The 70789-nt window shown below is 48.9% G+C and overlaps 3 protein-coding genes across 7 annotated transcripts in view; all 3 read left to right on the top strand.

The window, feature by feature from the left end:
- The window catches only part of PNMA8A (PNMA family member 8A), a 6124-nt gene extending 4364 nt beyond the window's left edge, over positions 1-1760 (top strand). For all 5 annotated transcript variants that reach the window (XM_054466292.1, XM_063657222.1, XM_054466288.2 and 2 more), the window contains one exon: positions 1-1760. This exon is cut by the window's left edge and continues 331 nt beyond it. The gene's annotated coding sequence lies outside the window, so the exon portion shown is untranslated.
- A 38327-nt stretch (positions 1761-40087) lies between these two features.
- Positions 40088-44350, top strand: PNMA8C (PNMA family member 8C). Its single transcript, XM_054466287.2, has one exon. The coding sequence runs from the start codon at positions 40665-40667 to the stop codon at positions 41277-41279; it is 615 nt and encodes a 204-aa protein (XP_054322262.2). The 5' UTR covers positions 40088-40664; the 3' UTR covers positions 41280-44350.
- Positions 44351-56134: 11784 nt separating this feature from the next.
- CCDC8 (coiled-coil domain containing 8) lies at positions 56135-59271 on the top strand. Its single transcript, XM_054466286.2, has one exon. It carries the CDS (start codon positions 57085-57087, stop codon positions 58672-58674), a length of 1590 nt encoding a protein of 529 aa, XP_054322261.1. The 5' UTR covers positions 56135-57084; the 3' UTR covers positions 58675-59271.
- The last annotated feature ends 11518 nt before the right edge of the window (positions 59272-70789 follow it).

Genomic DNA, 70789 nt, shown 5'->3' with positions numbered 1-70789 from the left:
GAGCAGGGTCACTGTTACACTCATCTGTGTTCAGCTTTTCTCCCCCACGCCTCGCTCCCTCTTCGGAATGGTCAGCGACCTCTGCAGGCCCTGGTGTTTGGAAGAGCTGGGTGGCCCTGCCATATTCTCCCTCCCGCCTTCCTCTCGTGTAACCAGCGGGGTAAGTTAAGCCAGGACCTTCACTGCAAACCTGGTTTCATTGCTCCTTCAGTCTCCAGCTTCCATCCTCCAGTTATCTAGCCAGGAGGTCCCAAGAGTTAGTTTTAGGGAAAAAGAATGTCTGCCTAGACCTCGAAGTCTTTTGAGTTTTAGAGTTTGTTAGTAAAAATGGCACTTTGATTCCCATTTGGGATGAGCCCTCTCAGGAATCCTGTGGGGAAGGGGGGTGATTATATGGAAGGACGCAGGCATTCCTAGGTCCCCAGCTCTAATTCCATCCATCTACCCAACTGTCACCATCTTTGCACCAAACTGTCACCATCTTTGCAGCAGAAGGTTATTACATTATAGTAAGAGGGGAAAAAAATATTTTAAAACTTAGCTGTTGGCCGGGCGCGGTGGCTCACGCCTGTAATCCCAGCACTTTGGGAGGCCGAGGCAGATGGATCACGAGGTCAGGAGTTTGAGACTAGCTTGACCAACATGGTGAAACCCCATCTCTACAAAAATTAGCTGGGCGTGGTGGCGCGTGCCTGTAATCCCAGCTACTCAGGAGGCTGAGGCGGATGAATTGCTTGAATCCAGGAGGCGGAGGTTGCAATGAGCCGAGATTGCGCCACAGCACTCCAGCCTGGGCAGCAGAGTGAGACTCTCTCTCAAAAAAAAAAAACAAAACAAAACTTGGCTGTTAATGTCTGCCCTCTGAATTCAGACACACTATATTATATTAGACCACACCACCATGTGTCATTGTGTGTGTGTGTGTTTGCGTGCGCATGTGTAGAGGAGAGGGCAGGGTCCCTGAGATAATGGTTTCCAAACTGTATCGTAGCCGTCCACAAAGATGTAATCCGAATCTATTTTTTTCACGTGTTTAAAAAACTGAAAAGTGACTACTCAGATATGTTGGAAGTCACATTGAAGACTACCAGAATCTTACCTTGTGTTCATAGGTTAACTTGTTTTTGTACACGTCTTGAGTTAGTTATTTCTGGCATCTCTTTGCTTAAAATTGAGTTTCTCGTAAATGTGACTGATGAGCGAGGTTAGAAGTGGAAGAAATTCCTGTGCATGTCCTATAATCTGACACCCTGAAAGCAAGCTTCCTTTCGTCATTCACATGCTCTTGTTCTGCCGTGACTCTTCAGTTGTATGGTAGTAAGTAAATGTATTAACATGGTGAACAGTAGTAATATTCTATCATAGAGTATTAGCCCTTGCAAGTTTTCAGGGCGTCTTTTCCGACTTCAGTTTTTGTGATAAAGAATGTGAACAGTTGTTAGATGTTCTCAGTGATTCAACTTTAAAACAAATTTCTCGTGATGATTCATCTCAAAATCCTGAGTGAGTCTGACTGAAAAATATGAGAGAAAAGAGAGTGGTTTCCGTTTGCAGCTACACAGCTGTGTGCATCGAAGTTCTCCTGGGGTGTGTGCCAAGCGAAACCCAGGGGTGAATTGGATTCTTGAAGAGACCAAAGCCTGCAACTGTCCAGCTTCTAATTTCAAAACGGGTCCATTAGGTCTTCATTGTGTTAACAAGTTGACACCATGACTAGTAAATGTAAACGTGTATGTATAAAATAAAGTTTAGCAAATTAAGTGTCCTGTTAAGGCTCTTTTGTAGGTGGGGATTGCATGGACTATTAAATTTGAGGAAAGGGTTCCCCTTTCAAACAGTGCCCCCAGCCAGATGTGACTGGTTATCAGATACGGGTTCAAGCTTTGAGAATTGTTAATGATCCATGAGAAAAGAAGCCGTTTGTCCTCTTTGCGAATGGCTTTCCACTGATGTGGAAGGATGTCCCACAGATCTTGGGGTTTCTAGAATAGGTATCTGGTGACGCAAATTACCTCAAAGTACCAGTTTATTTTTTTATAAACAGCTGGAAGATGAAAACCTTTCCCTCCCTTCCTATTCCCTCACACAGAAGCCAAGGTCTTCTTTTTTTTGAGATGGAGTTTTGCTCTGTCACCCAGGTGGGAGTGCAGTGGCACAATCTCAGCCCACTGCAGCTTCTACCTCCTGGGCTGAAGTGATCTGCCCACCTCGGCCTCCCAAAGTGTTGGGATTACAGGTGTAAGCCACCGTGCCAAGCCAGAAGCTGAGGTCTTTTAGCTAAAAATATAGTTTTCTTCTGGCCCTCCCCTGCCCCTCCCGAGGAACTCCTGAACCAGGGTGGCCACGACGTCCGTCACTTGGAATCTGTTCAAGGTACCATTTCGTGGCCGTACCTGCTGATTGAGGATCTCTTGGGGGTTGTACGTAGTTATCTGCATCTTAAACAGTTTCTCTTGAGATTTTTTTTTTTTTTTTTTGAGACGGAGTCTTGCTCTGTCGCCCAAGCTGGAGTGCAGTTTCACAATCTCAGCTCACTGCAACCTCCGCCTTCTGGGTTCAAGCGATTCTCCTGCGTCAGCCTCCCGAGTAGCTGGGACTACAGGGGTGTGCCACCACGCCCAGCTAATATTTTTGTATTTTTTTTTTTAGTAGAGATGAGGTTTCACCATGTTGGCCAGGATGGCCTCGATCTCTGATCTCCTGACCTCGTGATCCGCCCACCTCAGCCTCCCAAAGTACTGGGATTACAGGTGTAAGCCACTGCACTCAGCCAAGAATTCTATTAATAATACAGGTTGGAGAGCATCAGGTGAAATAATTCAGACTTGGGGAAAGGGAAGTGTCCTTAGGGGCCCAGGTTGGGGTTTTGTGAAAGTGAATGGAGATTGTGAGGAAAGATGCGAAAGAGACCAAAAGGGAAGCTGGGATTTGAGGACATGGAGCTCATTAGGAACTGCCGTGTACTCATAGAAGCATCTGGATGAAGGTCTATTTATTGGGTGCCCCCACACCCCCACAATGGGAAAAGCCCTATTTGGCCAAGATGTTTAAGTACCTCCCACAATAATAGTCACTCACACTGGTTACACCCAGGCTGTCAGTAGAGTATGAAAGGCCTACGTGCCTTAAAAATGGGGGGAATCCAAGGCTGGAGCACATGAAAGCTGTCTTCAAGGAAACCTCATCGCCCCGGGTGGAGGTGTTCTGTTCAGGGGTGCGTCTGGGGAGAGGCTGGCCCAGAGTGTTTGCAGGAAGATGGAGAGCTGTGGATGCCACCAGCAGGGCTCGAGGGCAAAGTGTCCTGGTCGCCCATGCAGTCATTCAAGCAAGGTTCATTGAGAATCTGCTGTATGACAGCCAGGAGCAAGACAAAGAGTCCTGGCTTCTGGAGCCTGACGTTCGAGTGAGGACAGACCTTATATAGACACAGGTGGAGGGGCGGGGAGCTCTGCCATGAAAAATAAAACAGGAAGAGAGGCAGTCAAGGTGTGTGCAGGAGCGGCTGGCTGTCGCTTACAGTGGTTGGGGGAGCCTCTCTGGGAACTCGATGTCTGAACAGACCTGAAGGGGTGATGGGTGAGACAAGCAGTTGGCCAAGGACGGCCTCCTGGGCAGAGGGAACAGTCATTGTGGAGGGAGGCTCTAATCTGTTTCAGAAGGTGAGTAAGGCCGGGCGCAGTGGCTCATGCCTGTAATCCCAGCACTTTGGGAGGCCAAGGCGGGCAGATCACCTGAGGTCAGGAGTTCAAGACCAGCCTGGCCAACATGGTAAAACGCTGTTTCTACTAAAAATACAAAAAGATTAGCCAGGTGTGATGGCGCGTGCCTGTGGTCCCAGCTACTTGGGAGGCTGAGGCAGGAGAATTGCTTGAACCCGGGAGGTTGAGACTGCAGTGAGCTGAGATCACGCCACTGCACTCCAGCCTGGGCGACAGAGCAAGACTCTGTCTAAAAATAAATAAATAAAATGAAAAAGCAAGGAGGAGGTGAGGAGCAGAGGCCAGGGGACTTTGGAGGCTGGTGTGCAAAGCCCCACAGGTGTGGCCAGGATGGATTCTGGCTTTAATCTGAGAGATGAGAGCTGTGGGAGGGTGCTGAGTACAGCGTCAGGATCCTACGTAGGTTGTTTCCAGGCTCCCCCTGGAAGCCTGGTGGGGAACAGACTGCAGAGGGTGAGGTGGCAGCTGGGAGCCTTAGGGAGATGACCATGGCTGGAGCCGAGAGGCCCAAGAAAAAGCCGCCCATTTGGGGATCTGGTTAGCAGAGCTGCCAAGGAGAAAGATGTGGGTTGTGTTGATTTACTTATTCATTTATTCCTTTTTTTTACATTTTCATTTTTTAGGTAAAATAAAACATTTATATACAGTGAAATGGACAGATCTTAAGTGAACAGTCTGGTAAGTTTGGACATAGGCAGGCACCTGTGTAACCCACCCCTGCAACAAGTTACAGAACAATATCATCATCCTAGAAAGCCTCCCTGTGCCCCTTCCCAGTCGGTCCCCGCCCCAGCTCTCAGAGGTGAGCACTATAATGATTTTTCCAGCCAAAGCTCAGTGTGTCTGTCCCAGGAGTGCATATAAGTGGAGTCATACAGCATATGGTTTTTTTTTTGGTGTCTGGCTTCTTTTCCTCAGCATAGTGTTTTTGTTTGTTTTGTTTTTGTTTTTGTTTTTTAGGGAGTTTCATTCTTTTTGCCCAGGCTAGAGTGCAATGGCACCATCTCGGCTCACTGCAACTTCTGCCTCCCGGGTTCAAGTGATTCTCCTGCCTCAGCCTTCCAAGTAGCTGGGATTACAGGTGCCCGCCACCACACCCAGCTAATTTTGTAGTTTTAGTAGAGACAGAGTTTCTCCACGTTGGCCAGGCTGGTCTCGAACTCCTGACCTCAGGTGATCTGCCCACTCAGCCTCCCAAAGTGCTGGGATTACAGGCGTGAGCCACCATGCCCCGGCCTTTTTTTTTTTTTTTGAGATGGCATCTCACTCTGTTGCCCAGGCTGGAGTGCAATGGCATAGTCTTGGCTCACTGCAACCTCCACCTACCAGGTTCAAGCATTTCTCCTGCCTCAGCCTCCCAAGTAGCTGGGACTACAGGTGTGCACCACCACGCCCAGCTAATTTTTGTATCTTTCTTAGAGATGGGGTTTCATCATGTTGCCCAGGCTGTTCTCGAACTCCTGGCCTCATGTGATTTGCCCACCTCGGCCTCCCAAAGTGCTGTGATTACAGGTGTGAGCCATCGTGCTGGGCCAGAATAGTGTTTTTGAGATTGACGTGTGTTTGAGTAGTATTTTCAATTATTTAAAAACAAAATTCTTTTAAGAGGCAGGCTCTTGCTCTGTCACGTAGGCTGGAGTGCAATTGTGTGGTCACAGCTCACTGCAGCCTCAAACTCCTGGGTTTAAACGATTTTCCTGAGTAGCTAGGACTACAGATGCGCACCACCATGCCCAGCTAACTTTTTTTTTTTTTTTTTTGGTAGAGATGAGGTCTCACTATGTTGTCCAGGCTGGTCTTGAATGCCTGGTCTCAAACAATCCTCCTGCCTCAGTCTTTTGAAGTGCTGAGATTACAGGCATGAGACACTGTGCCCTGCCATGACCCATATAATTTTTAATTTACTTTTTTTTTTTTTTTTTGAAATGGAGTCTTGCTCTGTCACCCAGGCTGGAGTGCAGTGGTGTGATCTCAGCTCACTGCAAGCTCCGCCTCCCGGGTTCACACCATTCTCCTGCCTCAGCCTCTTGAGTAGCTGGGACTACAGGCGCCCGCCACCATACCCGACTAATTTTTTTTTTGTATTTTTAGTAGAGACGGGATTTCACCGTCTTAGCCAGGATGGTCTCAATCTCCTGACCTCGTGATCTGCCCACCTTGGCCTCCCAAAGTGCTGAGGTTACAGGCGTGAGCCACCGCACCCGGCCAATTTACTTTTTAATATTTTCCCCACGTTAAAAAAGTAAAACCGCAGACTTTTTTTTTTTTTTTTTTTGAGACAGGGTCTCGCTCTGTCACCCAGGCTGAAGTGCAGTGGCACGATCTTGGCTCACGGCAGCCTTGACTTTCCAGGCTCAAGGCATCCTCTCATATCAGCCCCTCTGCAAGTAGCTGGGACTACAGGTGCAAACCACCATGCCCAGCTAATTTTTGTATTTTTTGGTAGAAACAGGGTTTTGCCACGTTCCCCAGGCTGACTGCAGACTTTTAAAAGCACCCAGATGCATTATTCAAGCAACACTAGCCACTGTGCTCAGATTAACGATAATGCAATAATTTTTTTCTGTTGGTCTCTGTTTTTAGATTTGCACTTTTTGTAATGGTATGAACAATTAAGAGGATTAGGGAACTGTGCTGGTCTGTGCTGAAGTTCATCACAGGCAGGGCACGTCCAAGCCTTTAAACTTGCTCCCAGGTGTCCTGGTTCTAAATAGCACATCTGTCCCATTTAATTAAACTCAGGCGTGACTCTTGCAAACCCCTTGGGTCCTGACTCTTGTTCAGACCTGATGGCCACATAATAGCAAGAGAATGCGTGGCAGGTCTCAGCTTGGCAACATGACGTGAGGCATCATCCCAGTGCCCAGGGTAAGATTTGGTGTTTCTCCTGTGACTTCTACTTTTTTTTTTTTTTTTTTTTGAGACTGTGTCTCGCTCTGTTGTCCAGGCTGGGGTGCATTGGTGCAATTTCAGCTCACTACAACCTCTGCCTCCTGGGCTCAAGCCATCCTCCTGCCTCAGCCTCCTGAGTAGCTGGGATTACAGACATGCAAAGTGCTGGGATTACAGGCGTGAGCCACCCTGCCTGGCCAATTTTAATTTTTAAAAGACAGGATTTCACTCTGTTGCCCAGGCTTGAGTACAGTGGGCATGATCACGGCTCACTGCAGCCTCTACCTCCTGGGTTTAAGCAATCCTCCTGCCTCAGCCTCCTGAGTAGCTGTGACCACAAGTGCACACTACCTTGCCCAGCTAATTGTTTTACTTTTTTTTTTTTTTTAATAGAGACAGCTCCCTATGTTGCCCAGGCTTGTCCTGGCCTCAAGCTGTCCTGCTGCCTCAGCCTTCCAAAGTGCTGAGATAACAGGCGTGTACCACCACACCCAGCAGAGTCCCACTTTTCATCTTGTGTCTTTGAATATTTCAACCACAAACAATAAAATACTTATATTCATTTATTTTAAAGTAACCAGAGATAGTACACCACTTTGGAGAACTGTTTGGAAATTCATTAAAAAGTTAGACATACCCTGGCTGGGCTCAGTGGCTCACACCTGTAATCCCAGCACTTTGGGAGGCTGAGGCGGGAGGATCACTTGAGGACAGGAGTTCGAGAGCAGCCTGGCCAACATGGTGAAACCCCGTCTCTACTAAAAATACAAAAATTAGCTGGGCATGGTGGTGGGCTCCTGTAATCCCCGTTACTTGGGAGGCTGAGGATGGAGAATCGCTGGAACCTGGGAGGTGGAGGTTGTGGTGAGCCACGATCACGCCACTGCATTTGAGCCTGGGTGACAAAGCGAGACTCTGTCTCAAAAAAAAAAAAAGTTAGACATACCCTTATCATATGACCCAGACATTCCACTCCTAAGTATTTACCTAAGATAAATGAAAATATATATCCACCAAAGATGTGTACACAAATGTTCATAATAGCATACTTATTCATAATAGCCTAAATCTGGAAACAGCCCAAATGTTGTACCACATTTTATTTATCCATTCATTGGTTGACGGACGTTTGGGTTGCCTCCTCTTTTTGACTATTTTGAATAATACCACCATGAACATTGGTGTACCAGTTTTTGTGTTGGCATAGATTTCTCTTGTATATAGCTAGGAGTGGTACTGCGGTAGGAGGTGGAGCTCAACCCTAGAGGCAGGGATCAGACACTGGACCAAATTGAGACCTAGCTAAAACAGATCTGGGGTGGAAGCAGCTTTCTAGAAGACATGGCCACCACTGTACCATGCCAGTTTACCGTTGCCATGGTAACACCTGGAAGTTACTGCTCCTTTCCATGGCAATGCCCTTGACAACCCTGAAGTTGCCACCTTTTTCCTGGAAATTTCTGCATAAACCACTCCTTAATTTGCATATAATTAAAAGTGGATATAAATATGACAGTGGCACTGCCTCTGAGCTGCTCCTCTAGGCACACTGCCTATGGGGTAGCCCTGCTTTGCAAGGGGCAGTCTCTCTGCTGCGGCTGTGCACCGCGGCCTCAAGAAAAGTTGCTATCACCACCAGCTTGCCCTTGAATTATTTCAAGGGTGAAGCCAAGAACCCTCCTGGACTAAGCCTCAATTTGGGGGCTTGCCCATCCTGCATCAGTACAACCCTTCAGTGGAACCTTACCCAACAATAAACAGGACTGCAGTACTGATACAATAATATTGATGGGGCTGTGCGCCATGGCTCATGCCTGTAATCCCAGCACTTTGGGAGGTCAAGGTGGGTGGATCATCTGAGGTCAGGAGTTTGAGACCAGCCTGGCCAACATGGTGAAACCCCATCTCTACAAAAAATACAAAAATTATCCGGGCATGATGGTGGGTGCCTGTAATCCCAACTACTGGGGAGGCTGAGGCAGGAGAATCGCTTGAACCCAGGAGGCAGAGGTTGCAGTGAGCCGGGATCGCACTATTGCACTCTAGCCTGGGTGATAGAGGGAGACTCCATCTCAAAAAAACGTAGGCAGTAAAAGAAAGAGTTCCAGACTAATAGAGTCCAGTCCAAACATACAACTCTAGATTCCTTACATAAGCTCCAGACAGAAGCTAATTCTTTGGTTTTAGCAGTGCTCACCACCACATAATTCTAGATGTACTAACCATATAACAGGGAGGCCTCTGTGTGCAGTTAACACCTCTTGTTTAATCTATGTAAGTTTACCAAGCCAAATAGGACAGAACCTACACTATATAGAGGCACAATTCAGAGACCACATGAAATAGCCACCACTGAGTCTGTGTACTAATATAACGATATACAAACATTATTGATCACTGGGATTGGGAATATATGCCACAAAGTAAGCTCCAAAAAAAAAAAAAAACCAATATTGATGGATTTCAAAGGCTTTATGCTAAGGGGAAGAAGCCAGGAGCAAAAGATGCCCATGTACTATATGATTTCATTTTTAAGAAGTTCTAGAATAGGAAAAACTAGTCTATGATGGCAAAAATTACAACAGTGGTTGTCTCAATAAGGAGAAGGACTTTGAGAAGGAACTTTTTGGAGTGATGGAAGGTTCTGTGTCTGGGTTGATGGTTGCACAGGTGTCAAAATGAATTTCTGTCAAAAATCATCAAATTGTACATATACTTTAAATGTGTGCATTTCACCGCATGCAAATTATACTTGAATGGAAACTATTTCTAAAAAGTAATGGGGCCAGGTGTAGTGGTTCATGCCTGTAATCCCAGCACTTATGGAGGCCGAGGTGGGAGGATCACTTGAGCCCAGGAGTTCAGGGCCAGCCTGGTCAACACGGCGAGACCCCCATCTCTATTAAAAAAAAAATAAAATGGCTGGACATGGTTGCTCACGCCTGTAATCCCAGCACTTTGGGAGGCCGAGGCAGGCAGATCACCTGAGGCCAGGAGTTCAAGACCAGCGTAGCCAACATGGTGAAACTCCGTCTCTACTAAAAATAGAAAAATAAGCCAGGCTTGGTGGCACGCACCTGTAATGCTAGCTACTCAGGAGGCTGAGGCAGGAAAATTGTTTAAACCCGGGAGGTGGAGGTTGCAGTGAGCCAAGATGGCACCATTGCACTCCAGCCTGGGTGACAAGAGCGAAACTCCGTCTCAAAAAAATTAATCAATTAATTAAAAAATAATAAATAAAATAAAAAGCAATGGGGTGGCTATCTTATTTTCATCTTTACAATCCTGTGCACTGAATAAACAGCCAAAGCTATAGCAACGCTGCACACCAAAGCCAGCCACTGATGGGCCCAGTTTAACGCATCTTGTGTGTGATTATAGATCTTGTAATAAACTTGCCCCGGCCCTCCCTGTGTGTCTCATTTACACTTCTGATCAGCATGCTGTGGTTTAAGACTGTTTGCAGCCTAACATGGCTCCGTGTTTAAAATTCAGGCCCTACACATTCGTTCTCATAAAATTGAACCTTTGATTCATGTCTCTAGCATGAATCTAGATATTACACTGAGCTCAAGGTCTGGGACTGACTTTTAGGGGTTGTGTGGTCCAGAGGGAGGACGCAACAAGCCACCCCAGAGGAGTCATTGGAGAAGGTTTTCCTGTTGCTTCCCGTGACCCTGACATTTATGAGGGGAAAGCGTTCAGCTCTTAGGGAATGTTAGTGATGCCAGGTGACCCAAGTTTTTCATCCTTGACTTATAAGCATCTGGGTTGGTTTCATCAAACCACGTCCTGCCATTATAAAGCAAATTACTGCATTTAAAGTCATGGTGGCATGCACCTGTAATCCCAGCTACTAGGGAGTCTAAGGTGGGAGGCTCACTTGAGGTCAGGAGTTCAAGGTTACAGTCAGCTATGATCCTGCCACTACACTCTAGGTGACAGAATGAGACCCTGTCTCAAATAAACAAACAAAAAATAAAAATCAACTACCCTCTGTTAATGGCCAGAATATTCCGGAAAATGAAAATTCATGTCAGCGGATTAGTCCCACTGATAGATCAAGGAATGGATTGTGAGGATACGATGTCACTGTAGTTTACTTGTGTTGAGGAACTAGGCCAACAAAATGGTGGGACAGAATCATGAACCCAGAAATAGAGCTTCATACATCTGAGAACTTAGACTATGACCAGCCATGGTGCTATTTATTCTAAATCAGCAGGAGAGAAAAGAGATTTTCTAAACTTAGCTAATGCTCTGAAAACTGGCTAGCCATTTGGACAAAACAAAAAGAATAAAGTTGGTTTCCCTAGCTCCTTCTTTGAGTCCTCAGATACCTTCCAGGAGAATCGAAGATGTAAATGTGAAAAATGAAATCAATAAACGTTTAGGTAAAAATAGGAATGAGTTTACTTATAATTTTGGAAGCAGAAGAATTTGTGTATTTTGGAGACAGGGTCTTGCTGTGTTGCCCAGGCTGGAGTGCAGTGGCGTGATCATGGCTCACTGCAGCCTCGACCTCCTGGACTCAAGTGATACTCCTACCTCAGCCTCCCTAGTAGCTGGGAATACAGGCACACACAACCATACTGAGTTAACTTTTTTTTTTTGGAGGGGGGATGGAGTTTCACTCTTGTTGCCCAGGCTGGAGTGCAATGGCCCGATCTTGGCTCACTACAACCTCTGTCTCCCGGGTTCAAGCAATTCTCCTGCCTCAGCCTCCCAAGTAGCTGGGATTACAGGCATGCACCACCACGCCCAGCTAATTTTTGTGTTTTTAGTACAGACGGGGTTTCTCCATGTTGGTCAGGCTGGTCTCAAATTCCCGACCTCAGGTGATCCGCCCGCCTCGGCCTCCCAAAGTGCTGGGATTACAGACGTGAGCCACCGTGCCCGGCTGACTTTTTGATCTTGTGTAGAGATGGGGTCTCCCTATGTTGTCCAGGCTGGTCTCGAACTCCTGGGCTCAAGCGATTCTCCCACGTCAGCCTTCCAAGTAGCTGGGACTACAGGCATGTGCCACCACGCATGGCTGTTTTGTATCTTCTATAGAGACGAGGGCTTGCCATGTTGCCCAGGCTGATCTCGAACTCCTGGGCTCAGGCAATCCGCCCACCTCAGCCTCCTAAGGCGCTGGGATTACAGGCGTGAGCCACTGCACCCAGCCAAGCCCAGAAGTCATAAAGGAAAAGATTAATCAACCTGACTATATAAACATTGAAATCCTCAGACAGAAAAAAAAAATCCACAAGTCAAAAGACAAACAACAAACCCGGGGACACATTTACCACAAGGATGGACTCAAGATAATTTCCTCAAATCACAAAGAGCTTGCACATATCGAGAAAAGAAATACAGAATAACCTGGCAATGGATCTCAATAGGGAATCCACAGGAAAAAAAAGAAAAGATAAACAAAAAACTGAAAAAGTGCTTACTTATTTAATCTCACAAAGGTTTATATTATACAGTGTGCCAAGCACTTTTCTTTCCTTTTTTTTTTTTGAGACAGAGTCTCGCTCTGTCGCCCAGGCTGGAGTACAGTGGCGCGATCTCAGCTCACTGCAAGCTCCGCCTCCTGGGTTCACACCATTCTCCTGCCTCAGCCTCCTGAGTAGCTGGGACTATAGGCGCCCGCCACCACACCCGGCTAATTTTTTGTATTTTTAGTAGAGACGGGGTTTCACCATGTTAGCCAGGATGGTCTCGATCTCCTGACCTTGTGATCCGCCCACCTTGGCCTCCCAAAGTGCTGGGATTACAGGTGTGAGCCACCACGCCTGGCCGTGCCAAGCACTTTTCTAAACATTTTTATTTTTATTTTTTTAGAGACAGGATCTCCCTCTGTCACGTAGGCTGGTGGGTAGTGGCACAATCATGGCTCACCACACCCTCAAACTCCCGGGCTCAAGTGATTCTCCCACCTCAGCTTCCTGAGTAGCTGGGATTACTGACACGCACCATGAAGCCTGACTATTTCTTTTTTTTGAGACGGAGCCTCGCTCTGTCGCCCAAGCTGGAGTACAGTGGCACAGTCTTTGCTCACTGTAGTCTCCACCTCCTGGGTTCAAGCGATTCTCCCACCACAGCCTCCCGAGTAGCTGGGATTATAGGTGCTCACCAACATGCCCGGCTAATTTTTGTATTTTTAGTAGAGACGGGGTTTTGCCATGTTGGCCAGGCTGCTCTCCAACTCCTGACCTCAAGGGATCCGCCCACCTCGGCCTCCCAAAGTGCTGGGATTACAGGTGTGAGCCACAGTGCCTGGCCCTAATGTTTTAATTTTTAATTTTTTATAGAGACAGTCTCATGTTGCCCAGGCTGGTCTCGAACCCCTGGGCTCAAGCGATCCTTCCCCACTAGGCCTCCCAAAGTGCTGGGATGATAGGCATGAGCCATTGCACTCAGCCCTGTATTTTTCCAATAACTATTGAAGCCTTAAATAAAACAGGGAGGGGGCCGGACACGGTGGCTCACTCCTGTAATCCCAGCACTTTGGGAGGCTGAGGTGGGCAGATCACGAGGTCAGGAGATCGAGACCATCCTGGCTAACACTGTGAAACGCTGTCTCTACTAAAATACAAAAAAAATTAGCCGGGTGTGGTGGCACACTCCTGTAGTCCCATCTACTCAGGAGGCTGAGGCAGGAGAATCACTTGAACCCAGGAGGCGGAGGTTGCAGTGAGCCAAGATCTCGCCACTGCCCTCCATCCTTGGTGACAGAGCCAGACTCCATCTCTAAATAAATAAATAAGTAAATAAATAAATGAAACAAAACAGGGAGGGAGCCGTGTTATGCTCCTTAGTTTGTGGGTGAGGTTGTGTTTGCCTGAAAAGTCAGCAAGCAGGCCAAGATCCCTCTCCTGGCAGATGGAGCCCCGATGCTGATCCAGGCAGTGCAAGGCCGCAGTGCCCTTAATCAGGAGGCCACACTGTTACCCCGTTTTGCTCAAGATTAAAGTAAATGCAAAGCAAAATGGCCACGCAATCTCATCATTCACGAATCAGCTTGGCAAAGATGGAAACGTTGAGGGATGCCCAGTGCTGGCGAGGGTCTGAGGAAGCAGACACCTGGTTTTTCTCAGCAGGTGTGAAAATTGGTACCCCCTTCCTTCTGAGGGTGACGTGGTTCTAGCCACCAAGGTTTAAAAGATACTCAACCGAGTGTGCTGAGATACACCAGCGATGCTCATTAGAGCATTTTTGTAAAAGGGAGAGGAGATTGTCTCTGGGTAAATGTTGGGGACACCGTAGAAAGAAACACCATGTGGCGGTTAGAATGAAATGGATCTTTGAGGCTGATTTCCAGGGCATACTTCTTAAAGTTTTTCTTGAAAAGTAAGCATATTTTAGGTTGGGCGCAGTGGCTCATGCATATAATCCCAGCACTTTGGGAGGCCGAGGTGGGTGGAACACTTGAGGTCAGGAGTTCGAGAACAGCCTGGCTAACATGGCGAAACCCCGCCTCTACTAAAAATACAAAAATTAGGCGGGCGTGGTGGTGGTGGTCACCTGTAATATCAGCTACTCAGGAGGCTGAAGTGGGAGGATAGTTTGAGCCTGGGAGGTGGAGGTTGCAGTGAGCCGAGATCGTGCCACTGCAATCCAGCCTGAGCAACAGAGTATGACTCTGTCTCACAAAAAAAGAAAGAAAAGCATATTCTAAGTGTTCAGCTGGATGCTTTTTAACAAGTGGAACATACTTATGTAACGCTGCCAGATGAGGAACCAACATATGCCTCATGCTCCCCCATCCCTCCCCACTTCTTGCATAGGTGAACTGCTGGGCACAGTGGCTCACGCCTGGAATCCCAGGAGTCTCGCTTTGTTGCTCCAGCTGATCTTGGACTCCTGGACTCAAGCAATCCTCCCACCTCAGCCTCCCAAAGTGCTGGGATTACAGGTGTGAGCCACTGCATCCAATCAAATCTCTTTTTATCGCCTCTAGAGAGTTTCATCTTCCTATGGTTGTAGCACAATCTGTTTAACCAATTCCATATTGATGAACCCTTCGATGGTTTTCATTTTTCACTCTTACAAACATCACTGTTAATGTTTCTCAAACACGTACCATGGCATACATCTGAGAGCATATCGTTAGAGAAAAGTGCTAGCAGCAGGATGCCAGGGATCAAAATCAAAAGTCATCTAAAATATTTCACAGCTACTGCCAAATTGCCCATAAACCAGTTCACATTCCCAATAATAGTGCATGAGATTGTTTCACCACACCCTCATCAGAACGGTTTTGTTGTTGTTGTTTCTGAGACGGAGTCTTGCTCTGTCGCCCAGGCTGGAGTGCAGTGGAACGATCTTGGCTCACTGCAAGCTCCGCCTCCCGGGTTCACGCCATTCTCCCGCCTCAGTCTCCTGAGTAGCTAGGATTACAGGCGTATGCCACCATGCCCAGCTAATTTTAGTATTTTTTAGTAGAGATGGGGTTTCACCATGTTGGCCAGGCTGGTCTGGAACTCCTGATCTCATAATCCGCCCACCTCGGGCTCCCAAAGCGCTGGGATTACAGGTGTGAGCCACCGTACCTGGCCTGGATCGGGGTTTTAGACAAAGCTTAGAACTTTTGCCAGCCATGCGGAAAATGGTATCACATGATGGTTTTCTAGACTATCAACTCTATTGCATTCATCTATATGTCCATCCTTATTTCATGCTTGGTGGGGTGTTTGGTTGGTTTTCATTTTGTTTTAGAGACAGGGTCTCGCTCTGTCACCCACACCTGTAATTCCAGCTCTTTGGGACGCCGAGGCAGGTGGATCACTTGAGCCCAGGCCCTCAAGACCAGCCTGAGCAACATATGAGATCCTGTCTCTACAAAAAATAAAAATTAGCTGGGTGTGGTGGTGCACACCTGTAGTCCCAGCTACTCGGGAGGCTGAGGTGGGAGGACTGCTTGAGCCCAGGGAGGTTGAGGCTGCAGTGAGCCATGTTCACGCCACTGCCTGGGCAACAGAATGAGACTCTGTCAAAAAAAAAAAAAAAAAAAAAAAGGAAAGAAAGAAGGAAAGAAGGAGGGAGGTGGGGAGGAAGGGAAGGGGGGATAGAGAGAGACAAAGAGAGAGACAAAGAAAGAGAGAGGGAAGAGGCCGGGTGCGGTGGCTCAGGCCTGTAATCCCAGCACTTTTGGAGGCCGAGGCAGGTGGATCACGAGGTCAGGAGATCGAGATCATCCTGGCTAACACGGTGAAACCCCGTCTCTACTAAAAATACAAAAAAAATTAGCCGGGCGTGGTGGCAGGCGCCTGTAGTCCCAGCTACTCGGGAGGCTGAGGCAGGAGAATGGCATGAACCCGGGAGGCAGAGCTTGCAGTGAGCCGAGATAGCACTGCTACAGTCCAGCCTGGGCAAAAGAGCAAGACTACGTCTCCAAAAAAAAAAAAAGAAAGAAAGAGAGAGGGAAGAATAAAAGAAGAAAGAAGGAGAAAGAGACAAAAGGAGAAAGGGAGAAAGAAAAAAAGAAAGGAAGGGCCGGGCGCGGTGGCTCACGCCTGTAATCCCAGCACTTTGGGAGGCCGAGGCAGGCGGATCACGAGGTCAGGAGATCGAGACCATCCTGGCTAACACGGTGAAACCCTGTCTCTACTAAAAATACAAAAAATTAGCTGGGCGCGGTGGCGGGTGCCTGTAGTCCCAGCTACTCGGGAGGTTGAGACAGGAGAATGGCATGAACCCGGGAGGCGGAGCTTGCAGTGAGCCGAGATCGCGCCACTGCACTCCAGCCTGGGCGAAAGAGCAAGACTCTTGTCTCAAAAAAAAAAAAAAAAAAAAAAAGGAAGGAAGAGGAGGGGAAGGGAAGGGAAGGGGGAGGGGAAGGGAAGGGATTTAGGCCAAGCACATACCTGTATTTCCAGCTGCTTAGGGGGCTGAAATGGGAGAATTGCTTGGGCCCAGGAGTTTGAAGCTGCAGTGAGATATGATCACTCCACTGCACTCCAGACAGGGCAACAGAGGGAGACCCTGTCGAGAGAAAGAGAGAGATTTTATGAAGTGAAAAGTACCAAGGTGCACTGGGGCACATATGATGACCCTTTTATAAATGAAAAACATCTTATTATTATATATGGTAGTATATGTATCAATCTTTTTCCTTTTTTCTGGAAGGGAAAACAACAAATGGAAAGCAGGTTGCTTCTGAGGTGGGGAACTGAGGGAAATGGAGGGAAGGACTTTGTTATGTCCCCATCTGTAACTCTCACACTTGGTAACACATTATATTTTAGAATGCTGATGTGGACAGGACAGATGGTAGGTCATTCTTTATTTTCTTTATACTTCCTTACATTAAAACAACATTATACTTGAACAAAAAATTTAAAAAGTTACATTACCCCAAACTACATTCACCTATATTGCTAAATTAACTAGATTTTTCTGCAGTTCTTGGAAGCGTTTCTTGCCATTTCTGGACAAATATTTGCACGTTATACAAAGTGTCCTTGTTTTGGAAGGTGGATCGCTGCCTGTGCTGGTTCGTTTGAAATTTTTTCTGGCATGGGCACGTCTGCGACTGAAAAACTCTACCATCGATTTCTGCAAAGTGCATGCCTTGTCATGCTCAGGTCCAATGACAAGTAAACCTCAGGCATGGCTGCTTTGGAAAAGCTCCAATCCCTGCATAATAGTTCTAGAAAAACAAGTGAATGTGGCCGGGCACAGTGGCTCACGCCTATAATCCCAGCGCTTTCGGGGGCTGAGGCGGGTGGATCACCTGAGGTCAGGAGTTGGAGACCAGCCTGGTCAAGATGGTGAAACCCCATCTCTACAAAAAATACAAAAATTAGCTGGGTGTGGTGGCATGTGCCTGTAATCCCAGCTACTAGGGAGGCTGAGGCAGGAGAATCACTTGAACCCGGGAGGCGGAGGTTGCAGTGAGCAGAGACACGCCACTGCACTCCAGCCTGGGTGACAGAATGAGACCCAGTCTCAACAACAACAACAAAAAAACACAACAAAAAATAAGCGAATGTGTAAGAAGTAAGGCTGTGGTCTTGTGCTATGGCGGATGAGTGCTGGGTGTATGTGAACAATTATTGATAGTGTTAGTAATTTTATTTTATTTTATTATTTTTTGAGACAAAGTCTCACTGTTGCCCAGGCTAGAATGCAGAGGCACGATCTCGGCTCACTGCAACCTCCACCTCCTGGGTTCAAGTGATTCTCGTGCCTTGGCCTCCCGAGTAACTGGGATTACAGGCATGTGCTACCATGCCAGCTAATTTTTTTGTATTTTTAGTGGAGATGGGGTTTCTGTGTTGCCCAGGTTGGTCTCGAACTCCTGACCTCAGGTGATCTGCCCTCTTCGGCCTCCCAAAGTGCTGGGATTACAGGTGTGAGCCACCGCACCTAGCCCAGTCATTTAACTGTAAAAGGAAAACATCGTGCCTCCTCTTTGTCCAGCTTCTGGAGTTTAACATATACATGCAAGATGAGCTGCTGAAAAACTGTTACCATATGAAAGTAACCCAGAAACTTTGAAATGCACAGTGGGTCAGGAGTATGCCCTATCAGGCACTAAAATGCATTATGAATCTATAATATTTCTGACAGTTTGGCGTCCCTAAATATTGAGATTTTCAGTTTTGAGGAAGGCAGCATTACAGTCCAGCAGATGAGACAAGGATCAAGTGGCCAAACATTTCTTTGGAGTGTGATGGACTATTCCAATGTTACTTTCACTGAGAAAAATTCCAGCTGGATGAAAGATGTAAATGCAAAGCATGAAGACATCAAGTGCCTCCCTGCAAACGGTGAAATAATCTATACTCTTAGAAGCAGGGAGAGTATTTTTCTAAGCAGAAAAACATATCTCAGAAGCTATGAAGGACGAGTTTCATGCATTTGAAGTTTGTTTGTTTTGTTTATTTAATTGAGACATAGTCTGGCTCTGTTGCCCAGGCTGGAGTGCAATGGTGTGATTTCAGCTCACTGCAACCTCCATCTCCTGGGTTCAAGCGATTCTTCTGCCTCAACCTCCTGAGTAGCTGGGACTACAGGCACCGGCCACCATGCCCAGCTGATTTTTGTGTTTTTAGTAGAGATGGGGTTTTGCCATGTTGCTCAGGCTGGTCTTGAACTCCTGACCTCAGGTGATCCACCCACTTCGGCCTCTCAAAGTGCTGGGATTACAGGTGTGAGCCACTGTGCCTGGCCATGAATTTTAAGTTTAAAGATTGTATGTGACCAAAAAATCATAACGTTAAAAAAAAAAACCCACAAAAAACCGTGAATGTGTGTATTTGAACTCATTCCATCCATGTGGTTTTATCCATTTTCAAAAATTTTAAATTATTGTTTTTTGTTTATTTTGTTTTTGAGACAAGGCCTCACATTGTAACCCAGGTTGGAGTGCTGTGGCATGATCTCGGCTCACTGCAACCTCCGCCTCCCAGGCTCAAGCAATCTTCCCACCTCAGCCTCCCAAGTAGCTGGGACCACAAGCACGCCCAGCCAATTTTTTTTTTTGTTTGTTTCAGTAGAGACGGGGTTCTCACCATTTTGTCCAGCCTGGTCTCAAACTCCTGAGCTCAGGCAATCCACCCATCTCAGCTTCCTACAGTGTTAGGATTACAGGCGTGAGCTACTTCGCCCAGTCTTAATTATTGTATTTCTTTTTTGGATTTGGTAGGTTGTTCAATGAGTTAGTCTCCCTTTCTTTCCAGAAGTGTCATAGCTTGAGAGACCTAGAAATGGCATTTAGACAGCTGCCTGTTCTAATCCTGGTTACGTAGATCCAGAAGGATTCAAAGTGTCCTGGTGGAGGATTTTTTTTATATTTCTGAGCGGAATTGCACAACTCTTATTTCTTATCACAATTAAGAAAATCACATGGGAAATACCCTGGATGTAGCACTGTGAAGCCACCTAGAACAGCAAACCCTTGTGTTCAAATTCATTAGACAATCACTTGTTGTTATAAAGCTCTCAGGTCACCATGGCTGGATGAACCCTTGGCAGATGCTCCTGTCATTTCTTGAAGCCTGAGGAATGGGAACCGTGGCAGCTGCTGGCTTGGACAATCTGACATACCAGGACATGCCCAGGCCTGGATCGGCAGATAGGGCTATGAATGGCTTATTCAGATTGGCAAGAGTAAATCAGGTTAAATGAAAGCTTTATACCAGACCCAGAGAAAAAGAAAAATAAACAAAAAAAAGAATGACTGTGGCTGTAATCTATAACGTGGTCTTGGCTCCTAAAACACTTTATTTTTAGGTGGCAGTGGTTTTGTTTTTATTGAATAAAGAGCCATATAAAGATGAAAACAAGAAATGACCTATCATCCTGCTGCTAAAATAGCCCACGTAGACATTTTAAAATAAGATATGCAGAGTGTTAGACATTCCAGCTGTACAAAATTAGAAACGGAGAGTGTCCCGTCTGCTTCTCCCCAACCTCCCACAAAAGCCATAGCAGGTTCTCATTTTCCTTCAAAAGAGAAAAAATGTTTTTGTATATTCCAGCATAGATCCCTCTATACGGACATATACATGCATATATGTGTCTATGGGTGTGGGCATGAATTTGTGTGTATGTCTATAATTCTGTTTCTATGTTTGTGTATATATGTATGTAAATTTATGTATATGTTTGCTTTTCTATGTAAATATATTTATGTACATATGTATATGTGCATATATATGTGCATTTATATGTATATATGGGTGGATATATACATATGTATATGAGTATGTGTGTTGTATGTATTTGTGCATGTGTGATATATGAATGTATATATGTTTGTGTATATGTGTGTATATATGTATGAGTGTATGTATACACATATATATAAGTTTAAACAAAAGCAATTATAACTATTAAGACTTTGGGCCAGGCACGGTGGCTCACGCCTGTAATCCCAGCACTTTGGGAGGCCAAGGCAGGTGGATCACTTGAGGTCAGGAGTTCAAGACCAGCCTGGTCAACATGGTGAAACCCCGTCTCTACTAAAAATACAAAAAATTAGCCGGGTGTGGTGGCAGGTGCCTATAATCTCAGCTACTTGGGAGGCTGAGGCAGGAGAATTGCTTGAACTCGGAGGCGGAGGTTGCAGTGAGCCGAGATCGTGCCACTGTACATCAGCCCGGGTGACAGAGTGAGACTCAGTCTCAAAAAAAAAAAAAAAAAAAAAAGACTTTGATGTGCTTCACGTTTGCTTTTCTTGGAGAGAAGGTCTTTTAAGACGAGTACCAAAACTAGAACAGAAAAGAAAATATAGCTACATATGACTTCATAAGAATTAATACCTTTTGTATGGCAAAAAATAACCACAAAAACCTAAAAGGACACATTTCTTTTTTTTTTTTTTTGAGACAGAGTCTCGCTCTGTCGCCCAGGCTGGAGTGCAGTGGCCCGATCTCGGCTCACTGCAAACTCCATCTCCCGGGTTCACGCCATCCTCCCATTTCTTTTGTTTATTGTCTTTCTCCCTCCCTAGATTGAAAGTTTCCTGAGGGCTGAGGGCGGAGGGCCAGAGTGTTTACCTGTCTGGTTCATGCTGAATTTCCAGCAGTATACTGCCTGGAACATAATAGATGCTCGATAAATATTTGTTGGACAAACGAATACTTTGCCTACACTTTTGAAACTGACCCAATAGTCCCATAGATAGTTTTTTGGATAAACATAGGGAATTGACCCTTCTGGTCTTTAAGCTTGAGACTTAATTTGTTTTATCTGAATTCCTTTCACTTTCAGTCCTCTCAAAAACAAAAAGTATCAAAGAACTGAAACTTACCAGATCATCACATCCAGACAATGAGATAATGGACTCTCATTCATCATGATTGCTTCCTTGCCCCTCCCTAGTTCGTGTTTTCTTACACATTGTTACATTTCTTCCCTGCTATATAAACCCCTGATTTTAGCTGGTCAAGGAGATGGATTTGAGATAGAACCATCTCCTCAGCGGCAGCACCCAATTAAAGCCTTCTTCCCTTATTGGCTTTCTGTGCTGTAAGCAGCATGACCTAGACCAAACCCCTGGTGTTTTGGTAACACTTTGAAGATAATGATAGCTAATATTGGTCAAGCACTTGCTAAGTGCCAGCCACCATCCTAAACACTTGGTGTATCTGCGTCGAATAGCCTCAGTACGACGCTGCAGGGATTCAGTTATCACGGATTCACAGTTTCAGAAACAGAGTCCCCAGGACATAAAGAAACTTGCTGTCTCCGGCCAGGCACGGTGGCTCATGCCTATAATCCCAGCACTTTGGGAGGCTGAGGCGGGCGGATCACCTGAGATCAGGAGTTTGAGACCAGCCTGACCAACATGGTGAAACCCCATCTCTACCAAAATGTAAAAAATTAGCCGGGCATGGTGGTGGGTGCCTGTAGTCCCAGCTACTTGGGAGGCTGAGGCAGGAGAATCGCTTGAACCCGGGAGGCAGAGGTTGCAGTGAGCCGAGATCACCCCACTGCACTCCAGCCTGGTGACAGAGCAAGACTCTGTCTCAAAAAAAAAAAAAAAAAAAAGAAAGAAAGAAACTTGCTGTCTCAAGCTTCTGTCACTGTAACAAATTACCGTAAAGGGATTGACTTAAGGCAACACAAAATGTATTGTCTGCCCGTTCGGGAAGTTACAATCTGAATGGATCAGCAGGGCCATGTTCCTTTGGAGGCTCCAGGGAAGAGTGCATGTCCTCACCTTTCCCAGCGAACAGGGGCTGCTTGCATTCTTTGGCTTGGGGCTGTTTCTTGCATCACTCCAAACCCTGCTTCCATTGGCACGTTTCCTTCTCCGATTCTGACCCTCTCGTCTCCCTCTTTTCTTTTTAAATTTTATTTATTTATTTATTTATTTATTTATTTATTTACTTATTTATTTATTTATTTAGACAGAGTCTTGCTCTGCCGCCCAGGGCAATCTTGGCTCACTGCAATCTCCGCCTCCTGGGTTCAGGCGATTCTCCTGCCTCAGCCTCCTAAGTAGCTGGTACTGTAGGCGCCCGCCACCACGCCTGGCTAATTTTTGTATTTTTGGTAGAGATGGGGTTTCGCCATGTTGCCCAGGCTGCTCTTGAACTCCTGAGCTCAGGCAATCCACCCACCTCAGCCCTGCAAAGTGCTGAGATTATAGGCGTGAGCCCTTTTTTATTTTCTGAGACAGGGTCTTGCTCTGTCGCCCAGGCTGGAGTGCAGTGGCACGATCTCAGCTCACTGCAGCCTCAACCTCCCGGGTTCAAACAATCTTCCCACCTCAGCCTCCTGAGTAGCTGGGGCTACAGGCATGCACCATCACACCTGGATAATTTCTTTAAAAATTTTTTTTAGGCCGGGCGTGGCTCACGCCAGTAATCCCAGCACTTTGGGAGGCCGAGGCGGGCGGATCACGAGGTCAAGAGATCAAGACCATCCTGGCTAACATGTGAAACCCCGTCTCTACTAAAAATACAAAAATTAACCGGGCATGGTGGCGGGCGCCTGTAGTCCCAGCTACTCGGGAGGCTGAGGCAGGAGAATGGTGTGAATCCGGGAGGCAGAGCTTGCAGTGAGCCAAGATCGCGCCACTGCACTCCAGCCTGGGAGACAGAGTGAGACTGCGTCTCAAAAAAAAAAAAAAATTTTGTGGAGATGGGGCTTTCACTGTGTTGCCCAGGATGGTCTTTGAACTCCTGAGCTCAAGCCATCCTCCTGCCTTGGCCTCCCAAAATGTTGGCATTATAGGTGTGAGCCACTGAGCTTGGCCTTCTTTATAAAGACCTTTGTAATGACATTGGTCCCACCCAGATAATTCAGGATCATCTTCCAAGTCCCTTTTGCCACATGAAGTCACCTATTTACAGGTTCCAGGGCTTAGAAGGTGGTTGTCTTTGAGGACCATTATTCAGCCCCCAAATCATGGGGTGGAGACGGTTGGCTCTAGTGCCCAGAGCCAAACTCCAGCCCAGCTTCAGAGGCCCTGCAAGTTCTGGGCACTGCTTTCCCTCCAGGCCCCCAGCTCCCCACCCCTGCCTCTGGGCTCCAGTTCCTGGAAGGTAACTCGTTTCCTTTGGCCATGGCCTGGGAACAGGCTTCCAGGCCCTTCCCTCCCCCGCAGCCTGGCCTGGCCATGCTGGGTTCCCAGAGTTCAGCTCACAGGGACCAGGCGGCCAGTTGGAAGGGCAGACAGGCCACCCAGCACCAGATTCCAGGACCCCGAGAGAACCGGGGAACCAGAGTGCCTGGGGATTTGCAGACAGACTGTGAACTGGGCCATACTTATCTTTCCCCCTCCCATGCGAAAGCCATTTCCTCCCACGAAGCAGGAAAAATCTCAGCCAGCCTCCGGGATTTCACTGAAAACCCAGCACCACAAACCTCAAACATGGAGCCCTCCTGTTTTCCTAATAAGTTTTTTTCTCCAAGACGGCAGCTTCTGACTCTCCTCTCTCCTCAAGACTCCCAGTGCCCCCAACCAGCCTGAATCCTCAACCATTGATCTTCCATCTAAAAATAAAACACATCTGCACAATAAAATGTCATTTATCAAGAACAGAGCACAGAGGACTGGGTGCTGTGGCTCACGCCTGTAATCCCAGCACTTCGGGAGGCTGAGGCTGGAGGATCTCTTGAGGCCAGGAGTTTGAGACCAGCCTGGACAACATGGTGACACCCCATCTCTACTAAAAATACAAAAAACTTAGCTAGGCATGGTAGTGCAAACCTGTGATCCCAGCTACTTGGGAGGCTGAGGCAGGAGGATCGCTTGAGCCCAGGAGGATCGCCTGAGCCCAGGAGGTCAAGCACAGAGAAGTATTATGGAGTAGTGTTTAAGAGTGTGAATTCTGCTGCCCGATTGCCCACATTTAAGCAGCCCTGCCTCTTACCAGCTGTGTGACTTTGGGGAAGGTGATTGCCCTCTGTGCCTGCTTCCTCATTTGTAAGATGAGGATGAGAATATAACAGTAGCTACCTCAAAGGCTTTTCATGCAAATGAAGTATTTGCAAAGTGCTTGGAACAGGGTTAGGCATATAGTAAGCATCATATACATTTTTGTTAAATAATAAAATAAAATAAAATTTGTTTCTTCAGCTTCTTACCAGGAAATCTGCATTTGCCGTGTGTGCACTTGTCCTTCTCTCCTGCCCCTTGGAGGAAGTTTCTGTGCTTCCTATTGAAAGCCAGTCCGGTGGCCAGGCACGGTGGCTGACGCCTGTAACCCCAGCACTTCGGGAGGCCGAGGTGGGTGGATCACTTGATGCTGGGAGTTCGAGACCAGCCTGGCCAACATGGTGAAAACCTGTCTCTACTAAAAATACAAAAATTAACTGGGTGTGGTGGTGGGCGCCTGTAATTCCAGCTACTTGGGAGGCTGAGGCAGGTGGATTGCTGGAGCCTGGGAAGCTGCAGTGAGCCATGATTGCACCACTGCACTCCAGCCTGGATGACAGAGTGAGACCCTGTCTCAAAAAGAAAAAAAAAAAGGAATTTTTCTCTCTCTCTCTGTATTTTTTTTACAGTGTTATACACCGTCTCTCAAAAAGAAAAAAAAAAAAGATGAAATTCTTCTCTTTGTTTTTAACAGTGTTATACACTTTGCTTTATTAAACAGTATGATGCAAGGATGTCAGCAAATCATTTCATACAAAGGAAATCTTCCCATATCAGCACAGAGAACTTCCTCCTTATTTCGTGTAACCATGCATAGTATTCTACTACACAGATGCGCCACAACTTATGTTTATGTATCACTAAGCATAGTCCTCTATAAATGGATATTCAGTCCAATTCCAACCTATTGCTGTTACTCTCTTTATTTTTCAAACACTTGCTCTTGGGGATCCCCCCAGCCCTCCTCTGCTGTCTCCTGGATTCTTTGTCTGCTGTCTGACACTGACACGCTGGGAGTGCCGGAGGCATGGGCTCGGGCCATCTCCTCGTCTTTCCCCACACCCTTTCCCTAGATCAAGCTTGTCCAACTTGCGGCCCAGGATGGCTCTGAAGGTGGCCCAACACAAATTCATAAACTTTCTTAAAACATTATGAGATTTTGGCCGGGTGCGGTGGCTACGCCTGTAATCCCAGCACTTTGGGAGGCCGAGGCAAGCAGATCACCTGAAGTCGAGAGTTCAAGACCAGCCTGACCAACATGGAGAAACCGAGTCTCTACCAAAAATACAAAATTAGCCGGGCGTGGTGGCACATGCCTGTAATCCCAGCTACTTGGGAGGCTGTGGCAGGAGAATCACTTGAACCCGGAGGTGGAGGTTGCAGTGAGCTGAGATTGGGCCATTGCACTCCAGCCTGGGAAACAACAACGAAACTCCGTCTCGAAAACAAAAAAAAAAAAAAAAAAATTATGAGATTTTTTTTTTTCGATTTTTTTTTTTAAGCTCATCAGCTATTGTTAGTGTTAGCGTATTTTATGTGTTGCCCAAGACAATTCTTCTTCCAACGTGGCCCAGGGAAGCCAAAAGATGGGACACCTCTGGCCTAAATGATCTCATCCAGCTCCATGGCTTAAGATATTGCCCGTGTGCCAATGGCTTCTAAATTTATATCTCCACCCCATCTCTGAACTCCAGGCTCACATATCTAACTTGGCTTGGAAGCCTACAAGGCATATCAAATTTAAGACATTCAAAATGGGATTCCCCACTCCCAAGTTCATTTTCCCTAGAGCTTCCTCATCTCAGTGAATGGATGCACCATCATTCTAATAGTTCAAGCCCAAAGCTGAGTCAATTAAAAAGAAAAAACAAAAAACAACAACAACAAAAAACCCGGGCGCAGTGGCTCATGCCTGTAATCCCAGCACTTTGGGAGGCCGAGACAGGCAGATCACCTGGGGTCGGGAGTTTGAGACCAGCCTGACCAACATGGTGAAATCCCATCTCTACTAAAAACACAAAATTAGCTGGGCGTGGTGGTGCGCGCCTGTAATCCCAGCTACTCGGGAGGCTGAGGCAGGAGAATCGCTTGAACCTGGGGTGGCGTAGGTTGCAGTGAGCCAAGATCGTGCCATTGCACCCCAGCCTGGGCAACAAGAGGGAAACTCTGTCTGAAAAAAAAAAAAGTTTTTCATTGAGGTGAAATTCACATAATATAAAATGAACCATTTAGAAGTGTACACAGCTGGGCAAGGTGGTTCACGCCACCAGCGCTTTGTAATTCGAGCACTTTGGGAGGCCAAGGCGGGAGGATCACTTGAGCCCAGGAGTTCAAGACCAGCTGGGGCAACATGGTGGGACCCCGTCTCTACAAAAACTTTAAAAATTAAGGACCGGGCGCAGTGGCTTATGCCTGTAATCCCAGCACTTTGGGAGGCTGAGTCAAGCAGATCACGAGGTCAGGAGATTGAGACCATCCCGGCTAACATGGTGAAACTCCGTCTCTACTAAAAATACAAAAAAAATTAGCCGGGCGTGGTGGCGGGCGCCTGTAGTCCCAGCTACTCGGGAGGCTGCGGCAGGAGAATGGCGTGAACCCGGGAGGTGGAGCTTGCAGTGAGCCGAGATGGTGCCACTGCACTCCAGCCTGGGCGACAGAGCAAGACTCTGTCTCAAACAAACAAACAAACAAACAAACAAACAAACACCAAAGGGCTGAGAGTGGTGGTTCATGCCTGTAATCCCAACACTTTGGGAGGCTGAGGCAGGAAGATCGCTTGAGCCAAGGAGTTTGAGATCAGCCTGGGCAACATGGCAAAACCCTGTCTCTACTAAAAATACAAAAATACAAAAAAAAAAAAAATTAGCTGGGTGAAGTGGTGCGTCTCTGTAGTCCCAGCCACTCACAAGGCTGAGGCGGCCACGAGAATCACCCAAGCCTAGGAGGTCGAGGCTGCAGTGAGCCATGATCATGCCACTGCACTCCAGCCTGGGTGACAGGAGTGAGACCCCGTCTCTAAATACATACATAAACCACCAAAGGTTTGAATGCATAGTCTTTGGGTAACCTACCCTCACCTGAATTTTCCCAAAAGGCTCATTTAATTCTAACATGCTATTGACCAGGCACAGTGGCTCACGCCTGTAATCCCAGTATTTTGGGAGGCCGAAGTGGGCAGATTACTTGAGGTCAAGAGTTTGAGACCAGCCTGGCCAGCATGGTGAAACCCCGTGTCTACTATAAATACAAAAATTAGCCAGGTGTGGTGGCACACACCTGTAATCCCAGCTACTGAGGAGGCTGAGGCAGGAGAATTGCTTGAACTTGAGAGGCAGAGGTTGCAGTGAGCCGAGATCACGCCACTGCACTCCAGCCTGTGCAACAGAGCGAGGCTCCGTCTCAAAAACAAAAAACAGGCCGGGCACAGTGGCTCACACCTGTAATCCCACCACTTTGGGAGGCCGAGGTGGGCGGATCACGAGGTCAAGAGATCGAGACCATCCTGGCTAACACAGTGAAACCCCGTCTCTACTAAAAATACAAAAAATTAGCTGGGTGTGGTGGCAGGCGCCTGTAGTTGCAGTTACTTGGGAGGCTGAGGCAGGAGAATGGCCAGAACCCGGGAGGCGGAGCTTGCAGTGAGCCGAGATCGCACCACTGCACTCCAGCCTGGGCGACAGAGCAAGACTTCGTCTCAAAACAAAAAACAAAAAACAAAAAAAACAAAAAAACAAAACAAAAAACAAACATGCTATTGAGCAAAATATAAGGTTCTTCAGAATGCATGTCAATGCCTATAATATGATTGTTGTTTTTATGTTTATTGGAATGAGGACTAGGACAGTCAGAGAAGCTTCCTGCCGAAATGGCTCCCAGTGGAGTGATGCCTCCAAGCCTGAGAAGTCATGGTAAATAAAGCACCTTTGGGTATAACTGTTTTGGAGCAGAAAATGATAGGCAAAGACTTTCAAAGATGGCGCCATCTCAGCTCACTGCAAGCTCCGCCTCCCAGGTTCAAGCAATTCTCCTGCCTCAGCCTCCCGAGTAGCTGCGATTACAGGCATACACCACCATACCCAGCTAATTTTTTGTATTTTAGTAGAGACAGGGTTTCACCATGTTGCCCAGCTGGTCTCGAACTCCTGAGCTCAGGCAATCCACCTGCCTTGGCCTCCCAAAGTGCTGGGATTACAGGCGTGAGCCGCCGTGCCTGGCCGCACTGACGGTTCTTTCTGCTTGGAACACAGTACCCTCACATATTCACAAGGTGGATCTCTTACCTCCTTCAGGTCTTTGCTCAAAATGTCACCTCCATGAAACCTTTACTTGGCACACTGTAAATTATAACATCCTCTCCCAATACATACTCTCTATGCCTGTCTCTCTCGGTCTCTCTTTTTTTTTTTTTTTTTTTTTTTTGAGACAGAGTCTTGCTCTGTCGCCCAGGCTGGAGTGCAGTGGCGCGATCTCGGCTCACTGCAAGCTCTGCCTCCCGGGTTCACGCCATTCTCCTGCCTCAGCCTCCCAAGTAGCTGGGACTTCAGGCACACGCCACCATGCCCAGCTAATTTTTTGTATTTTTAGTAGAGACGGGGTTTCACCTTGTTAGCCAGGATGGTCTCAATCTCCTGACCTTGTGATCCGCCCGCCTCGGCCTCCCAAAGTGCTGGGATTACAGGCGTGAGCCACCGTGTCCAGCCCTCTCTCTGTCTTTTTAATTTAATTTAATTTTTTCTTTTGAGATGGGATCTCACTCTGTCTCCCAGGCTGGAGCGCAGTGGTATAATCATAGCTCACTGCAGCTTCGAACTCCCAGGTTCTAGGAACCCTTCCACCTCAGCTTCCCGAGTACCTGGGACCACAGGTGTGTGCCACCACACCCGACTAATTTTTTTTTTTTTTTTTAGAGATAGGGTCTCACTTTGTTGGCCAGGCTGGTCTCAAACTCCTGGGCTCAAGCAGTCCTCCTGCCTTGGCCTCCTAAAGTGCTGGGATTACAGGTGTGAGTCCTGGCGTCTGGCCCTTCGCTGTCTTTCCTGCTTTATTTTTCCCCGTAACCAATCCTGATCACCACATGACATATTATATATCTTATTTATTTGTCCCTGTTCTGTCGGCCCAATAGAGTGTCAGCTTTTGGAAATCAGGGGATTTTGTCCATCTCATTCATTACTCTATCCCCAGAGCCTAGACTCTAACCAACAAGTAACTTAGACAAGGCCAGGCACGGTGGTCACGCCTGCAATCCCAGCACTTTGGGAGGCTGAGGCAAGTGGATCACTTGAGGTCAGGAGTTCAAGACCAGCCTGGCCAACATAGTGAAACCTCAACTCTACTAAAAATACAAAGAAATTAGCCAGGTGTGGTGGCTCATGCCTGTAATACCATCTATTCAGGAGGCTGAGGCAGGAGAATCGCTTGAACCTGGGAAGCGGAGGTTGCAGTGAGCTGAGATCACACCACCGCACTCCAGCCTGGGCAATAAAGTGAGACTCCATCTCAAAAATAAAATAATAATAATAAGTACATATAAATAAATTATTTAGGAAAAAAACCACCATCGTCCAGGCGCGGTGGCTGACGCCTGTAATCCCAGCACTTTGGGAGGCCGAGGCGGGCAGATCACGAGGGCAGGAGATCGAGACCATCCTGGCTAACACGGTGAAACCCCGTCTTTACTAAAAAAAATACAAAAAATTAGCCAGGCATGGTGGTGGGCACCTGCAGTCCCGGCTACTCGGGAGGCTGAGGCAGGAGAATGGCGTGAACCCAGGAGGCAGAAGTTGCAGTGAGCCGAGATCGCGCCACTGCATTCCAGGCTGGGCGACAGAGCCAGACTCCGTCTCAAAAAAAAAAATACTCATTTGGCCGGGCACAGTGGCTCATACCTGTAATCTCAGCACTTTGGGAGACTGAGCTAGGAGGATTGCTTGAGCTCAGGAGTTTGAAACCAGCCTGGGCAACATAGTGAGACTCTGTCTCTACCAAAAAAAAAAAAAAAAAAATTAAGTTAGCTATGTGTGGTGGCATGCTCCTATAGTCCCGGTTACTCAGGAGGCTGAGGTGGGAAGATTGCTTGAGCCTGGGTGATTGAGGCTGCAGTGAGCCATGATTGCACCACTGCATTCCAGCCTGGGCAACAGAGCAAGACCCTATCTCAAAAAAAAAAAAAAATCTCACTAGCTGTGTGGCCCCAGGTAAGTGATTTAACCTCTCTGGTCCTCAGTTTTCCTGACTATAAGGTACAGGAACTATTCAATAAATACTTGTTGAATGAATAAATGATTGAATCAATAAAACATCGAACTCATGGACTGTTGTAAAAATTAGATGACTTAGTACACATAGAAGGCTTAGAATATTTTAGTATGCCCTGTGCAAAAGTTAGCAGTTATTACTTTTTAAAATAGTATTATTTGTGGTTATTATATGCATCCATCAAGATTTCTCTCAAATGTTACCTCCTGCGGGAAGTCTTCCCAGATGAGACCAGACAGATGAATTCCTTTATGGAGAATTAATCAGAGACGTTGAAGAGTGAATTAATAAAAAGGTTACTGACACAGTAATGATGTCAGTCAGGCATCTCAGGACCTCCAAAGGACTTTATGCAGTTCTCTCTTTAAACTCTAGCAAAACATGTTCCAGGAAAACTAAGCCCACTTGATATATTCTGTATTCTACACCCCACACCAGGATCGGAACACATCGTGGTAATTACAGGGCTTCTCTCCCTGCCTGTAAACAGACTGAGCTAGCCTGTCGTAACCACTGGACTGAGCTCCTCAAAGCAGAGCCTGTCTCACTCACTCAAGTATGCCCAGCATGTTACCCAAGCCTAGAACAAGGACACTTCTCAGTAAATCCTGGTGGATCAAATAAATGAACCATTCTCTTCCCTTGCTTCTCAATTTGGAACATGCATAAGCCCAGGGATATGCAATGGAGTGTCAAGGATTCATAAACTCGTGGCAAATATTTTGGATCAACAATTTTACTTCATCTTTGGAAGAAAAACTCATCTTTGTATTAAAATGGTCATGTCATGGAGTCGAATGTGAACTTTTTTTTTTTTTTTTTTTTGAGACAGTCTTACTCTGTCACCCAGGCTGGAGCACAGTGGCACGATCTCGGCTCACTGCAACCACCACCTGCCAGGTTCAAGTGATTCTCCTGCCTCAGTCTCTCAAGTAGCTGGGATTACTGGTGCGTGCCAACACACCTGGCTAATTTTTGTATTTTTACAAGAGATGGGGTTTCGTCATGTTGGCCAGGCTGGTCTCGAACTCCTGACCTCAGGTAATCCACCCGCCTCGGCCTCCCAAAGTGCTGGGATTACAGGTGTGAGCCACCACGCCCGGCTCGAATGCAACATTTTTTATGACAAAATTAGTCTTAAAAGAAATCTCTGTGGAAAAGCTGGTTCCTAAAACCCCTAAATGAGAGGGCACACTTCCCTTGTTTTCGCTCTACTGGAAAACCTGAAAAGTAATATGTTAGTGCAACTGATGTTTATAAAGGAAGAGTCATGGTTGTTTAGGATCAGTTGGTGTTAAACAGAAGGAGGTCTGCTATGAGCCACATGGGATAAGAAACATTATGTGATTGGATCTTAGATAATTGTGGCTGAATCTGGGGAGGTGAGGACCCAGAAAGGGATGGTGGTCAAAACTAAAATAAGATAAAGATATCATCTCACCCCAGTTAAAATAGCTCATATCCGGCCAGATGCGATTGCTCACGCCTGTAATCCCAGCACTTTGGGAGGCTGAGGCGGGCAGATCACCTGTGGTTGGGAGTTCAAGACCAGCCTGACCAACACGGAGAAACGCCGTCTCTACCAAAAATACAAAAAATTAGCCGGGCGTGGTGGCACATGCCTGTAATCCCAGCTACTCATGAGGCTGAGGCAGGAGAATTGTTTGAACCTGAGAAGCGGAGGTTGCAGTGAGCCGAGATTGCGCCATTGCACTCCAGCCTGGGCAACAAGAGTGAAACTCCGTCTCAAAAAAAAAAAAAAAAAGCTTATATCCAAAAGACAGCAAAGAACAAATGCTGGATGGAGAAAAGGGAACCCTCATACTCTGTTGGTGGGAATGTAAATTAGTACAACCACTATGGAGAATAATTTGGAGGTTCCTCAAAACTAAAAATTAAGCTAAAAATTGATCCTGCCATCCCACTGCTGGGTATATACCCCAAAGAAAGGAAATCAGTAGATTAAGGAGATCTCTGCACTCCCATGTTAGTTGCAGCACTGTCCACGACAGCGAAGATTTGGAAACAACCTGAGTGTCCATCAACAGAAGAATGGATACAGAAAATGTGGTGCTTACACACAATGGAGTACTATTCAGCCATGAAAAAGAATGAGATCCTGCCATTTGCAAAAACATGGATGGAACTGGAGGTCATTATGTTAAGTGAAATAAGCCAGGCACAGAAAGACAAACTGCATGTTCTCATTTATTTGTGGGAATTAAAATAATCAAAACAATTGAATGAGGACAGGCATGGTGGCTCACGCCTGTAATCCCAGCACTCTGGGAGGCCGAGGCGGGTGGATCACTTGGGGTCAGGAGTTCCAGACCAGCCTGGCTGACATGGTGAAACCCCATCTCTACTAAAAATACAAAACTTAGCCAGGCATGGTGGCGCATGCCTGTAATCTCAGCTGCTAGGGAGGCTGAGGCATGAGAATCTCTTGAACCTGGGAGGCAGAGGTTGCAGTGAGCCAAGATCGCACCATTACACTCCAGCCTGGGCGAGAGAATGAGACTCCATCTCAAAACAAAACAAAACAAAACAAAAATAACAGTTGAACATATAGACAGAAGGTTACCAGAGGCTGGGAAGGGTCGTCGGGGGGATGGATGGGGGAGGTGGGGATGGTTAATGGGTACAATAGACAACACAAATAGAAAGAATGAATAAGACCTACTATTTGATAGCTCAACAGGATGACTATTGTTAATAATAATAGTACATTTCAAAATAGCTAAATGAATGTAATTGGATTGTTTGTCACACAAAGGATAAGTTCTTAAGGGGATGGCGACCTCATTCTCCACAATGTGATTGTTTCTTATTGCATGCCTGTATCAAATATCTCATGTACCCCACACGTATATACAGCTACCACGTATCCACACAATTAAAAATTAAAAATTAAAAAATAAACTGTATTCGTGATGGCAAAATAATAATAATAATAATATAGGGATGGCAGGATCTTGTTTAAAAGTTACTGAAGCTGGGCATGGTGGCTCATGCCTGTAATCTCAACACTTTGGGAGGCCGAGGTGGGAGAATCACTTGAACTCAGGAGTTCGATACCAGCCTGGGCAACATAGAGAGACCCTTGTCTACCAAAAAAAAAAAACAACAACAAAAAAACTTACTATCCAGGGAGCGCTAGGGTTGTTGGAGGAGGGGTGTATCAAAGTTTTTTTTCTGTGACTAGTATTGGGTTTTAAGTCTCTGTAGGTCAGTCTGCTGGGTAATTTAGAAACTGAACCGGGACAGGGAGGACAAATTGGAACCTACAAAGACAATCTAGGCCAGGTGCGGTGGCTCACTCCTGCAATCCCAGCATTTTTGGAGGTCGATGCAGGCGGATCATTTGAAGTCAGGAGTTTGAGACCAGCCTGGCCAACATGATGAAACCTCATCTCTACGAAAATACAAAAATTAGCCGGGCATGATGGCGGGTGCCTGTAATCCCAGCTACTCAGGAGGCTGAGGCCGAGAATCGCTTGAACCCGGGAGGTGGAGGTTGCAGTGAGCAGAGATGGCGCCATTGCATTCCAGCCTGGGCAACAGAGAGAGATTCCATCTCAAAAACAAAAAAAAATTAGAATCCTTGAAGACAAACTGGAACCCCCCCCACCCCGCCACTGTCTCTTTTCCCACCTTCAACCTCAATTCCACGCTTGCCCTGCAGGGGAAGCTGGTGCTCTTCGCCCCCACAAAGCTGCTCGAGTGCTGGCCCCAAGTTCACTGACGCTGAAAAGGAGACTGGCAGGAGCAGGTGTAGTCCCAGAGGCTGCCCCAAGCCAAGAAGGTGAGCCCACAGATCAGTCACGAAATGCATGAGCCATGTGGCACCCGGCACCCTATGCAGACCTTCTCACAGCACCAGCCACTGTGTAAATCTAATGCACATTTCTCTTTTAGACGACTCTAACCAAGAGCCACCTGCAGAAAGCTATTCTAGGACACACAGGCCCAGCTTAGCTGAACTGGCACTGAACAAAATCAACATACAGCCCAGAGAGGGAACGTTGCCGGAGGTCATCCAGGAACTTCACAACAGAACAGGAACTAAGCCACGTGACACAATATGGGACCCCTTTCTCAGGGAACTCCACGGTATTGTATAATGTTAAATTTGTGCGCCCAGGAGTCAGAGTGCTGAGGCGGGAAGTCTAGCTTTGCCATTCGCTAGCTATGTGACCTTAGGTAAGTGAATTAACCTCTGTGATCTTCACTTTTCCTGACTATAAAACCGGAGGCATCAGGCCGGGCGCGGTGGCTCACGCCTGTAATCCCAGCACTTTGGGAGGCAGAGACGGGCAGATCACAAGGTCAGGAGATCGAGACCATCCTGGCTAACACGGTGAAACCCCGTCTCTACTAAAAATACAAAAAAATTAGCTGGGTGTAGTGGCAGGAGCCTGTAGTCCCAACTACTCGGGAGGCTGAGGCAGGAGAATGGTGTGAACCCGGGAGGCGGAGCTTGCAGTGAGCCGAGATCGCGCCACTGCACTCCAGCCTGGGCGACAGAGTGAGACTCCATCTCAAAAAAAAAAACAACAAAAAAAACAAAACTGGAGGCATCAAGAGTGCCCATGTCATAAGGTTGTTGTGAAATGAAACAATGTGTACAGAGCTGAACCTGGTGCGTGTACATTGTGTGGGCTTGTGGTGGACGTTACTGTGTTTCTATGATTTCCAATTCCCCATTACTTGTCCCTGCTCTGTAATCTAACCTATGCTGAGTGATACCTAATGCCAACCAATGAATGTTAAAACCAACGTTAGTAGTAGTATTTGTGGTAGTATCATTATTATCAATATCATTTTTTTTTTTGAGACAGTCTCCCTCTATTGCCCAGGCTGGAGTGCAGTGGGGTCATCTCGGCTCACTGCAGCCTCTGCCTCCCGGGTTCAAGTGATTCTCCTACCTCAGCCTCCCGAGTAACTGAGATTACAGGCGTGTGCCACCATGCCTGGCTAATTTTTGTATTTTTTGGTAGAGACTGGGTTTCACCATGTTGGTCAGGCTGGTCTTGAACTGCTGACCTCAAGTGATCCTCCTGCCTCAGCCTCCCTAAGTGCTGGGATTACAAGGGTGAGCCACTATGCCCGGCCAACATCATTTTTTTTTTTTTGAGACAAATTCTATGTCCCCTAAGCCAGAGTGCAGTGGCACAATCACGACTCACTGTAGCCTCCACCTCCTGGACTCAACCAATCCTCCCACCGCAGCTCCCCAAAGTAGCTGGGACCACAGGCACCATGCCTGGCTAATTTTTTGATTTTTTTGTAGAGACAAGGTCTTACTATGTTGCCCAGGTTGGTCTCAAACTCCTAGGCTCAAGCGATTCTCCTGCCTCGGCCTCCCAAAGTGTTGGTAGCACAGGGTGTGAACCGCCATGCCCAGCCTCAACTTTTTGAAACGTAGAGTTGAACAAATAAAGCATATCTGAAGCCCCATTTCCACTGTTTAGGCTTCTAATCTGTGGCCTCTGATTTAAACATTTTCTTCTAACAACGGACCTTTCCCAAGGCATTACCCAAGGTCATTGTAACACTCCCCACTTTTCCTAAGACACTGCCCACATGCTCACTGACGTACCTACGATAGCCATTCAGTGCTGGCACGCATGGATGCGTGGGGTGCCATTGCAAAGTGCTGAGTGCAAGGTGTCATAGAGAGGTGAAATATGGAGGTAAGTTGATTTCCAGTTAGATGGACTCGTCACGTTCTGGGTCAGTTCCTGATCCCTGCTAGTCCTGCCCTCAAGATCAAGCAGTCTACCTGTCCAGTCTCCAGTCTGCTCCCAGGACGACTCAAAGGAGGAGGCACTGAGAACTGAAGTGTCTTTGAAATTTGAGAGAGACAACCAGGCGCAGTGGCTCACGCCAGCAATCCCAGCACTTTGGGAGGCTGAGGTGGGAGGATCACTTGAGGCCAGGAGTTCAAGACCAGCCTGACCAACACAGTGAAACCCAGTCTCTACTAAAAATACAAAAATTAGCAGGGCATGGTGGCATGCCTGTAATCCCAGCTACTCGGGAGGCTGAGATAGGAGGATTGCTTGAACCCGGGAGGTGGAGGTTGCAGTGAGCTGAGATCGTGCCACTGCACTCCAGCCCGGGCAACAGAGACCTGGTCCCCCCACCCAAAAAAAACAAAATAAAAAAATTGAGAGAGAGAAGTTTTTCAGTAGGTAATAAACCGGTACTGTGCTGCCTCTGTTGTAAAAAAGAATCAGCTTATGGCCATGACAATTATTAGACGTGAAAAAGACAAAACAAAATGTTGTGTGTGGCAAACTCATGAGTCTTTCTGTGCTAGGTAAGCTGTCTTTTGGGATGCAACTTACAGAAAATAAAACTCAAATCAGCTTAAAACAATCCTGATAATGTCCAACATATATAAAGAATTACAGCTGGGGACCAGGTGCAGTGGCTCATGCCTGTAATCTCAGCACTGAGGGAGGCTCAGGTGGGCAGATCACTTGAACTCAATAGTTTGAGACCAGCCTGGGCAACATAGCGAGACCGCAGCTCTACAAAAAATACAAAAATTAGCTAGGTGTGGTGGCGTGCGCCTGTAATCCCAGCTCTACTGAGGAGACTAAGGTGGGAGGATCGCTTGAGCCTGGGAAGTGGAGGTTGCAGTGAGCCAACATCGTGCTACTGCACTCCAGCCTGGGCGATGGAGCCAGATCCTGTCTCAAAAAAAAAAAAAAAAAAAAAAAAAAAGGCCAGGCACGGTGGCTCACGCCTGTAATCCCAGCACTTTGGCAGGCCGAGGTGGGTGGACCATGAGGTCAGGAGTTCAAGACCAGCCTGGCCAAGATGATAAAACCCCATCTCTACTAAAAATACAAAAATTAGCTGAGCGTGGTGGTGGGTGCCTGTAATCCCAGTTACTCGGGAGGCTGAGGCAGAGAATTGCTTGAACCCGGGAGGTGGAGGTTGCAGTGAGCCAAGATCATGCCACTGCACTCCAGCCTGGGTGTCAGAGCGAGACTCCATCTCAAAAAAAAAAAAAAAAAATATTACAGCCATGCACAGTGGCTCATGCCTGTAATCCCATTACTCTGGGAGGGAGAGGTGAGAGGATTGCTTGAGCCTAGGATTTCAGGACCAGCCTGGGCAACATGGTAAGACCCCCATCTCTACAAAAAAAAAAAATTTTTAAGTTAGCTGGGTGTGGTGACATGTGCCTGTAGTTTCAGTTACTCAGGAGGCTGAGGTGGGAGGATCGCTTGAGTCCAGGAGTTTGAGGCTGCAGTGACCTATGATTGGGTCACTGCACTGCAGCCTGGGAGACAGAGTGAGACCTTGTCTCAAAAAAAAAAAAAAAAAAAAAAAAAGAAAGAAAAGAAAGAAAGAAAGATTACAATTCAATACAAAAAAGGTGACAATCCAATAGAAAAACAAGTGAAAGACTTTAGCAGACTCTTCACAAAACAGAATATCCAAATGGCCAATAAGTATCTGAAAATAAATTCTCAATTTCATTGGTTATCAGGAATATTCAAATGTAAAACACAAGATTTCACTCGGGAGATTACTCCGATGAGATACATACCAGAATACCCAAAGTGAAAAAGCCTGATAATATCTAGTATTGGCCAGGTACGGTGGCTCATGCTTGTAATCCCAGCACATTGGGTGGCTGCGGTGGATGGATCACCTGAGGTCAGGAGTTCGAGACCAGCCTGACCAACATGGTGAAACCCTGTCTCTACTAAAAATACAAAATTAGCCGGGTGTGGTGGTGGGCGCCTGTAATCCCAGCTACTCAGGAGACTGAAGCAGGATAATAGCTTGAACCTGGGAGGCGGAGGTTGCAGTGAGTCGAGATTGTGCCATTGCACTCCAGCCTAGGAGACAGAGCGAGACTCTGTCTGAAAGAAAGAAAGGAGGGAGGGAGGGAGAGAGGGAAGAAAGAAACGAAGGAAGGAAGGAAAGAAAGAGAAAGAAAGGAAGGAAGGAAGAAAGAAAGAAAGAGAGAGAGAGAGAAACAGTTTGTCATGCTTCCAAGACAGCCTCCTGCAGCTCCTATACTTAGTCTTTCATGTCTAGGAGGAAAGACAGAGTCTTCCTCCTCTTACCAGTTGCAGAAATCCTTACCTTCATTCTGATTGGACTTACTGAGTTCACGTGTCTAACCTTTAACCAGTCTCAGAGAAGAGGGGCATATTAGGCACTAACTGCTTTTTGTCCAGGTTCCCTGGGTGACCATTTCTGAACCAATCACTGTGGCAAGGAGGTGAGATTATGCTAATTGGTTCAAGCCAATCAGGGCTTATCCCTGGAACTGGGGGTATAAAGGGTGTCGACCTAACCCAAATGTTTTGGCTTTATTAATGGAGACTGGGGAGGAGAGGAATAGACATTGTGGATGTCATCACATGGGGGAGACATTTCTTATTTATTTTTAAACATTTATTTGAAACAACCATAAACCTACAGAAGAGTTGCAAATATAGTATAAAGAATGTTTTCACGGCCAGGTGCGATGGCTCTGGCCTGTAATCCCAGCATTTTGGGAGGCCGAGGTGGACGGATCATCTGAGGTTGGGAGTTCAAGACCAGCCTGGCCGACATGGTGAAACTACATCTCTACTAAAAATACAAAAATTAGCTGAGCGTGGTGGCGCATGCCTGTAATCCCAGCTACTTGGGAGGCTGAGGCAGGAGAATCGCTTGAACTGGGGAGGCGGAGGTTGCAATGAGCCGAGATCGGGCCACTGCACTCTAGCCTGGGCAACAGAGGGAGACTTCATCTCAAAAAAAAAAAAAAAAAAAAAAAGAATGTTTTCTCCCCTGAAGCATTTTGAGTGTAAACTGTCATATCGCTCTGAATATTATAGTGTGTGTGTGTGTCCTACATGCAAGAACATTCCACTGTAAAGATACATTTGTTCCCTTTGATGAGTATTATATGGGCAGGTACTTTGATAGTTCACATTCCTCACCAAACTTTGCATTCATGTGCTTATATCTACATCAACTCATAGATTCTAATTATATTCAAGGGGTTATAATCTGTTACTTTCATTTTTAACGTTGATGCTCCCAGGGTTGGCCAGTGGGAGCCTTTCAGGCTAGTTCCTGTGTCTTTCCAGGTTGTTCTCATCATTTTTTTTTTAAGCACTTCCTTACTTTCTGACCCCAAAAGATGCCCCGGGTGCCTCTTGTACATTTGCTGTCCCCTCACCCCTGGAATCGGCTATTATTCAAAGGAGACTCGCGGGCGCTTCTGATGGCTGGTGGCCGACCCCTCACCTCCGAATGACCCCCTCAGACTCTCGATTTCAATGCGGCCAGTCGGCCAATGGCAGAGGCGATGCTCCAGCGGTTGCCATGGAGACCGCCAGGCCGCAGAGCGGAAGGAGGCGGTGACGTCACTGCGGGAGCAAGTGCAGCGGCCACATCCTCGTCCTAGTCCGGCCACGGGGCACCGAGGGCAACCTCTGGGCCAGCGGTGAGGGACGCGCCTCCCTGCCTGCCAGGGCCCCGCCCACGACACTCCGTTGGCAGTTGCCCCAGGGAGATCAGCAGTCCCAGATCCCGAGAGACTGTTGGGGCCTGCGAGACCTTCGGAGGCCACGCCAAGAAAGGGGAAGCATCATCTTCAGACCCTTCTTGGTGCAGCCTTGCCCAGGACCCGGGAGCCACGAGTCAGGTGGCAAACACCGCCTTCTGCTTCTCCAGCACGCGTAAGTCCCTGGGAATCTTCGAGCCCACTCAGAGGGAACCACAGAAGCCCCGACGTTGCACAGCCCTGCAGGCAGGGGCTGGGGGCATCCTTCACTGAGCTGGACTAAGGGGTCCTGGGAGCGGCCTCCGGCCCCTGAGGCCTCACTCTTTCGTAGCCTTTGGGAAGGAATCGCGGCATCCTGGATAATTTCGTGGATTCCCGAGGCAGCTCAGGTGTCCATCAGCGGGCATACTCCTGCCTCAAAGAGTTAGGCAAGATGCTGTTCGGGGTGAAGGACATTGCACTGTTGGAGCACGGGTGCAAGGCCCTGGAGGTGGACAGTTACAAGTCCCTGATGATCCTGGGGATCCCGGAGGACTGCAACCACGAGGAATTCGAAGAGATAATTCGGCTGCCCCTCAAACCTCTAGGCAAGTTCGAAGTGGCTGGGAAGGCCTATCTGGAAGAAGATAAATCCAAGGCGGCCATCATTCAGCTGACGGAGGACATCAATTACGCCGTAGTCCCCAGGGAGATCAAGGGCAAGGGCGGTGTGTGGAGAGTGGTCTACATGCCCCGGAAGCAGGACATCGAATTCCTGACCAAGCTGAACCTCTTTCTGCAGAGCGAGGGCAGGACGGTGGAAGATATGGCCCGGGTCCTGAGGCAGGAACTGTGTGCCCCAGCCACAGGCCCCAGAGAGCTGCCTGCAAGAAAGTGCTGTGTGCCTGGGCTGGGGGAGAAACCGGAGGCTGGGGCCACCGTCCAGATGGACGTGGTGCCACCTCTGGACTCCTCCGAGAAGGAGAGCAAGGCTGGAGATGGCAAGAGGGGCAAAAGGAAGAACAAGAAAAACCGCCGGCGACATCACGCCTCAGACAAGAAGCTGTGAGGTGGTGGCATCGGGTGGGCGTGGGGAGTGTCTGAGGGGGTGTGGGTGATGACTGTAGGAGGGTAGGTACCACTTCAGTATGTTTAAGGAGTGCGAGTAAGTGTGGGTAATGCAAGGGAGGGTGCGAATGACTCTAGTGAGTGGGTAACTTTGGAGTAAGAATGGGTATCATTTGGATAGCACAGGTAACATCTGACTAGTGCGAAAGAGGTGGATATCTTTATCTGAGTTAACTAAATTGGGGGTTACATCTGAGTGGGTGTGGTTAACGTCTGGGTGCCCGTGGCTCATTTATTCATCCTACAGATATTTACCGCATACCTACTATGTCCCAGGTACTGTTCTAGGAGCTGGGGATAACGAAGGGAGTAAACTCAATACAAATCCCTGCCTTCATAGCACTCAGAGTAAGTGGGTAATATTTGAATTACTTGGAGACATCGGAGTGAGCGTAGGTAGCATTTGAATACATGTGGGTAACAGCTGAATGATCATAAAACCTGGTTGAGTGTGGATTGCTCATTCATCCATGTATCCATGCAACCAACAAAATTTCCTGAGCACCTACAGTGTGCCAGGCACTGGGGATACAGAAAGGGAATTAACAGACCAAAACCTTGTCCGTGACTCTCACAGTAGCTATTTGAGTAGGTGCGGGTAACATTTGGGTTACTTGAATACACATTAGTGAGTGTGGGTAGCATTAGAGTGTGTGGGTAGCATCCGCGTATAATTGAAAGTAGTTGTGGGTAATATTTGAGAGTGTGCGGGTAACACCTGAATATGTGTATGGGTATCATTTGAGTAGATGAGAGTAATTTCTAAGTGAGGAAGGGTCTCAAAGACCCACAAACATCTTCCGCCACCTGGGAGACCCCGCGGGACCAGCTGCGCAGGCACAGTGGGAGCCAGAGCCTAGCAGCGCGTCAGACCGTTGCTATGGAGACCACAGGCTGCCCCCAGGCGCCTGCGCCCTTTGCAGAAAATGGAGGAGGGGGAAACGGTCCTGGATTCCAAGGTTTTGCAGATCTCTTACTGGAGTTGAAGAGAACTCACGCTGATCCAGGAGGAACGTGTCAGGGAGATCCCTACTCGGGAGAAGGGCCGCCATCCTCCTTCGGCTGTCACCCGCGGCCTGATTCTGGGGACAGCCTCTCTTGCTGGGGGGAGGCGGGCGGCGCGGACCCCTCTAGCTTTGCGCCCTCCTGGAAATCCTGTTATTGCAAAGTCTAGAGCCGTTTTCTATGTTTCAAAAGCATGTACCTTGAATGTACCTCTGGCACAAACTTGTTCGGAGTGGGCCACCCTGTTTCGCTCATGTCAAGCAGAAACCATGGCTGAGAGTGAGTTGCCTGCTCCCCCCCTCTGAGGAACTCACTGATCTGTAAGCGGCTCTTGAAAAGCTGTCGCTTTTCTCTACACGCTGAGTCTCTCTTACAGAAGTGGTCAGAAGCGGGACCCTTCTGCCCCGATTGGCGCCTGGGGTGAGGGTGTGAGTCTCCGCAAGTTAAATTCCAGAAGCTATGGCTTGGTGAGGAGGAGTGAACTCCACTCTCTAAAGAAGAGGCAAGGCTTCAGGGCAGTGGTCCAAAAGGAGGTAAATAATTAAGAGGCCATTATCAAGAGTTACCAATGAATGACGTTAACACTGAGGTGAAGAAGAATTTTAAAAATCAGGTAAAATCCAAATACATGTGAGTAGGCAGATGTTTTGCTCAGAGAAAACCGACCTGTCAATTTGCAAACTTATGTTAGTTCAAGGATCTGCAAAGGTTTGAGCTGAATCTCTTTTCAAAAATGTAACTTACACACAACACAAAGACTCAGCCTACCAAATTGTAATGTCAGAGACTCCTAATGTCTTTTTTTTTTTTTTTTTTTTTTTGAGACAGAGTCTTGCTCTGTCACCAGGCTGCAGTGCAGAGGTGCAATCTCAGCTCACTGCAACCTCTGACTCCCTGGTTCAAGCGATTCTCCTGCCTCAGTCTCCCTAGTAACTGGGATTACAGGCACGTACCACCATCTCCAGCTAAATTTTGTATTTTTACTAGAGAAAGGGTTTCACCATGTTGGCCAGGATGGTCTCAATCTCCCGCCTCAGCCTCCCAAAGTGCTGGGATTGCAGGTGTGAGCCACCGCGCCCGGCTTCTGTGTTGATTCTTTTTCTTTTTCTTTTTTTTTTGAGATGGAGTCTCCTTCTGTAGCCCAGGCTGGAGTGCAGTGGTGCGATCTCGGCTCACTGCAACCTCTGCTTCCTGGGTTCAAGTGATTCTCCTGCCTCAGCCTCCTGAGTATCTGGGACTACAGGTGAGCACCACCACACCCAGCTAATTTTTGTATTTTTAGTAGAGACAGGGTTTCACCATATTAGCCAGGATGGTCTCGATCTCCTGACCTTGTGATCTGCCCACCTCGGCCTCCCAAAGTGTTGGGATTACAGGTGTGAGCCACCGCGCCCAGCGTGATCTTTCTGTTCCTTGTAAATGCCCGGCCTGGGCATACCCACTCTCAGAATATTGTACTACTGTGTTCATTGTTGCATCCCAGAGTCTGAGCTTGAATAAATGCTATGAAAGCCTCCAGTGTGTTTGTTGCATGCTGCTCTCCCATCAAGCCATATTCGTTGTATAATAAGGGATAGTGTGACATTTCTTATCATATTGCAGCATGAAGACTATTTTCTGCTTATTGTGGATTTCAGGGGTATAACATTTATATTTGTGATACACAACATGCGTGGTTGTTCAATGTTGCCCATGAAATCAAAATCCTACCACTTTTCTTTGAAGATTTTCTGGACCAAAGAGTATCCTGGGACTCCAATGTAAGTTGTCATGCAAAACTGTCACCATTTGAAGCTACTTAGCTGAGTGAAAACATCACTGGTAGGGCAGATCCCAAGCAAAAATTCACAAGTAAATTGAATGTGCCGGCTGTTGGAGGGCTGCATCTGGCTCCTGTAAACCCCTGATTTCAAAAGGGGGTTCAGCTAAAACTCTTCATTGTTCTTTGTGATGGAGATGCTCTTTTGTACAAATATGAACTCATAAAATAAATGTATGCTAATGAAATCATAGTCTGCCCCTTGACTTATGGGGGGAAATCCATGTAAGATTTAATTTGGAAAAATGATGTGGCTGCTAAAACAAGTACTGAAAACTGCTTCCATGGCCTGAGGTCTTCCAGGACTGCATTTATTTTTATTTTTATGTACTTATTTATTTTTGAGACAGAATCTCTCTCTGTTGCCCATGCTGGAGTGCAGTGGCATGATCTTGACTCACTGCAAGCTCCGCCTCCTGGGTTCACACTATTCTCCTGCCTCAGCCTCCCGGGTAGCTGGGACTACAGGCACCTGCCACCAAGCCCGGCTGATTTTTTTTGTATTTTTAGTAGAGACGGGGTTTCACCGTGTTAGCCAGGATGGTCTCGATCTCCTTACCTCGGGATCTGCCCGTCTCTGCCTCCCAAAGTGCTGGGATTACAGGTGTGAGCCACCGCACCCGGCCGAAACACAGCTTTCTTTTATGCTACGGACTTCTCAAGATGTCAGGCCATTTTCCAGTGGCTGCTGTGAAAGGTGAAACAATTTAACTGAAATAAAAACAGTAACAGCTATCTTGTGTTCCAGGCACTATGCCACATTCCTTCACATCATTAACCCATCATATCCTGCCAACCCTGTGAGGTATGGCCCTATAGGTCCACAATCCCTTATAAAAACCCTCAGCTAGGTGTGGTTTCGGGGGTATATGTGGTTCAGAATTCAGAGTTTTGGATTTTAGAAAAATGATACACTGACTATACCTTATATTGTAGAATTTACTCCCCAGGGGGATGCGGGAAGCCCTTATAATCCCATCAATACTTCTGTAGTGGGCTAGGTGCAGTGGTTCACGCCTGTAGTCCCAGTACTTTGGGAGGCCAAGGTGGGGGAATTACTTGAGGCCAGCAGTTCAAAACCAGCCTGGTCAACACAGCAAGACCCCTATCTCTACAAAAACTAAAAAAAAAAAATTAGGCACGGTGGCATGCACCTGTAGTCCCAGCTACTCTGGAGGCTGAGGTGGAAGGATCGCTTAAGGCCAGGAGATCAAGGCTGCAGTGAACTGTGATTGCACCACTGCACTCCAGCCTGGATGACAGAGTGATAGCCCTCTACATCTCAAAAAAAAAAAAAAAAAAAAAAAAAGACCAGATAAGAGATTAGATGATCAACCTGTACTATTATTAAGATCATCATCTCATTCTATGGATGAAGAAAGTAAAGCTCAGAGAGGCTAAGTAACTTCTCTAAGGTTACAGAGCAAAGCACAACAGAAATTGAAAACAGGCCTCTCGCCACATTCTGTGCTCCTAACACTGATTCGGGTCTCTCTCAGGCTGGGAGGCCCCAGCTGACATCGGAGTCATAGAGCATGATGTTTCTGGTAAATGGCTGGGAGAAGAAATTCTTCAGGATTCCTTGAGAAACAAGCCAGAGGTGGGTGGCACTCTGAGGGCCTGTTTGAAACTGCAGTATATGCTCTGGTTCTAAGTGGGGGCTTAGAGCAGAGAATAATCTTCGTGTATATTGAATATTCATACGTACCAGGCACTATTCTAAGCATCTTACACAAACAATTAATTTAATCCTCATAAGACTGAACACCATGAGACTGACACAATCTCATTCTCCAGATTTGGAAACTGAGGCACAGAGCCACACGATCTGTAAACAGAGCCAGGATGTGAACCGGACTTGAGTCTACGAACAGCTAGACCACACTGCTTTTTTTGTTGTTGTTTTTGAGACGGAGTCTCGCTCCGTGGCCCAGGCTGGAGTGCTGCGGCGCGATCTTGGCTCACTGCAACCTCCACCTCCCAGGTTCAAGCAATTCTCCTGCCTCAGCCTCCTGAGTAGCTGGGACTACAGGTGCGCGCCACTACACCCGGCTAATTTTTTATATTTTTAGTAGAGTCAGGGTGTCACCATGTTGGCCAGGATGGTCTCGATCTCCTGACCTTGTGATCTGCCCGCCTTGGCCTCCCAAAGTGCTGGGATTACAGGCATGAGTCACCATGCCTGGCCCACTCTGCCTTTTCTAATGACTGTGAGCATTTACCATCCGTGGGTTCTGTGCCAATACCTATCATGGTCTCGTGAACTGCTCACAACCTCTCCATAAGGTTAAGTCTCATTACAACTGCCATTTTGCAGAGAAGGAAACCAAGGCTCAGAGAGGTGAAGGAACTGACCCAAGATCACACAGCCACAGAGTGATAGAGCCAGAATTTGAACCCAGGCAGCCTAGCTCCAGAGCCCACGTGCTCCACCACATGGAGGGCTGACACGGCACAAAGAGGAATGGGGTCTTGGTGAATCCAGGGAGACAGCACCCTGGGGCCTCCTCCCAGCAGTCCTTGGTGAGAAACAGGGATTCTGAAGGCAGTCTCTGACTCTCTGAGTGACCGACACATAACGTGTGATTCCGGCCAGGTGCAGTGGTTCATGCCTGTAATCCCAGCACTTTTGCAGGCCAAGGCAGGTGGATCAGTTGAGGCTAGGAGTTTGAGACCAGCCTGGCCAACATGGTGAAACCCCGTCTCAACTAAAAATACAAAAATTAGCCAGGAGTGGTGTTGCGCACCTGTAATCCCAGCTACTCGGGAGGCTGAGGTGGGAGAATAGCATGAACCTGGGAGGCAGAGGTTCCAGTGAGCCAAGATCATGCTACTGCACTCCAGCCTGGGCGACAGAGTGAGACTCCGTCTCAAAAAGGAAAAAAATATATATATATGTATATATATGTGTGTGTATATATACACATATATATGTATATACGTATATGTGTATATATACGTATATACGTATATATATGTGTATATATGTATATACGTATATATGTGTATATATGTGTATATACGTGTATATATATGTGTATATATATGTATATATGCCAGCTGCATGTGCCCTCTGGTGCCTGTGGGACCCCCGGCTGATGGGGCAGGAAGTTGGGGGGGGCAGGGAAAGGGTGGGCATATGTGCCTAGGTGGGCGCAGAGCACACGGCTCTTCACCTGCTGTTCCCTCTGACTTTCAGTCGCCCTTCAGGCTTTCTTTTTTATTTTTATTTTTAGATGGAGTCTCACTCTGTCGCCCAGGCTGGAGTGCAGTGGCCTGATCTCAGCTCACTGCAAGCTCTGCCTTCAGGGTTCACGCCATTCTCCTGCCTCAGCCTCCCGAGTAGCTGGGACTACAGGCGCCCGCCACCACGCCTGGCTAATTTTTTGTATTTTTAGTAGAGACGGGGTTTCACCATGTTAGCCAGGATGGTCTCGATCTCCTGACCTCGTGATCTGCCTGCCTCGGCCTCCCAAAGTGCTGGGATTACAGGCGTGAGCCACCACGCCCGGCTGTCCTTCAGGCTTTCTACCCCCTCCCTCCAGGAAACCTTCCTGGACACCTCAGACCAGATTAGGTGCCCCAATTTTTTTTTTTTTTTTTTTGAGACAGAGTTTTGCTCTTGTTGCCCAGGCTGGAGTTCAATGGCGTGATCTCAGCTCACTGCAACCTCTGCCTCCCAGGTTCAAGCAATTCTCCTGCCTCAGCCTCCCAAGTAGCTGGGATTACAGGCATGCGCCACCATGCCCGGCTAATTTTGTACTTTTAGTAGAGACGGGGTTTTACCCTGTTGGTCAGACTTGCCTAGGTGCCCCTATTTTATCCTCTCATAGCTCCCCTGTATTTTTCCAGCTTGGTAAACCTCTCAATGCTGATTAATTTTATTTGCATAAATCTTTGATGCCACTCTTCCCTGAAAGACTGTGAGCTCCCAGAGGGCAGAACTGGGTCTGTCTCCTTATCCTCAGGACCCAGCACTGTGCCTGGCACATAGCAGGTACTCAGGAAATATGTGGGATTGTTTTAATACAGGTTTTATTATGATTTAGGTATGGTAAGGCCAAGAGACTTCAGCAGATGACTACTGCTGAAAAGATGTTCATTACTCACAGATCCCAAGGGGAAGAGGCCATACTATGATGTGTTACTGGAAAGGGGTCCTGATCCAGACCCCAAGAGAGGGTTCTTGAATCTCGTGCAAGAAATAATTCAGGACAAGTTTATAGAGTAAAGTGAAAGCAAGTTTATTAAGAAAGTAGGCCGGGTGTAGTGGCTCACACCTTTAATCCCAGCACTTTGGAAGGCCAAGGTGGGCAGATCACCAGAGGTCAGGAGTTCGAGACCAGCCTGGCCAACATGGCGAAACCTGGTCTCTACTAAAAATACAAAAATTAGCTGGGCGTGGTGGCGCGCACCTGTAATCCCAGCTACTGGGGAGGCTGAGGCAGGAGAATTGCTTGAACCTGGGAGTCGGAGATTGCAGTGAGCCAAGATCGTGCCATTGCACTCCAACCTGGGCAACAAGAGCGAAGCTCCATCTCAGAATAAAAACAAAAAAAAGAAAGTAGAGGAATAAAAGAATGGCTACTCCACAGGCAGAGCAGCCCTGAGGGCTGCTGATTGCCCATTTTTGTGGTTATTTATTGATGATATGCTAAACAAGGGGTAGATTAGTCATGCCTCCTTTTTTTAGACCATAGAGAGTAACTGCCTGACATTGCCATGGCATTTGCAAACTGTCATAGCGCTGGTGGGAGTGTAGCAGTGAGGACGACCAGAGGTTACTCTTGTGGCCATCTTGGTTTTGATGGGATTTAGCCTGCTTCTTTACTGCAACCTGTTTTATCAGCAAGGTCTTTATGACCTGTATCTTGTGCCGACCTCCTATGTCATCCGGTGACTTAGAATGCCTTCACTGTCTGGGAATGCAGCCCAGTAGGTTTCAGCCTCATTTTACCCAAACCCTATTCAAGGTGGAGTTGCTCTGGTTTAAATGCCTCTGACAGATGGAAGAAGCTCACGGGGAAGCCCTGGGCTTGGAGGCAGAGGGAGGGGGGAACCAAACGAGGAAACGAGGGTATATATATATTTTTTTGAGTCAGTTTCACTCTTGTTGCCCAGTCTGGAGTGCAATGGCGCTATCTCAGCTCACCTCAACGTCCTCAACCTCCGCCTCCCAGGTTCAAGCGATTCTCCTGCCTCAGCCTCCCGAGTAGCTGAGATTACAGGCATATGGCACCATGCCCAGCAAATTTTGTATTTTTTTTATTTTTTTTGAGATGGAGTTTCGCTCTTGTCACCCAGGCTGGAGTGCAATGGCATGATCTCAGCTCACTGCAACCTCTGCCTCCCAGGTTCAAGCGATTATCCTGCCTCAGTCTCCCGAGTAGCTGGGATTACAGGTGTCCGCCACCACGCCCGGCTAATTTTTTTTTTTTTTTTTTTTGTATTTTTAGTAGAGACGGGGTTTCACTGTGTTAGTCAGGCTGGTCTCGATCTCCTGACCTCGTGATCCACCCGCCTCAGCCTCCCAAAGTGCTGGGATTACAGGCGTGAGCCACAGCGCCCGGCAGCAGCTTTATTTCTAAGAACTAAAAACTAGAAACAACTCGATGGCCGACGACGGGTGAATGAATAAACAAACTGCGATGTGTTCATGCAATAGAATATGACGTAGCAACAAAAAAGAATGTACTAGCCGGGCGCGGTCACCCTCCCAGCACCTTGGGAGGCTGAGGCAGGCAGATCATGAAGTCAAGAGATGGAGACCATCCTGGCCAACATGGTGAAACCCCGTCTCTACTAAAAAGACAAAAACTAGCTGCGTGTGGTGGCGGGCGCCTGTAGTCCCAGCTACTCGGGAGGCCGAGGCAGGAGAATTGCTTGAACTGGGGAGGCGGAGGTTGTGGTGAGCCAAGATTGTGCCACTGCACTCCTCCTGTCACAGTTTGGTGACAGAGTAAGACTCCGTCTCAAAAAAAAAAAAAAAAAAAGGAATGAACTTCAGATGCATACAGCAACATCGGTGAACCTCAGAAGCGTTATGCGGAGTGAAAGAAGTCAGACCAAAGAGGACACACACTATATACTTCCTTTTATATAAAACTAAAAAAACACTATAGGGACAGAAATCAGAGCAGTGGTTGGGCACAGTGGCTCACGCCTGTATTCCCAGCACTTTGGGAGGCCACGGTGGGTGGATCATTTGAGGTCAGGAGTTCGAGACCAGCCTGGCCAACATGGTGAAAGCCCATCTCTGCTAAAAATACAAAAATTAACTGGGCGTGGTAGCGCATGCCTGTAATCCCATGTACTTTGGAGCCTGAGGCAGAATTGCTTGAACCCGGGAGGTGCAAGTTGTAGTGAGCCAAGACGGGGCCACTGCACTCTAGCCTGGGCGACAAAGCGAGACTCGGTCTCAAAAAAGAAAAAAAAACCTATCACTTCCAAGGTGCCCATCACCCATATGTAATTCCTGGGGCGCAGGACACTGTACAAGAATTCTTTCACTTCAAGGATAATTATTCCTGAGAGACGAGGTCACAGAATAAAATTAGCATGTTTTAATTTGGAATTGCCCTCACTGGAGTTAGGGGAATTCGTGGCCACACAGCGGGCTCTGTATTCGTTTCCTATGGCTGTCGTGACACATTACCAAATACTAGATGGCTTAAAACATCAGAAATGTATTCTCTCACGGTTCTGGAGGACAGAAATCCAAAATCAAGGTGCTGGCAAGGCTGAGCTCCTTCCAGAGGCTCCGGGGGAGGAACTTGCTTGCCTCTTCAAGCTTCCGGTGGCTCCAGGAGTTCCTTGGCTGTTGACTGCATCTCTCCAGCCTCTGCCTACAGGGTCACATCCACATCGCCTCCTTCACTCTGTACGGCTTTGCCTCTGTGTTATCTTCCTTGGCCTCCTTTTTCTTTTTCTTTCCTTCTTTTCTTTTCTTTTTTTTTTTTTTTTTTTGTCTCCCAGGCTGGAGTGCCGTGGCACAATCTCGGCTCACTGCAACCTCCGCCTCCCGGGTTCACGCGATTCTCCTGCCTCAGCCTCCCGAGTAGCTGGGACTACAGGCGCCTGCCACTGTGCCCAGCTAATGTTTTGTATTTTTAGTAGACACAGGGTTTCACTGTGTTAGCCAGGATGGTCTCGCTCTCCTGACCTCGTGATCTGCCTGCCTCGGCCTCTCAAAGTGCTGGGATTACAGGCGTGAGCCACCACGCCCAGCCCTTGGCCTCTTTTTTCTAAACTTTTCTGAGACAGGGTCTCAGTCTGTCACCCAGGCTGGGGTGTAGTGGTGCGATAATGGCTCACTGCAGCCTGGACATCCTATGCTCAGATGCTCCTCCCACCTCAGCCTCCCGAGTAGTTGGGACTACAGGCGTGCACCACCACATCCAGCTAATTTTTTGTACTATTTTTATAGAGATGGGGTTTTGCTATGTTGCCCAGGCTGGTCTTGAACTCCTGGGCTCAAGCGATCCACCCCACCGAGTGTGGAGATTGGGGCCAGGCATGGTGGCTTCCTTCTGTAATGCCAGCACTTTGGGAGGCTGAGGTAGGAGGATCGCTTGAGCCCAGGAGTTCGAGATCAGCCTGGAAAACATGGCAAAACTCCAACTTTACAAAAAATTAGCTGGGCATGGTGACATGGGCCTGTAGTCCCAGCTACTTGGGAGGCTGACTGAGATGGGAGGATAGCTTGAGCCCAGGAGGTTGAGGCTGAAGTGAGCAGAAATCGTATCACTGCATTCCAGCCTGGGCGACAGAGCAAGACCCTGTCTCAAAACAAACAAACAAATAAACAAACAAAAAGTGTGTGGAGATTGGAATTTAATAAACCTGATGGAGTACAGTGGCACCACTTCAGCTCACTGCAACCTGTGCCTCCCGGGTTCAAGCGATTCTCCTGCCTCAGCCTCCCTAGTAGCTGAGATTACGGGTGCCCGCCATCGTGCCCAGCTAATTTTTGTACTTTTAGTAGAGATGGCGGGGTTTCATCATGTTGGCCAGCCTGGTCTCGAACTCCTGACTTCAGGCGATTGCCCGCCTAGGCCTCCCAAAGTGCTTGGATTACAAGCTTGAGCCACTGCCCCGGCCCGTGTGTCTCATTTTTTTTTTAAATGGCAACAAAATGTAGCTGGGTAGAGGGATTTCAGCCGTGTTTTGTTTCTCTTCCCCATTCTTTTCCAATTTTCCATTTCTTTTAAACAAATGCAAAAGTGAGGCTACAGTTCTCGTTTTCATTATTTTATTCTGTGACGGCTGGAGAAGGGTCTCACCTGCCAGAGATAGGTGCAATTAAAAACACCCACAGCTGAACCGCTCAGGAGCCGGTAATTTTTTTTTTTTTTTTTTTTTTTGGAGACGGAGTCTCGCTCTGTTACCCAGGCTGGCGGGCAGATGGGCGATCTCCGCTTCCTGCAGCCCTGACCTCCCGGGCTCAAGCGATAGGCCCACCACAGTCTCCCGAGTAGCTCAGACCACAGGCGCACACCATCATATTCGGCTAATTTTTAAATTTTTTGTGGAGACCGGAGTCTCGCTATGTTGCCCAGGCTGGTCTCCAATTCCTGGGCTCAACCGAACCTCCTGCCTTGGCTTCCCGAAGTGCTGGGATTACAGGTATGAGTCACCACCCCCGGCCGGGGGTTGACAATTTTTGCAAAAATGTGGAACATTTGGGATTTTCATTTCTAAGATTATCCTCCTTGCGCCGCTCCCTGCTCCCCCACCAAATAAAAAAACAAAACAAACAAAAAAACAAACAAACAAAACGAAAGCCCTTTTATGACTACAAAACCCAAACGTCTCATCTGCGAGGTCACCACTTGGAAGGCACTGTCACGAGCCCTCAGCCTTGCGATTCTTTAACCAGCATTCCTGAAACCTAGGTGTCCTTAGGATTTTTCATTTTTTGGTTTCTACAAACAGCTTTTCAGGGAAGCTGGCTTTGGGGATGAGGCCTAAGGGAGGCACCAGGGGCAGAAAAGAGGAGCTCCTGCCCTCGTCCTCCGTGGCGCCCCCACCCCCATCATCTCCCTGCAGCCTCGCCTCCGCCTCCGCCCCCGCCCCGGGTCCACCCGCTTAGCTTTGATCCGCGCGGAGGAGCGCGTCCGGTGGTTGCCATGGAGACCGCCGGACTGCGGAGGCCACAAACTGTGCAAGAGGGAGGGGAGGGGCGGGGCCGCAGGAGGCCCGGGGGCTGAGCGCGGCGGCTGGGACTGAGCCAGGGAGAAAAAGGAGAAAAATCCAGCGAAGCCCAACGACCTGGCTCTGCAAGAGAAAAACAACCTGAATAAGCCAGTAATTGTGAACAGGCCGCTCGCTGAGACCTTAACTTCCCCTAAGCCCCCACATCTTTTCTTTCCCTCTCGCCCGTCTTTTTCCTCTGTTCCCTCTTTAAAAATTTGCCTGGTTCCTTTATGAGTTAAATAAGATCACATTTATTTATTTATTTGAGACGAAGTCTCGCTCTGTCGCCCAAGCTGGAGGGCAGTGGCGCGATCTTGGCTCACTGCCACCTCCGCCTCCCAGTTCAAGCGATTCTCCTGCCTCAGCCTCCCCAGTAGCTGGGATTACAGGCATGTGCCACCACGCCCGGCTAATTCTTGTATTTTTGTTTGTTTCGTTTTTTTTTTTTTTTTGTGTGTTTGTTTTTGAGACGGAGTTTCACTCTTGTTGACCAGGCTGGAGTGCAATGGCACGGTCTCAGCTCACTGCAACCTCTGAATCTCGGGTTCAAGCGATTCTCCTGCCTGAGCCTCCGGAGTAGCTGGGATTACAGGCATGCGCCACCAAGCCAGGCTAGTTTTGTAGTTTTAGTAGAGGCGGGGTTTCACCATGTTGGCCAGGCTGGTCTCGAACTCCTGACCTCAGGTGATCCACCCGCTTCAGCCTCCCAAAAATGCTGGGATTACAGGCGTGAGCCACCGCGCCCGGCAATTTTTGTATTTTTTAGTAGAGATGGGGTTTTGCCATGTTGACCAGGCTGGTCTCAAACTCCGGACCTCAGGTAATCCACCCGCCTCAGCCTACCAAAGTGCTGGATTAAAGGCGTGAGCCACGGCGCCCAGCCTGAGATGGAGAATTTTCAAAAGAGTAGAGACAAATCGAACCTAAGTTTTTAAAAGATACCCCAGCTTCTGGATGGGGCCTGGATTGCAAGCAGTAACGGGGAGGCGGGGAGCCCAGTGAGGGGGATTTGTACACATCCACGCAAGAGTGGCTGCAAGTATTCTGGCTGCTAAGTGGTTAAATGGTGCAACACATTTAGGAGAAGGGGATTAGCTGTGTCTTTAGCGTCAGCTGGTGTTTTAAATGCTAGTGCCCAAGATCTGGTTCTACTATTAGATCCACCACTCAGAGCTGTGCAACTTCAGACCAGCCTCAGTTTCCCCATCTGTAAAAAGATGATCGATGGCACTGGCCTTACCATGTACCTCTGAGGGTTCCTAACGAGGCCTATTCAGCATATCTCTGGATGCCTGGTTCCAAAGATGTGGACCAATGCTAGTCGCATGTACTGTAGCAGGAGGAGCCACGGACAAAACCCCTCAGACACCGGGTTAAGGAAGGATTTGGCTTTTTTCGGCCGGGAGCTTCGGCAGACTCGCCTCTCAACTGGCAGGAGCTTCGGTAGACTCGCGTCTCAAGAACCGAGCTCCCAGCTGAATGCGACTAGCATTGGTCTACATCTTGATTCTTTTTTTTTTTTTTTTTTGAGACGGAGTCTTGCTCTGTCGCCCAGGCTGGAGTGCAGTGGTGCGATCTCGGCTCACTGCAACCTCCGCCTCCCGGTTCAAGAGATTCTCCTGCCTCAGCCTCTCGAGTAGCTGGGACTACAGGCACATACCACCACGCCCAGCTAATTTTTTTGTATTTTTAGTAGAGACAGGGTTTCACCGCGTTAGCCAGGGTGGTCTCGATCTCCTGACCTCGTGATCTGCCCGCCTCAGCCTCCCAAAGGGCTGGGATTACAGGCGTGAGCCACCGCGCCCGGCCATCTTGACTCTTTGGTCGACACAAAAGGCAGACTGTTCTGGATTCAAATCCAAACTCAACCACTCCCCATGGCTGTGACCTTGAGAGTGTGGTTTTATGTCCTTGGGCCTGTTTCCTCGGCTGTCTAATGGGAATTGTACTCATGCTACCAGTCTCCTGTTATAGCAAGGATTTCCTGAGTTCATTCATAGAAAGCACTGGGAATGGTGCCTACTACATAGGAAGCGCCTCATAAACCGTGCCTATCCTTAGCCGTCTCATTCTTTTTTCAAAGTTGCAAAATATTTCACTGTAAGATACTACCATAAAATAGAGGCAGTCTCTACTCATGAACTTTTAGGGTTTTTTGTTGTTATTTGTGGGGTTTTTTTGCACTTTTGTTTTTTTGAGACAGAGTCTCCCTCTGTTGCTCAGGCCGGAGTGCAGTGGCACGATCTCTGCAACCTCCACCTTCCAGGTTCACACCATTCTCCTGCCTCAGCCTCCCGCGTAGCTTGGGACTACACACGCGCACCACCACACCCGGCTAATTTTTGTATTTTTTGTATAGACGAGGGTTTCACCATGTTGGCCAGGCTGGTCTCGAACTCCTGGCCTCAAGTGTTCCACCCACCTGGGCCTCCCAAAGTGCTGGCATTACAGGCATGAGCCACCGCGCCTGGCCATGAACATTTAGGTTTATTCATCCACTCAAAAATACGTATTGAGCCCTGACCTGCCAAGCGCCACAGTGGGACTATTGCAGTAAGACCCCGGTACCCATTTCTCTACCCACGCATATAGGTGTACGGGTACCGATAGTCGCGTGAATTTAAAATGCTAATCTATGGTACCAGTGGCTCTCAAAAAGTAGAATCCACTAGCACACCCACCTCCCGGACTTGGCTGGAAACTTGTACATTTCGGATGGCAGGTTTGGGAACCGCTGCCTTTCAGGAAAGGTGCTGACGTGGGCCACTGCCGCTTCGCTGGGAAGCAATGGGCCCAGCTAGGCCCGGGGCGCGGCCACACCCCTGTGGGGGAGGGGAAGGAGGCCGCCCCGAAGGGAGTGGACAGCCCCCCTGTCAGTCTTCCAGAGTCTGGGAGTGTAAGATGAGACGGGGGAAGGTGGGCCTCATTCTGGCGGAGGGCGAGGAGGAACTTCCTGCCCGCGCGCTCCACCGTGCAGACCTCTAAGCGCGCGGGCTGGCGGGCTGCGGCGAGTCAAGGTCAGCCTGGAGCTGGGTGGCGGCCTGCCTGGGGGCGGGGGACCCTACTGGGGGGCCGGGCTGGGGCCTCCCAGCGCCTCGGCCATATTGAATAGCCTCGACTGGACCGTCTTTGTCTGCGAAGTCCTGTCCCAAGTTCCAGCCGCGTCCCTGGGGCCTGGGGCAGGAAGAGTCACTGGCAGCCCGCGCGCCCCAACTTGGAGCTGGGACACCACGTTTCCAGCTTGGAGTGGGCCTTGAGCCTTGGGACTGACCTCGCCCCCGGCTCACGTAGGCATCCTGGAAATTGATTCCCCCAAGTCCTTGGTGGGGGAGCCGGACTTGGTCAAGACTCTACTTGTTGCAGGCGAAGAGATTGGAGGCGTTTGGCTCGTCCCTGGCTGGGGAGGTGAGACTCTCGGGTCAGCGTTGCTGGAACTCCCCCCATCCAGTCCCTCCCTCAAGACTAAGGGCTACAGTAGTTTGTTGGGGCTCATTGCCCGCTCACCCCAGATACCACCCTGGAGATCTTAAAGACTCTCGAGAAAAGCCACGTGGGGGGCTGGTTCCCCTGGGGCTTCCTGCCGTCCCCCGACTGCCTCATTCTTTGGAGCGTCCCCGATGTCTGCAAAGATGTGGATTTGGACGTCCTCGTGGAAGCTCTGAAGCCCGTGGGGACATTTAAGAAGATCGGCAAGGTGTTCCGCAAGGAGGAGGACTCCACGGTGGGGATGCTGCAGATCGGGGAGGACGTGGACTATTTGCTCATCCCCCGGGAGGTCAGGCTGGCCGGGGGCGTCTGGAGAGTCATCTCTAAACCCGCCACCAAGGAAGCAGAATTTCGGGAGCGGCTGACCCAGTTCCTGGAAGAAGAGGGCCGCACCCTGGAGGACGTGGCCCGCATCATCGAGAAGAGCACCCCGCACCCGCCCCAGCCCCCCAAAAAGCCCAAGGAGCCCCGAGTGAGGAGAGTGCAGCAGATGGTGACTCCTCCGCCCCGGCTGGTCGTGGGCACGTACGACAGCAGCAACGCCAGCGACAGCGAGTTCAGCGACTTCGAGACCTCCAGAGACAAGAGCCGCCAGGGCCCGCGGCGGGGCAAGAAGGTGCGCAAAATGCCCGTCAGCTACCTGGGCAGCAAGTTCCTGGGAAGCGACCTGGAGAGCGAGGATGATGAGGAACTGGTCGAGGCCTTCCTCCGACGACAGGAGAAGCAGCCCAGCGCGCCGCCTGCCCGCCGCCGCGTCAACCTGCCAGTGCCCATGTTTGAGGACAACCTGGGGCCTCAGCTGTCCAAGGCGGACAGGTGGCGGGAGTATGTCAGCCAGGTGTCCTGGGGGAGGCTGAAGCGGAGGGTGAAGGGTTGGGCGCCGAGGGCGGGCCCCGGGGTGGGCGAGGGCCGGCTGGCCTCCACCGCAGTGGAGAGCGCAGGGGTATCATCGGCGCCAGAGGGCACCAGCCCGGGGGATCGCGTGGGAAACGCGGGAGATGTTTGTGTGCCCCAGGCCTCCCCTAGGCGATGGAGGCCCAAGATCAACTGGGCCTCCTTTCGGCACCGCAGGAAGGAGCAGACAGCGCCCACAGGTCAGGGGGCAGACATCGAGGCTGATCAGGGGGGAGAGGCTGCAGATAATCAAAGGGAAGAGGCCATAGCTGACCAGCGGGAAGGGGCTGCAGGTAATCAGAGGGCAGGGGCCCCAGCTGACCAGGGGGCAGAGGCTGCAGATAATCAGAGGGAAGAGGCTGCAGATAATCAGAGGGCAGGGGCCCCAGCTGAGGAGGGGGCAGAGGCTGCAGATAATCAGAGGGCAGAGGCCCCAGCTGACCAGAGGCCACAGGGCGCAGATAACCAGAGGGAAGAGGCTGCAGATAATCAGAGGGCGGAGGCCCCAGCTGACCAGGGGTCAGAGGCTACAGATAATCAAAGGGAAGAGGCCGTACATGACCAGAGGGAAAGGGCCCCAGCTGTCCAGGGTGCAGATAATCAGAGGGCACAGGCCCAGGCTGGCCAGAGGGCAGAGGCTACACATAATCAGAGGGCAGGGGCCCCGGGTATCCAGGAAGCTGAAGTCTCAGCTGCCCAAGGGGCCACAGGAACAGCTCCAGGAGCCAGGGCCCGGAAACAGGTCAAGACAGTGAGGTTCCAGACCCCTGGACGCTTTTCGTGGTTTCGCAAGCGCCGGCGAACCTTCTGGCACCCTCCCCGGTTGCCAACCCTGCCCAAGAGAGTCCCCAGGGCAGGTGAGGCCAGGAACCTCAGGGTGCTGAGAGCCGAGGCCAGAGCAGAAGCTGAGCAGGGAGAGCAAGAAGACCAGCTGTGAGGCGAGGGCTAGAGACAGCTCACGGGCCCTCTCTCCAAGTGTGGGAGGGAGAGGTGCTCTTTCTGCCTCTGAACTTGAAAGTGGAGGTGGAGTGCTGGCCACATTTTCACCTAACAACCCTCTTTATTCTCTTGTTAAAGTTTTGTTCATGCATTGATTGTTTTTTTTAATTTTTTAGAGACAGGGTCTCACTCTGTTGCCCAGGCTGGAGTGTAGTGGCATGATCATAACTCACTGCAGCCTCAAACTTCTGGCCTCAAGTGATCCTCCTGCCTTGGCCTCCCAAAGTGCTGGGATTACAGATGTGAGCCACCACACACACCACCTGATTTAAAAAAAAAAAATACTGATTCCTTGTAGCAACCCAAAAAATGTAAAGAAAGAATTCCATACAATGGGGTTGCGTCAGCTATAGTTTTAATTTCCTCAAATGCAACTCAAGGTGCTCAGCTTGATAAAGGGAGAGAGCGAGGGCAGGAGAGAAATTGCTTCCTTTTCCCATCTCTTTTTTGCCTGCACACTTAATGTGGACTGCCTCCTTGGACTTAAAAAGAGGGCTTGAGCCAACACGCAAATAAAGAAACATTTATGAACTGATTTCTTAGCTTTAGACTTGACAATTGACGAATGCTCTGGGGGTGACCTGGCCCTTGCTGTCCGTTCCACTCCCATCCTTTATGATGGAGACACCTGTGTTTATGTTGTCACTTTGCTTGCCATCCTCATGCCCCGGGCTCTGCTGGTTTGGAGGAGACAGGGCCCTTGGTTTGCACACCTCACCCAATCTTGGTTATAAGGTACAGTAAAAGCGTCTGAAAAAATGTATTCAAAACACAGATTCTGGGGCCCTCGGTACCAGAGATGTGGATTTGCTAGCGGTGCCTGTGTGGCTCTGAATTCTGTTTGCATCAAGCTCCACAAACATCTGGGCAACTCAGCCACTGGACACATTGAAAAATCATTGCAATAGGAAAAAGCCCAAAAGAGGGGCTGTGGTTGGCCGGGCGCGGTGGCTCACACCTGTAATTCCAGCACTTAGGGAGGCCGAGGCAGGTGGATCATGAGGTCAAGAGATCTAGACCATCCTGGCCAACATGGTGAAACCCCGTCTCTACTAAAAATACAAAAATTAGCTTGGCCTTGTGGCACACACCTGTAGTCCCAGCTACTCGGGAGGCTGAGGCAGGAGAATCTGTTGAACCTGGGAGGTGGAGGTTGCAGTGAGCCGAGATTGTGCCATTGCATTCCAGCCTAGTGACAGAGTGAGACTCTGTCTAAAAAAAAAAAAAAAAAAAAAAAAAAAAAGCCTGTGTGTATTATGTATCGTGCATTAATTGCTGCTGCTGCTTTTTTTCTTTTTTTTTTTTTCGAGGTGGAGTCTCACTCTGTCTCCCAGGCTGGAGTGCAGTAGCATGATCTTGGCTCACTGCAACCTCCGCCTCCCGGGTTCAAGCAATTCTCCTCCCTCGGCCTCCCGAGTAGCTGGGACCACAGGTGTGTGCCACCACACCTGGCTAATTTTTGTATTTTTTAGTAGAGACGGGGTTTCACCATGTTGGCCAAGCTTGTCTTGAACTCCTAACCTCAACTGATCCGCCCACCTCGGCTTCCCAAAGTGCTGGGATTACAGGCATGAGCCACTGCGCCCGGCCAACTGCTTCCTATAATTGGGAAGACATTGGGTTGCTAAAGCCCTGTGGAGGTTAGGAGGAAGCTGGGGGACTCTCTCTGTATTGCCTTGTGTCCCCGCAACCGCCAGCAGTGAAAAACAGCAAATGACCACACTCTAGCCTTGCTGAGGGCAGGAGAAAAGGGAGTTCATGGAGGTCCAAGGGCCGGTCTGTCTTCCTAACGGGTTGCAGGCCTGGCCTGAGTTTCTTGTTTTTTTTTTTTTCTCTGGAAAGTAAAGAATTCTATCCCACCACCCTCCTTTTGTTTTCTCTCTTCCACACTCCTCCCTCCTTCCCTTCCTTCCTTCCCCCCCTTCCCCCCTTCCCTCCCCTCCCTTCCCTTCCTTTCTTCCTTCCTTCCTTCCTCTTTTTCTCTTTTTCTCCCTCCCTCCCTTCCTCTTTCCTTCCTTCCTTCCTTTCTCTCTCTCTTCTTTCCTTTCTCTTTCTCTCTTTTCTTTCTTTCAAGACAGGGTCTGGCTCTGTCACCCAGGCTGGAGTGGGGTGTTGGCAATCACAGCTCATTTGCACTCTTGGGATCAAGCGATCCTCTGGCCTCAGCTTCCCCGAGCACTGGGACGATGGAAGTGAGCCACCGTGTCCCACCCCAGCTCTTTTCTGAATGGAGTGGTTACTGCTGGTGCTGCTTGCTGCCTGGCGCCCCGCATGGCCTTGCTAGAGCCCCTTTGTGCATGCTGGTGGATACTTGGCCGTGTAGTCCACGGCTCACAGCCTGGCAAGAATGAGGCCCTGGGAGGTTTGGAAGAAATACAAGCTGTGGACCTCACCTGGAGGGGAGGCTTTGCAGGTGCGGGGAGGAAGAGAGGCTGGGTGGGAAGGTTCTGTTTGGTGGTGGGGAGGGAGGCTGTCCTTTGTCGCTGCCCACCTCGGAGGGCAGAGGTCTCGTGACCATGGGGACCTGGCCTGCCTGAGGAGCTGGAAGGTAAAAAGGAACAGCAGAGACAGATGTTTGGAGGGATTCGGAGACTGGAGGAGCCGACGGCATGAATGCAGAAAATGAAGGTTCAGAGCGAGTCTCTCTGCTCCTCCTCTCTGCAGTGTCCAGAGCTATGGGGGGTCTCGGGGAAACATTGGGGGCCCATGAGAAGGAAAGTGGTGTGGACCCCAAACAAGTGGCAAGATGGATTTAAACGTGGAACTGCGTGGATTTCACAGACATCAGGCAACACTGGGTCAGTCTCTCTCACTGCCACACACGTGTGTACACACACATATATACATGCACACTCGGATCCAGGCACGCAGGCACAGCACATACCACCGACTCATGTACGCTCACAGGCACCACTGGCAGACCCACATTCACCAACAGACATGATTAATCTGCCCATACATAGACACAGACACGGACACACAAATGTAGTGCACACACATGTACTCACAGAGGCACACAGACCCACTGCTCCGGGAAGCTGACCGCCACACACTCACAGACCCATTCACACAAACACTGACATACTTGGAAATGTCAACGTGTTCACCCACTCAGGACCCGTCACTGCTAGATGCTGTTGGACACTTTGATTCCCTCAGCCAGATGGGCACAGTCACATGTTACCACACAGAAACTCAAAAGCCAGGCAGTCACAGACACACAGATGGCTTGCAGAAACAGTTTCACAGCTGGGTGCGGTGGCTCACGCCTGTAATCCCAGCATTTGGGGAGGCCAAGATGGGTGGATCACCTGAAGTCGGGAGTTCGAGACCAGCCTGGCCAACATGGTGACACCCCATCTGTACTAAAAACAAAAAAAATTAGCTGGGCGTGATGGTGCATGCCTGTAATCCCAGCTACTCGAGAGGCTGAGATAGGAGAAGCATCACTTGAACCCAGGAGGCGGAGGTTGCAGTGAGCTGAGATTGCGCTATTGTACTCCAACCTGGGCAACAAGAGCAAAATCCCGTCTCAAAAAAAAAAAAAGAAAGAAAAGAAAAAAGAAACAGTTTCAGACCGTCTCCCTGGGTTTTTTTGTTTGTTTGTTTTTGTTTTTGTTTTTAGGCAGAGTCTCTGTCACCCAGGCTGGAGTGCAGTGGTGCGATCTCAGCTCACTGCAACCTCTGCCTCCTGGGTTCAAGCAATTCTCAGCCCTCCGAGTCTTATTTATATACCCCCGAGTCTTATTTGTATACCTGGCCATCCTTGGGTCTTATTTGCACAGCCTTTCTGGGTGGCCCCGAGGCTTTGGGCAAGTCTATCCCCCACTGAGTCAAAATCTGTTCCCCCTCGAGTGAACACAACCTTTTCTGAACTCCTGTTCCCGGTATCCCCACCGTGAGCATTCAGGCAGGCCCCACAGATAGGGGGAGCCCTCTAGTAACTGAGACAGAACAGGGTGTTCGCTATTACATTTAATCGCAGGGGCCTTCAAACAGCACCTGCAGGGCCAGTCAGTCCCTTGATGCTTCTGGGGTGTGGTTTCAAATGCACGAAGGTTTCCAAGAGGAAGCCCAGGAAACCAGAGATTGGGCTCTGAATCAGCCTTCATCTGGACCAGTCCAGCTGCTCCTCGTTGTTGGTTTTTTTTTTTTTTGAGTTGGAGTCTCGCTCTGTCACCTAGGCTGGAGTGCAGTGGCGCAATCTCGGCTCACTGCAAGCTCCGCCTCCCGGGCTCACGCCATTCTCCTGCCTCAGCCTCCCGAGTAGCTGGGACTACAGGTGCCCGCCATCGCTCCCGGCTAATTTTTTTTGTATTTTTAGTAGAGATGGGGTTTCACTGTGTTAGTCAGGATGGTCTCGATCTCCTGACCTCGTGATCCGCCTGCCTCGGCCTCCCAAAGTGCTGGGATTGCAGGCGTGAGCCACCGCGCCCCGCCCAGCTGCTCCTCATTGTTAACAAAGAGGAACATAAGAGGCCACAGGTGATTCCAGAACACAGACATGGAGGGGAGGGATGCCACCCTGAGACATGGGGGTGGAGGGGCTGGGTACAGTGTCTCACGCCTGTAATCCCAACACTTTGAGGGGTCGAGATGGGCAGATCACTTGAGGTCAGGAGTTTGAGACCAGCCTGGCCAACATGGCGAAAATCCGTCTCTATTATAAATACAAAGATTAGCTAGACGTGGTAGCAGGTGCTTGTAATCCCAGCTACTTGGGAGGCTGAGGCATGAGAATTGTTTGAACCCAGGAGGCGGAGGTTGCAGTGAGCCGAGATTGCACCACTGCACTCCAGCCTAGGCAACAGAGCGAGATTCTGTCAAAAAAAAAAAAAGACATGGGGGTAGAAGGATTTCTGATTTGTGGGTCCCCCTCCCAGGCCCACAGGGTGTGACAGGAGAGAAATCTGGAGCTCGGCTGCCAGGCTTCCCCAGCACCGCCCCTTGCAAGCTGTGTGACCTTGGGCTGGTTACTTGACCTCTCTGTGCCTCCATGTCCTCGTGGGCAAGGGGGATCATAGCAGAGCTTTCCTTCCAGCATTGCTCAGGGTACTGAAAAGGGTGTGATATGTTCGTGCTCAAATCAACCCTAGGAGACGTCATCTTGTCTTATTCCTGCTACGTATCAGCAGCGGCCAGTTCTTCACTGCACATGTCGGCCTTGACAGAGACCCTAGGGCAGCAGTCCCCGCCCCGGCTGCCCCTAAAATGACCCGGAGCCCATGTCCAGCATGCACACAGGACCCACTCTCGGAATCTTGGGATGGTGCAGGGCTCCGCTGGGGCAGCAACAGTCCCTAAAACTTCCCAGGTGATTCCCAGCAATGGGCAGCCAGGGCTGACAACTGTGACCCTAGGGATCCTAGAGACCATCAGACCCCACAGCTGAGGTCTCAAACTGTGATGCCGGACCGTTTCTCCAACTGGTCCCCTATCGCAGGTGCCTGGGGGGTCCTTCGAAAATTCAGCTTGCTGGGCTGCCTGCCCAAAGGGGTTCTGTAGGTCTCGGGTGGGCCCGAAAATGTTTGTCTAGTTCCCAGGAGACGTTGACGCAGCTGGTCCAGAACCTGACTTTGAGAACCGCTGTCCTGCCACTTTCTGCAGTCTAGCGTTCAAAGGCCAGGGAAACACCATCGCCGGCACGATGTAATATTTATTTGCTTATTTAATTTAATTTATTTATTTATATTTATTTTTGTATAGACGAGAGGCGGGGAGCGGGGGTTGGGGGTGGGTCACTATTTTGCTCAAGCTGGTCTTGAACTCCTGGCGTCAAGCTATCTCTTCCCGCACGATTTTAACCAGCGGCCCTGGAGCGCCTCTTGGTGGTTAAATGGGGCGCTGCAGCTCTTGCGCGTTGAGACGCTCTCTGCATATCTACGTGTAGGAGATGTGGCCTCCTATGCAAGGGACGAAGACTGCGCTGGGGAAAGCGGGGCCTCAGTGGAAACCGGGTCTGGGGAACCTGTTGGCGGTAGGGAGTGTCTTTTTCTGTCCCCGGAACCCAGACTTCTCCCTCCCTCCAGCACCGGGTCATGTCCCTAGGAGTTTTAGGGCGCCCTTGTCTCAGCTGGCTCCGGGATCGGGGGGCGGGGGCGGGTTCAGGATCGAGGTCCCTGCCTGGGCCGGCTCTCTGAAAGTCTACAGGGCCAAACCTCTCCCACGCCCCCAGCGAACTCTGCAAGCTCATTTCCAGGCTGCCTCACTTTTAAACCCCAGGCACGTGGAAATCCAACCCGACAGCGACCACCATGGAGGCAGGTGACGTTCTTTGGCCCCACTGCCTCCCCTGCGCCAGCACCGAGCCTGGCACGGGAGGGGCAGTAGTCACACATTAATAGCCCCCTATTATCACACTCTGGCTTGGGGCTTTTAACCTGGCTCTTCCCGCGCCTCCCGTCATGCGCTTTCCCCAGGCATCTGCCGGCCGCAGCCCCTCACCTCCTTGGGGTCTTTGGCACCTTCTCAGTGAGGGCTTTCCATGACGCCCCGTTTACGATGACTGCAAACCCTCTCCTGCCCCGGCCCTCCTCGGGCCCTGCCTACCAGACTTTTGTCCCTAGCAGGCCTCACTTCCTAATGCATGGATCTCCTCCTCATCTAGGAGGCGTACGCCCTGCCTCCCCACCGCATGCTCGCTCCAGGAGGTTCCTGTTTCTTGCACCTAGAACAGGGCCTGGGACGCCCCGGGACCCTTCCTTGCGAGATCTCAGGACCTTTACGCGGCCACTCCTTCGATCTCAAACGCTCCTCCCCACTGCCTGGGCGCACTCCCTCCAGGGGGCGTATCTTTCCAGCACATTCCTAACTAGGCGCATCTGGGGTCGGCCTTCCCCAGTCCGGGTGGTTTCTTCCGACCGACCGTCAGCATTCGACAAATAACTGAGCAGCTGCTGGGGCCGGGAACACCGCGGGGACAGGTCAGAGCTGACCCTGAGCGACTCTACTGCCTCTCCTCGCCACGCCCACCTGCCCCCTGCGGGGTAGGACCCCGCAACTACCACTCCAGAGTCCTCTGCAGGGACTGCTGTTGCTATGAGGGAGGAAGCCAGAGGAAGGGGACGCCACCTGGGGGATGCTTGGGCCGTGGTGGCAGCAGCAGCAGCAGTGACGGCCACCGCCGCCAACCAGGGGCTTCTGCCTGGCTAGCGCAACCACCTGGGCTCCGGGCAGCAGCATTTTCCACGTGGCTCCTCCAGTCCTCACGAGCGAGCAGCTCCCTGCATTGCTAGTGGTGAGCCCACCTGACTTCCTACTCTCAGCACTTCCTGATTGCAATGTCCATGTCACCAATTTCCTCTATTAATCTCCCTGACAAGTCGGCCTGCTATTGAGAAACAAATGAGTGAACGAGGGGCAATCAGAGCTCTGAAAAATACAGCGAGCAAGTGCAGAAAAGGTTACATTTTTTTCTTTTTGAGACGGGGTCTTGCTCTGTCACCCAGGCTGGAGTGCGGTGGCACGATCTCGGCTCACTGCCCCTTTGCCTCCCGGGTTCAAGCGATTCTCGTGCCTCAGCCTCCCGAGTAGCTGGGATTACAGGCACGCGCCACCACGCGTGGCTAATTTTTGTATATTTTAATAGAGACGGGGTTTCTCCATGTTGGCCAGGCTGGTCTCGAACTCCTGACCTTAAGTGATCCACCCACTTCCATGCGCGTCCGTGTGAAGAGACCACCAAACAGGCTTTGTGTGAGCAATAAAGCTGTTTATTTCACCTGGGTGCAGGCGGGCTGAGTCCGAAAAGAGAGTCAGCAAAGGGAGATGGATTATCATTAGTTCTTATAGGTTTTGGGATAGGCGGTGAAGTTAAGAGCAATGTTTTGCGGGCAGGGGTGGATCTCACAAAGTACATTCTCAAGGGTGGGGAGAATTACAAAGTAGCTTCTTAAGGGTGGGGGAGATTACAAAGTACATTGATCAGTTATGGTGGGGCAGGAACAAATCACAATGGTGGAATGTCATCAGTTAAGGCTATTTTTACTTCTTTTGTGGATCTTCAGTTACTTCAGGCCATCTGGGTGTATACGTGCAAATCACAGGGGATGCGATGGCTTGGCTTGGGCTCAGAGGCCTGACATTCCTGCCTTCTTATATTAATAAGAAAAATAAAACAAAATAGTGTTGAAGTGTTGGGGCGGCGAAAATTTTTGGGGGGTGGTATGGAGAGAGAATGGGCGATGTTTCTTGGGGCTGCTTCAAGCGGGATTAGGGGTGGCGTGGGAACCTAGAGTGGGAGAGATTAAGCTGAAGGGAGATCTTGTGGTAAGGGGTGATATTGTGGGGATGGAAGAACAAACATTTGTCGTATAGAATGATTGGTGATGGCCTGGATACGGTTTTGGATGAATTGAGAAACTAAATGGAATAAGAGAAGGAGAAAAACAGGTATAAAAGGTCTAAGAATTGGGAGGACCTAGGACATCTGATTAGAGAGTGCCTAACGAGATTCAGCATAGTCCTGCCAGCAAAGATTATTTATTTACTTCAAGAGTTTAGAGTGGCAGTTTGGGGATAGCACCAGGAGATACCAGCTGTGATGGCTTGGCGAAACAGTGTAAACCGGCAGTGTAAACAAGAGCAGGGCATGTATGAGTAGTTGAGAACGGTGAATAGGAGTATGACTAGACAAAAGATAGTAGGGATGACAAGTTTTTTTGGGGCACAGTCTAAGTTGGTCTGGTGTCGAATGAGACTGGGGCCTAATAAAAAGGAGCGTCTATACAGGAGCTTAAATGGCTGTACCTTGTAGCAGTCCGAGGACAGGCCTGAATTCTGAGAAGCGAAAGTGGTAAAAGTATTGTCCTATCCTTTTTAAGTTGGTGGCTGAGCTTGGTGAGGTGTGTTTTTAAAAGACCTTTAGTCTGTTCTACTTTTCTTGAAGACGGAGGACCGTAAGGGATATAAAGGTTTCACTGAATATTAAGAGCCTGAAAAACTGCTTGGCTGATTTGACTAATAAAGGCTGGTCTGTTATCAGACTGTATAGAGGTGGGAAGGCTAAACTGAGGAATTGTGTCTGACAGAAGGGAAGAAATGACTGCGGTGGCCTTCTCAGACCCTGTAGGAAAGGCCTTTACTTATTCAGTGAAAGTGTCTATTTAGACTAAGAGGTATTTTAGTTTCCTGACTCGGGGCATGTTGAGTAAAGCTAATTTGCCAGTCCTGGGTGGGGGCAAATCCTCGAGCTTGATGTGTAGGGAAGGGAGGGGGCCTGAATAATCCCTGAGGAGCAGTAGAATAGCAGATGGAACACTGAGAAGTTATTTCCTTGAGGATAGATTTCCACGATGGAAAGGAAATGAGAGGTTCTGAGAGGCGGGCTAGTGGCTTGTTCTATAGCATAACCTGCCTTTGCTGGTGTGTGGCGATTAGGCCTGGTGGAACCGCCATCAGTAAATCAAGCGTGATCAGGGTGAGGAACAGGAAAGAAGGAAATATGGGGAAATGGGGTGAATATCAGGTGGATCAGAGAGATACAGTCATGGGGGTCAGGTGTGGTATCAGGAATAATGTGGGAGGCCGGATTGAAGTCCAGGCCAGGAACAATGGTAATTGTGGGACTTAAAAAGTGAGTACAGCTGAAGGAGCCGGGGAGCAGAAAGTATATGCGTCAGGTATGAGGAAGAAAATAGATTTTGGAAGTTATGAGAAATGTAGAGAGTGAGTTGAGCATAGTTTGCGATTTTTAGGGCCTCTAAAAGTATTAAAGCAGCGGCAGCCGCTGCACACAGACATGAGGGCTAGGCTAAAACAGTAAGGTCAAGTTGTTTGGACAGAAAGGCTACAGGGTGCAGTCCTGGCTCTTGTGTAAGAATTCTGACCGCACTAACCATGCCTAGGAAGGAAAGGAGTTGTTGTTTTGTAAGGGATTGAGGTTTGGGAGATTAATCGGACACGATCAGCAGGGAGAGCGCGTGTGTGTTTATGAGAATTATGCCGAGATAGGTAACAGATGAGGATGAAATTTGGGCTTGACTGAAGTAATGGGGGCTGTCTGTGAAGCCTTGCAGCAGTGCAGCCTAGGTAAGTTACTGAGCCTGATGGGTGTTGGGGTCAGTCCAAGTGAAAGCGAAGAGAGGCTGGGGTGAAGGGTGTAAAGGAACAGTAAAGAAAGCATGTTTGAGATCCAGAACAGAATAATGGATTGTGGAGGGAGGTATTGAGGATAGGAGAGTATATGGGTTTGGCACTATGCGGTGGATAGGCAAAACAATTTGGTTGATAAGGCACAGATCCTGAACTAACTTATAAGCCTTGTCTGGTTTTAGGACAGGTAAAATGGGGGAATGGTAAGGAGAGTTTATAGGTTTTAGAAGCCCATGCTGTAGCAGGCGAGTGATAACAGGCTTTAATCCATTTAAAGCATGCTGTGGGATGGGATATTGGCGTTGAGCGGGGTGAGGGTGATTAGGTTTTAATGGGATGGTAACGGGCATGTGATCGGCTGCCAGAGAAGGAGTAGAGATGTCCTATACTTGTGGGTTAAGGTGGGGGGATACGAGAGGAAGATGCGAAGGAGGCTTTGGGTTGGGGAGAAGGGCGGCAATGAAATGTGGCTGTAGCCCAGGAATACTCAGGAAAGCAGATAATTTGGTTAAAATATCTCAGCTTAATAAGGGAACTGGGCAGGTGGGGATAACTAAAAGGAGTGCTTAAAAGAGTATTGTCTAAGTTGGCACCAGAGTTGGGGAGTTTTAAGAGGTTTAGAAGCCTGGCTGTCAATATCCACAACAGTTATGGAGGCAAGGGAAACAGGCCTTTGAAAAGAAGGTAATGTGGAGTGGGTAGCCTCCATATTGATTAAGGGGACGGACTTACCCTCCACTGTGAGAGTTACCTAAAGCTCGGCGTTCGTGATGGTCTCCGGGGCTTCCGAGGCGATCAGGCAGCGTCAGTCTTCAGCCGCTAAGCAGAGAAGGAGTCAGTCAGAGAGCCTTGGGCCAGAGTTCCAGGGGCTCTGGGAGTGGCTGCCAGGTGAGTTGAACAGTCCGATTTCCAGTGGGGTCCCGCAGAGATGGGACATGGCCTAGGAGGAATCCTGGGCTGCAGGCATTCCTTGGCCTGGTGGTCAGATTTCTGGCACTTGTAGCAAGCTCCTGGGGGAAGAGGTTCTGGAGGAACGCCTGGCTGCTGCGGTTCAGGCGTTTGGAAGTTCTTGTGTGCTGGAGATGTGGCTGGGGTGTGTCTCACAGTGGAGGCAAGGAATTACAACTTTTTTATTATTGTACACCTTGAAGGCGAGGTTAATTAAGTCCTGTTGTGGGGTTTGAGGGCCAGATTCTAATTTTTGGAGTTTTATTTAATGTCGGGAGCAGATTGGGTAATAAAATGTATATTGAGAATAAGATGGCCTTTTGACCTTTTAGGGTCTAGGGCTGTAAAGCGTCTCAGGGTTGCTGCCAAACGAGCCATGAACTAGGCTGGGTTTTTATATTTGATGAAAAAGAGCCTAAACGCTTCTGATTTGGGATAAAGAAAAAGGAGCATTAACCTTGACTATGCCTTTGGCTCCAGCCACCTTTTTAAGAGTAAATTGCTGGGCAGGTGGGGGAGGGCTAGTCACAGAACGAAACTGTAAGCCTGACCAGGTGTGAGAAGGGGAGGCGATAAAAAGATTATAGGGTGGAGGAGCAGAGGCTGAGGAAGAATTGGGACCTAGCTCGGCCTGGCGAGGAGGGGAGAGGTCAGATGGGTCTGTAGAAAAGGAAGATTAGAAAGACTCAGCGATGCTTGGGGTTGGGACTGAGGGGACAGGTGGGAGGGAAAGAAGGAAGATTTGGGACGAGCTGCATTGGGAACAGAGACTAGGGAGGGACTGATGTATAAAAGAATGCCTGGACGTCAGGCACCTCAGACCATTTGCCCATTTTACGACAAGAATTATTTAGGTCTTGTAGGGTGGAGAAATCGAAATGCCCTTTTCTGGCCATTTAGAGCCATTGCCAAGTTTGTATTGGGGCCAAGTGGTGTTGCAGAAGAAAACAAGGCATTTAGGTTTTAGGTCAGGTGTGAGTTGAAGAGGTTTTAAGTTCTTGAGGACACAGGCT

The sequence above is a fragment of the Pongo pygmaeus genome, chromosome 20, assembly GCF_028885625.2.
Source record: "Pongo pygmaeus isolate AG05252 chromosome 20, NHGRI_mPonPyg2-v2.0_pri, whole genome shotgun sequence".
Lineage (NCBI taxonomy): Eukaryota > Metazoa > Chordata > Mammalia > Primates > Hominidae > Pongo > Pongo pygmaeus.
Note: the sequence above shows the minus strand (reverse complement) of the source record. Positions and strands in the feature narration are given on the sequence as shown.

Excerpts from the sequence above, each read along its gene's own strand:
- PNMA8C (XM_054466287.2), top strand. The coding sequence starts at position 40,665 with ATGCTGTTCGGGGTGAAGGACATTGCACTGTTGGAGCACGGGTGCAAG.
- CCDC8 (XM_054466286.2), top strand. The coding sequence starts at position 57,085 with ATGCTGCAGATCGGGGAGGACGTGGACTATTTGCTCATCCCCCGGGAG.